Here is a 52772-nt window from a genome sequence, read left to right on the forward strand (position 1 = left end):
CTTAATTCGAGTGTCAGAGTGAATCACCCATATGTAACTCAAATACTAACACATACTCAAGCACGCAATATAGATGATACTCACCCCAGTTATGCCAGCTGCAAGTAATATCCCTGTGATTAATCCCCCAAAATCCTAGCTTTTTTTTTTTTCCTAGCTTTTTTCTTTTGCAGATTTCTTTAGGAAGTTTGGTGAAAGCAGGGGGAAAATATACTCTGGTGACAGAAGGCTTCTGTCTTTCTCTCATTCCTTCACACAGAGTACTGGCAAGCATCTGCAATCCTCATAATTCTAAGAAATACTATTTCTCTCAGAGGTTTTGGTTTCTCAGTATTATGGACTAAATGTTTATATCACTGTGAAATTCACATGTGGAAACCTTAGCCTCATCTGATGGTATTTGGAGATGGGGCCTTGGGGAAGTAATTATGGTTAGATGAGTTTATGAAGGTAAGATACACCTGATGGGATTAGTGACCTTATCAGGAAAGAAAGAGAGATCAGTCTCTCTCCTGCATGAGAGCACAGTGAGAAGACAGCCATCTCCTAGTCAGGCAGAGGGCCCTCACCAGAACTCAACCATTCAGGCACCCTGATCTTGGACTTCTAGCTTCCAGAGCTGTGAGAAAGTACACTTTTATGGTTTAAGTCATCCAGTCTAGTGTATTTTGTTATGGCAGCCCAAAGGGACTAATACACTAAGTGATAACCTGATAGACAAATGACCTTGAAGTCCAAAAGCTAATCTCAGAGAGAGAAATGACACATTTGTGCTCACAGGAGAAAGCTAGACTGTGTTTCTTAAGGGCAAAGACAATGTGCTTATAGAATACTGAGTATTTGGATGAAAGCTTGGCCCATAGGAGATATTCAACAAATATTATGAATTAAACAGTAAGAGAGTGGCTGGTTGGATGAGTGGGAGGGTGAAACCAAATGAATAAGGGAAGGAATGGAGGAAAAAAGACTGACAGGAATGTAATTAATAAAGTGAGATTAAATGTGCCTTTTATGGATTTTGATGTGATAGTTTCAGAGACTAAGGCTTTGACTTTTCATATCAAGGACTTTTCAAGTTTTTCTGTATTAGGAAGATTATGGGTCCTGGAGACAAAAGAGCCAATAATTTCAGATTTGCCTTTGTTTTGCAATATGTGCTCAGCCATGCATTTCATCTCCCAGCACTCCTGCTTCTGTTATCATTAATACAACTGAGATAAATTAGCTAATGTCTCTAAGGTCTTCCAACATCGATGTCCCAAGATTGTACTAATTACTGCAATTGCAAAGTAAAAATGCAAACTTGCAGAAATTACATTAGAAATTAATGCCATCATTTGAATCTTTCCATACATATAGGAACTTTATATTATATAAGGTTTATATATGTATAAACTTTATTTTTAATCATTTTTGCTAGAAGTTTGACTTTTTAGAAAAATTCGGTTTGATTTATAACCATTAATGATACTCATCCAGAAAAGAAAGTAGGACAGATAATGCCAACCATAGGGAAAAGAGAATCTTTTCAACAAATGGTAGTAAAACAACTGGATATCTAAATAGTAAAGAAATGAACTTTAAACCTCACCTCATATGGTAGTTCAAAATATGTCCACAATTCTTTGGTACTCCTCCATTTTTAAAAGTGTAAATTAATTCTACTTCCTTTGAATGTGGAGTGGACTTAAAGATTTTTTAAAATGTTTTATTTATTTATTTTTTATTTATTGGAGACAGAGAGAGAGAAACAGGCAGAGGGGGAAGCAGGCTCCCTGCAGGGAGCCCGGCATGGGACTTGATCCCGGATCTCCAGGATCATGCCCTGGGCAGAATGCTGAGCCACTGGGGCTGCCCTGTGGGGTGGACTTAGAAACTGACTTATAATTAATAGAATTAAGTAGAATGATGGTGTGTAGCTTTGGATACTAGGTTGTAAAAGATAAATTATTTTCCTCCTCACTCATTCTTGCTTAGATCATTTACTCTATGGGAAACCATCAGCAATGCTGTCAGGACCCCCAGACAACCCTGCAAAGTCTTATTTGGTGAGGAACTGAGGCCTTCTGCCAATAGCCATGTGAGTGAACCATCCTGAAAGCACATCCTTCTGCTCTGGTCAGGCTCCTGATGACTGCAGTCATGACCAATAGTTTACCAGCAACCTCAGGAGAAACCCTGAGCCAGAATCACCCAAGTAAGCCAGGCTCAGATTTCTGACTCATGAACTGTGTGAAATAGTGTTTATTGTTTTAGCTGCTAAATTTTAGAGTAATTTGTTATAAAGCAATAGAAAGATAGCTAATATACTCATAATATACATAAAAAATAAATCAAAATGAATCATAAACCAAAATGTAAGAGTTAAAACTCTAAGACTTACAAAATAAAAAAAGAAGAAATCTGCATAATCTTGGAATAGGCAAAGATTTCTTAGAATACAGAAAACATGAACTATAAAAGAAAACATTCATAAATTGGACTTTATTAAAATTAATAACATATACTCCTTAAAAGACACCATTAAAAATAAAGACAAGCCACAGATTAGTATAAAATATTTTTTTTCAAAAATATAATATATATATTTTGTATCTATCTAGAATATATAAAGAACTTGTATCTAGAATATATAAAGAACTCTTCCAACTCAGTAATAAGAAGTAAAACATCTCAATTAAAATTTTTTTTATTTAAATTCAATTAAATTAACATATACTGTATTATTGGTTTTAGTGGTAGAATTTAGTGATTTGTCAGTTGCGTATAACACCAAGTACTTATTCCATTACTTGCCCTCCTTAATGCCCATCAGCAAGTACCCTAACCCCCACCTACCTCCCCTCCAGGAACCCTCAGTTTGTTTCCTATGGTTAAGAGTCTCATAGTTTGTCTCCCTTTCTGTTTTCATCTTATTTTATTTTTCCTTCTTTTTCCCTACATTCATCTTTTTGTTTCTTAAATTCTACATATGAGTGAAATCATATGATATTTGCCTTTTCTCTGACTTATTTCACTTAGTATAATTCTCTCTAGTTCCATCCACGTTGTTGCAAATGGCAAGATTTCATTCTTTTTGATGGCTGAGTATATCTTCTTTATCCATTCATCTGTCAATAGACATCTGTGCTCTTTCCATAGTTTGCTTATTGTGGACATTGTTGCTTTTAACATTGGGATACAGGTACCCCCTTCGGATCACTATGTTTGTATCCTTTGGAAAAATACCTAGTAGTGCAATTGCTGACTTGTAAGGTAGCTCTATTTTTAACTTTTTGAGGAATCTCCATTCTGTTTTCCAGAATGGCTGCTCCAGTTTGCATTCCCACCGACAGTGTAAGAAGGTTCCTCTTTCTCTGCATGTTTGCCAATATCTGTTGTTTCCTGAGTTGTTAATTTTAGCCATTCTGACTGGTGTGAGGTGGTATCTCATTGTGATTTTGATTTGTATTTTCCTGATGACAAGTGATGTTGAGCATTTTTTCATGTGTCTGTTGACCATTTGTATGTCCCAATAGTTCATTTTTGCTTTTGTTTCCCTTGCCTTTAAAGATATGTCTATCAAGAAGTTGCTGTGGCAACGGTCAAAGAGGTTACTGCCTGTGTTCTCTAGGATTTTGATCCTGTATCACATGTAAGTCTTTCATCCATTTTTAATTTATTTTTGTGTATATTTTAAGACAGTCGCCTGGTTTTATTCTTCTGCATGTTGCTGTCCAATTTTCCCAAAACCATTTGTTAAAGAGACCATCTTTATTCCTTTAGCTATTCTTTCCTGCTTTGTCAAAGATTAGTTGACCATATAGTTTAGGGTCTATATCTGGGTCTCTATTCTGTTCCAATGATCTATGTATCTGTTTTTATGTCAGTACTATACTATCTTTTTTTTTTTTAAGATTTTATTTATTTATTTATTTATTTATTTATTTATTTATTTATTTATGCGAGATACACATTGAGAGAGGCAGAGACACAGGAAGAGTTGGAGAAGCAGGCTCCCTGCAAGGAGCCTGATGTGGGGACTTGACCCTGGACCTTGGGATCACTCCCTGAGCTGAAGGCAGACGCTCAACTGCTGAGCTGCCCAGGCATCCCAGTACCATACTATCTTGATGATTACAGCTTTGTAATACAGCTTGAAGTCCAGAATTGTAATGCTTCCAGCTTTGGTTTTCTTTTTCAGCGTTCCTTTACTATATGGGATCTCTTCTGGTTCCATACAAATTTTAGGATTCTTTGTTCCAGTTCTGTGAAAAATGTCAATGGTATTTTCATAGGGATTGCACTGAATGTGTAGATTGCTTTGGGTAGCATAGGCATTTTAATAATATTTGTTCTTCCAATCCATGAACATGGAATGTTTTAAATGTGCAAAAGATTTGAACAGACACCTTAGAAAGAAGATATATGAATAGTTTACAAGCACATAAAAAGTTCTCAACATCATCAGTTATTAAGGAAATGTAAACTAAAACACAAGAGACCTCTTACACCTACTAGACTGGCTAAAATTTAAAAGACTGATGATACAAGTATTGATGAGATGTGAAGCAACTGGAAGTCTCATGTAACACTGCTTTGAACAACCATTGGACATTCTCTTAAAATGTTAAACGTGTATATCATGTGACCCATTCTTATGGTATTTATTCAAGAGAAATGAAAAAAAAATGTCCATGCACAGAGTTGTACATGATTGTTCATAACAGCAATAACAACAAAGTATATTTATACCTCAAATACTACTCAAAAATTAAAAGGAATTAATCCTTGTTATAAGCAATAAACATAAATAAATCTCAGAATAATTAGGTTGGGTAAGAAAAAAAAAACAGAGGAAAAAGGAATTCATATTGTTTTACTCTATTTACATAAAGCTTTAGAAAATGCAAACTAACCTGTAGTGACAGAAAGTAAATCAGTGGTTGCCCATGGCCAGGAGTGGAGAGATAGAAGGACCACAAAGGGACACAAGGAAATTTCTGGGAGTAATGGAGATGTTCTGTATTTTTATTGAAACAATAATTTGGTGCTGTATCCAAATATCAAGAACCATCAAATCTACACTTGAATGTCATCTACTGTACATAAATAAAACCTCAATAAATGAGATTTTAAATTAATAATAATGCTCACCTCTGGGACGCTAAGGTGGCTCAGAGGTTGAGCATCTGCCTTTGGCTCAGGGCGTGATCCTGGGTCTGGGGATCGAGTTCCACATCCAGCTCCCTGCAGGGAGCCTGCTTCTCCCTCTGCCTATGTCTCTACCTCTCTCTGTGTGTCCCTCATGAATAAATAAAATCTTAACAAAAAAATAATAATGCCCACCTCTTTGTATGCCAGTTTTGATGACCTAATGCTATACATCTGTAATAATGCAACAGCCTGGAACAGTTGCTTGTCACACCAAGAGAGACCTAGTGACTTTGACGTCGACTGAATCATTCATGAGTAATTATTCTCCCGGAATGTTTAGTTACATACATCAATTACCCATACATTTCAAGCTGTGGAGTATTTAATAAATAATAATTTTGTGATACTTCTTTAACATCTAACTAATGTGTGGCTTATTAAGAATCTGGCAGACAGTTGACTACTATAAGTGAACATCCTCAGCTTCGATTTTAGAAGATGCCCTACTTTCCATGTCATAGAGCATGGTTTACATCAAGCTCCTCCAGTCTCAGGTTTTACATTTCCCAGAAATATGTTTTACATTGGAGGCTCTGTTGCTCTCATTTTTCTCTTCTTCAGAAGACTTGATCTGAACCTATTTTATGCCCTGGGTTTTTCACAGCCTATTTCAAACTAGTCTAGAGAAAAGAGCATTTCTGTTCACAACCTCTTCATCACCTAAGACCAATGCATTATTCTTTACTTTGTGACCCTTGTGGTTTAAAATAAATTTTTCTTAAAGATTTATTTATTGGGGCAGCCCGGGTGGCTCAGCAGTTTAGCGCCACCTTCAGCCCAGGGCCTGATCCTGGAGACCTGGGATCGAGTCCCACATCGGGCTCCCTGCATGGGGCCTGCTTCTCCCTCTGCCTGTGTCTCTGCACCTCTCCTCGGTGTGTCTCTCATGAATAAATAAATAAATAAAATCTTTAAAAAAAATATTTATTTATTAGAGCATCTGGGTGGCTGAGTCAGTTAAGCATCCAACTCTTTATTTCAACTCAGGTTATGACCTCAAGGTCATGAGATGGAACCCCATGCTGGGCTCCATACTGGGTGTGGAGCTTGCTTAAAATTTTTTCCTTTTTCTCAGTCTCTCCCTCTCTGAAAAAAAAAAAAAAAAGTATCTATTTGAGAGAGAGAGAGAGAGAGAGAGAGAGAGTGGGGAGGGGCAGAAGGAGAGAGAGGAAGAGAATCTTAAGCAGGCCCCATGCTTAGTGTGAAGCCTGATGTGGGGATCAATCTCACAACTCTGAGATCATGATCAGAGTTGAAATCAAGAGTCAGATGCTTAACCAATTGTGCTACCCAGATGCTCCTAAAGGAATTTAAATAGTAAAGTGTACATCTTAAGAAACAATAGCTCCCTGGAGCACCTCGGTGGCTTAGTTGGTTGAGTGTCTGCCTTTGGCTCAGGTTGTAATCCCAGGGTCCTGGGATCTAATCCCATGCTGGGCTCCCTGCTCAGCAGGGAGTCTGCTTCTCCCTCTACCCCTCTTCCACTCATGCTCGCTCTCGCTCACTCTCTTTCAATCAAATAAATAAATAAATAAAATATTTTTTAAAAAAGAAACAATAGCTCCCTCTCCCCCCACATTTTGGGTATATTTCTAAAGACATATATGACTGGACCTCAGTTAATTACACTAGTTAAGCCTATGGTTCTGAAGTCAGATCAGCTGGATTTGAATATTGACAGTACTATTTACTACCTCTGTGATGGGAAAATTATAAATCTTCCTAAGCCTCTGTTTTCTTTTCTAGAAAATGAGGATAACAATAGTGCCTATCTTGCAGAGTTGTTAGGAGGATTCAATGAGATAACTTATAATAATCTCTTACCATGGGACCTAGAACAGAGAGAACCATAAAAGGTAGTGCTATTTGTTAGTAAAGCTTCTGATCAGAATGTGGTGCATTACTGCACTGTTTTGAACAATGGTCATCAAAATAACCATAACTGCCATTTGTTTAGTGGCTAATGTGTACTGGACATTCTACAAATAGAATTCTATTTAATCTTGTAATGGTTCAGCCTGGTGGGTATAATTCCCATTTTCCCAGTGGGAAAACTTAGAATCAGAGAGGTTAATAACTTGCACAACATCACACAGTGGGAACATGACTGAATGGCAAGTTGAACCCACATCTTTCTGGCTTTAAAATGTATTCATCCTTTCTATATCTTGCTTCTCCAAATAGAATTCTAGTCCACAGCCAAGAAACACATTGTTTAGTTAGACTGTATAATTTGATTTCACACACATGAGATGTTTCCATCAAGCTTTTTGAAGTCTCGAAAATAATACTCATACCACTCCCCAAAACACACACACACACACACACACACACACACACAACTACCATCAATGTGGGTCCTAAGGAACTACCGATCTAGATGAATCCAAATTTGTGTCCATACATAAAAATTCTCTACATAGCAGCAAAGTTAGGAAACACAAACTCAAATACTCTGTATCATTGGCTCCTTATGGTATAATTACTCTTAGAATAATCAAGATAAGCACTAGGGAAATTTTCATTCTGAGTTAGTCAAGACCACAGTGACTGGAGCACCAGCCCAACGTCTCATACCAGAAGCAAGAATACAGGTTGAAAGGGAATTGATTATTTCATGACTTCATATTTGACTTTGTATTTTTTAATACAAATCATTTTTGATTGTGACTAGGGACTGGATACATGGTTTATGAAAAGTAAGAATCGTCTACTCTAAAGCCAGATTTGTCTCTTAGAAGCTTTGGAATGCCTTTTAAAATTCTAAGTCCTATAGTCTGTGTGTTTCTGGGCATCTGCTTTTAGCATTTCAAGTTCCCTGAACTTCAAAAAAAAAAAAAAAAAAAACTGGAGAGGAGGTTTGTGGCAGCTTTTGTTGTTGTTGTTGTTTGTTGTTTTAAATGTCAGAAAAGTCAGTGGGGCTCCAAACCATGTTTCTCTGAATACACTGTCTCAGAGGCCTGCCACGGAGGATAAGATGTCTGGAGCTGGTGTCATTTAAAGCTTTTGAAAACAAGTAGCTATTTAATATACAGATGAGATGAAAATTTGAAATTATTCATTAACCCAAAAGAAGGTACACTCTGAATATTAAAGTGATGGAGTTTCTATGTGGCCAAATACAGCCTCTCTCCCTGATGGATTAAGCAAGTATTTTATGAAAGCTGTGTGGACACATGACAGCAATGTTGGTCCTCAGCAGCTACTGGGGGTTCTTTAACTCATAAAGAAAGAAAATGAGAGTAAAAGAAAGAAATCAGGGGGTAGCCCAGTCAGGGTATATGTAAGCCAAGCCACCTGAACCTTCACCAATTAGAGAACAGAATTGGGGCTTTAATTGTAAAATACTCATGACAAGCATAATTGTAAAAATCATTTGCCAGGAAAATTTACCTCTGGAACGTAAGTCCTGGGCCTACAATAGATGCCCTCCTATCCCTAAAGGAAGCCAATCAGGAAACACTGGTCAAGGAGAAAGAAGGTCTTTGCTGAGCACTTGGCCCACAGAACCATGCATAACACAACTCCAGGACATTGTTCTTTCCTGCCTGAAGGAGCTTAAGATATTGTGGATAGTTCCAAAAGCAGGAAAAGAGAAGACAATTCCACACCGCAATATGTAGTGAGGACAGAAACACCCAAGTAGGGAAGAAACACCAAGGCAACATCCTCTAGCATAACCTGAAGAAATGGGCTTTGCTCTCTGCAGCCCTCACCTGTCAGTATCTGACTTTGTTTGAGAGAGCTTCCCCCATCTCCTGAAAATTCTCCAGGCCTTCAGTTGTGGTCTTACTCCCACCCTGATAACCATTTTCCCATCTCTTTGTCCTCTTCTAAAAGGTTTCCTATCTCCTTCCTTGCTCCCACTTCTCAAAAGTCATCCCTACCAGGTTCATTTACCTATTCTACAAACTCGCATTGCTTATTTTTCTGTTCTTCAGTGAAGAAAGAGTAAATTGGTCTACTGAGATGAGGAGAGACAAAAGTTAACACCAGTCCCAGTAGATAAGGGCTAAATAGAGATGTGCAGTGTCTGTTCTGGAAACACATAGGAGAAAGCTTCATTCAGCCTTAGCAGCTAGGGAAAGCTTTCCGAAGGGCAACCCTACACTAAGTTCTGAAAGACTGATAAGAAGTGCTGAGGAGTGAGGAATTGGGGAGCTCCTGAGTGAGGTGAGGTCATTCCAGACAGAAGCAACAATGTGCTTCTTGCCCAGCAGAGAGTCCTATGCCCCTTGGATGTGATATCATGATTGTCCCAATAAACAGGCATGCATCTGTCATTCACATTTCACATTTTTTTAAAGATTTATTTATTTATTCATGATAGACATAGAGATAGAGATAGAGAGGCAGAGACACAGGCAGAGGGAGAAGCAGACTCCGGGACTCGATCCCGGGACTCCAGGATCGCACCCTGGGCCAAAGGCAGGCGCCAAACCGCTGAGCCACCCAGGGATCCCCCATTTCACATTTTATAATCAAGTTATATTGGTGAAGTGGCAGGTATTCGTTAATTTATTCAAAAAATATTTACAGAGCGTGTAGTATATAGTGGACAATGTGCTAAGTGCTGAAAGCAAAAGGAGATGTTTTTGTCATGGCTGGTGAAAGAACTCATGCCTAAGTCCATAAATGTAAATATTTGAAATGATTTACAAATCATTTCGATGAGTGACTCGGTGGTTGAACGTCTGCCTTTGGCTCAGGTGGTGATTCCAGAGTTCCGGGATTGAGTCCTACATCGGGCTCTCCCAGAGGGAGCCTGCTTCTTCCTCTGCTTAAGTCTCTGCCTCTCTCTGTATTTCTCATGAATAAATAAAATATTTTAAAAAATGAGTGAAGGAAATCTGAAAAGTGGAATAAGACGGGAAAATTAGAGGTAAGAGGAGTTATTATTAGGGAAAAAGTAGGAGAATTCTCTGGGTATAAGGACTGGTGTTTTCACAGATACTGAAATAAGGCAAGAAGAAGGAGACAGAAGCAGGGACTCAAAACATTGTTCTCCTGGGACAAAAGAGGCAAAGGGGTCAGGGATAATGTTGAGAGAGTTCTTTGTGCGATCAGAAAGAGATGCACAGGAGCACACGTTGATTCTAAGGATAGCCTAGAAATGAAACGTAAGGAAATCTCAAAGATCCTAAATTCAACCAAAAAGCCAAGACTTACATCAGCATTTGCAGCTATGTGATTTCATACTCTGAAATGAAATCTAAAGCATATTGAAGGCATAACTCTTGGGAGCAACCCAGCACCTAAGCAGCTGTAACATTTCCTAAGTTTTTTGTAACATAAGATAAAATGGTGTGCCTAAGGCACTGAGTTAAATGTCATATCCAGGATAAAAGCTGGATTCTCATTCTTTAGCCACCAAGCCATGTCTTTTTTTTTTTTTTTTTTTTCAAATAGATTGTGCTTTTATCCTTCTTGACTCATTGGACCAGATAGTCATCTCTTCCACAATATGGGAACTATTCTCAGAGAATCGTAGGTTGAAAATCTGGCCTCAGAGAACAGCTCATCGTGTTCTTGGGCGAGCATAATGAACAGCATGGATTCGTTTGCAGAGGTTTTCAGGGAAGAATTGAGAGATCAAAGGGCTAAGTTTGGGTCTGTCACATTTCCTTTTCCTCACTGTTTAAATTGAAAAGTATCTAGTAAACACATCAAGTGCTTCTTAGGGTCAGGGCAAGGCAAACTGACCCATGAAGTCCTTCCCTTCTGGACTTGCAGTCTATAGAGATGACACTAGCCTACTCAGACAATAGAACAGATGAATGAAGAGAAAATTATGTAGTCATGTGAAGACACAAGGCAGAGAGTGGGTGCTCGCATCTAAAGTCCTTAGTAGCAGCTTAGATCATCTGTCTTTAAGAGCCTGCCTGGAGATCCCTGCTTCCTCCGTGTCTCAGCATTTAAGGGGCATCCATATGGAAAGCACTGAGTGCCACAAGGAAAACCATGGGGACCTATTTTAACCTGCTGGCTAACATATATGCCTCAGGGCCTGTGCCATTGCCCTAGAATCAGACCTTAGCTTTCTGAGCTATTTCAAATCCATACCTCTAGTTATAACATCAGTGGAAATGTTCTCATTTAATCAGAGGTGGCCTGAGGCTACAGGCTGCAGATTTGTTTTAATTCTTCCCTTCAAAACATATGTAAGATTCTCAGAAATGATCTGCAGAGAATATGATGAATTTCAAGAGAGAGAAAAAGGTTTAAGAGGAAAATCTGTGTTATGCATGCTCACATTTAACAGGGGACTTTAAACAAGCTAATATATTAGAATGTTGCAAAACAGTATAGCATACAAGAACAAGAAAGAGGAAGGCAGACTATAGAACCCCAACATTCTTCAGACTACTCTGTACCTCCCCAAGAGACACAGAATGAAATTGAAGGTGGAGGAGACAGCATCAATAGCTGTTCAACTTATTCTTTCTGCACACCAAACATCTTAATATTCTGCACACTTAACATCTTAATATATAACATCTTAATATATACAAAATAGAGGAATAAAAACAATCCTGAAAAAAATAGGGAGTGGAAATTTTAATTTTTTTTAAATGACTTCAATAAAGAGAATGAACTTGCATTTATAATTTAAACATTTAATTTTAATTTTTTATCCTCAAAATCACCGTTGGGGTAGGTTATAGTAAACTGATTTTACAGAAAAGGAAGCTGAGCCTCTGGAAGTTAACTTGACTGAAGTCTGACTCAGCAGTTTTGCTTCCAGTTTCCTATTCTACCAAGAGAAATACTGGTACATGTGCAGAAAGACATATGTACAAGGATGCTTATGGCAACATTATTATATAAAAAAATAAAATAAATTTCCATCTCTAAGAAAGTGATTAATGGGGGCACCTCGGGTGGCTGAGCGGTTTAGCGCCGCCTTCAGCCCAACGTGTGATCCTGGAGCCCCAGGATCGTGTCCCATGTCCGGCTCCCTGCCTGGAGCCTGCCTCTCCCTCTGCCTGTCTCTGCCTCTCTTTCTCTCTCTGTGTGTCTCTCATGAATAAATAAAAATAAAATCTTAAAAAAAAGTGATTAGTGGCATGTTATAATTATTAATTAATGGCATATCTTAGGAATACCATTTAGCTATACATTTTTTAATGCAGCAAATGTACTTGTAATGAATTAGAAAGCACTTTAAGTCATACTAAGGAAAAAAATTGCTGAACAATATGTTTAGTATTATTCCATTGATGTTAAAGATTTTTTCTTTATATATTTTTATCTGTACATACATGTATACAGATGCTTATAAAAACTATAAAAGAATACATGCCAAAATTTCAATATAAAGGCAAAATGCAGAGCCTCTTTCAACCAATATCACCAATATCACCTGAAGTTCCCCTTCTTTTCCCAGAAAAAGCCATTTCCTATATTTATTTCTATATTGTTTGAATTTTTTTCAATGAGGATATATTCATGATTCCTTGTATAATTATTAAACAAAAGTTTGTTTTTTAAAACCATATGATCCTTTGTAAATATAACATGCTGCTATGATATTACTTTTGCACAAGAAACATCTGCTACTCTGCAAAAGCCTGGAAATAAATTGGCCTTTCTTTTTTGCCTTTTTCTTATGTCAGCAATAAGCAGCAATTCCCATGGGACCCTTAGCAAAACAGATTACCCTGCATGCTTGCTTCTGAGGGATGGAGAGACTTAGTATGCAGACTAGAGACATGGACAGAATTGCTGGGTCACCTGCAAACAGTATTTAACATCTGTAAGCAATGTAAGGTCTCATTCTATGATATCTTCAACAGCAGCTGGCCTGTCAGTGTCAAAATTATATTTAATGCAAGTCTGCCTCACCAGTCTAGACATAGGAAGGAACAGATGAGCAGGATCCTTAAGCAGATTTCATATCCTGAACTGAAATAATGTCACCATTAAAAGGCAGAGCTGAAGAAACGCCAAAAGGACACATTGAAGTCATTAGCAGAACTAGCAGGAAGTAATCTCTATCTGAATGAATAACATGAAGAAAACCTATTCCTGTGCAGATTTTAATGAATGCCAAAATTCTGTCCCTCATGTTTCTTACTTGATTCCCCCACCACTATGCAAATAGTATAGGCAGTGATGATATTTCCTCAGGAGAGGAAACTGGGACCCAGAAAGGAAAGGCGATTGACTTCAGAACGTGGTCAGTTAGCCACCCCTCATGTGATTTCTGGGCACAGCAGTTACATACCCTGAAAGGCAGAGCCCCAAACACATACCAATCTCAGGTAGGCATTAAAGAAGCCAAAGGATCCCTTTCCTGGCAGGCTCAGCAGCCTTAGAGCATTCCTCTCAATCCTACTCAGCATTCTTTTAATAACACCTTCAGTGTTGCCATCCATAGACCAGGACCAGAAATGTGGATGTCCATGTCCATGCAATCACAGACATAATACATCTTCCTGGTGAGCCTAATATTTTAACTAGGACATGCTCTTAGACTCCCCTCCCACTTTCTCCCTTTCTTTTAGGTAATTCTGCTTTAGAAAAAAATCTCAAAACCTTACTGAGGACAATTGTAATTTGGAAGGTTTTTTTCACTTAAGTGAAATTTTGTTTCCATTTGGAAGTACAGCTTTTGATATAATATTATGTACTCTTAAATTAATAATAAAAGAACATCCAGAAAGATAGGCTGATGGCAGAATGCCCAAATTAACTTAAGAGAAATACAAGCCAACTGACAAAAGGGATAGTGGGCAGCAGAGGGAAGGACAGAAAACCAAACAGACATAGCAGACAGCATGGAAACAGTTCTGCTTTTCTAAACTAACCACCGGTTTTGTGATCATGACGAGCATGGAGGGTGATGATGATTTTATTCCACACAATATAGAAGCTCCTCTTCTTAGTGGTCTGTTCTCAGTGTTAACCATCCAGGAAGACACAGACAAGGTTTGCAGAGTGCCATGAAATCATACTTCTGGATCCAGCAAGAGTTTCATTTGCCGCATCTGTGCCTTCACTCTCATTTTCTACCTGTGTGACCTTACTTCAATCATTTACTTTTTTGAACCTCTTCCATATCTATACAATGGAGAACATCACTCTGCCCAACTCACAAAGCTGTTATAAAGATACAAATGCTTTCTGTGCAGTAAAGCACAACACAAATGAAGAATTCTGATTCATATAGCACTCACCTTGTATATGAGAGAAATATTAAACTAGTTTAATCAGAGTTAAACACACAGAGCTGAGAGATAACCAGGACATTAGTAAGATGGAAAGCTAAGACTATTTAGAGAGCAAAAACAGGACAGAGTAGTGATATGGATAGATAGGGTACTTCTTTTTTTAATTTTATTTTACTCTTATTGACACAAAAGCAATAGTATTTATTAAAGCTATAAATTGAGAATCAAACACTATATAGATGGTTTGTGTACTTCAGTCTTAGTATGAATCATGATGTGATAAACAATGCTGTTAAATACCATATGGCTATTTTTAAAAGTTGGTTGTTCTTTCACTCAACGAACTTTTTTTTTTTCACTCAACAAATTTTTACTGAGGACCTACCAAGCACTGGACCTCTGCTAGGCTATATTGGGATAAAAACTGTAAAAGAGAAAGAAGAAAGAAAGAAAGAAAGAAAGAAAGAAAGAAAGAAAGAAAGAAAGAAAGAAAGAAAGAAAGAAAGAAGAAAGAAAGAAAGAAAGAAAGAAAGAAAGAAAGAAAGAAAGAAAGAAAAAAGAAAGAAAAAGAAAGAAAGAAAGAAAGAAAGAAAGAAAGAAAGAAGAAAGAAAGAAAGAAAGAAAGAAAGAAAGAAAGAAAGAAAGAAAGAAAGAAAGAGAGATAATAGTGGAGGGTGTTGGTAGAGGTCAGGGGAGGACATTTTTTAAAAATAAAAGTGGTCAGGGGAGACTGCCTAGAAGAAACAGTATTTGAGCTGAGAGCTGAAGAATGAAAATGCACCTTTGCAGAACTGAGGGTAGAACATTTCAGGCAGAGAGAACAGCAAATTTAGAAGGCATGAGGTTAGGAAAGGACTTCACATAGTTGAGAAACAGAAAGGGGCTCAGTGTGGCTGGAGTCTAGTTGCAGCATATAATCATTTTGTAAGGGACAGTTTTGTGGCTATCTCACAGATGCCATGAAAATTTCAATAGCAATCATACTGCACTGTGAAAGACATAGAAATGTTTTGTCCTATCATGAACAATGGGGGCCTAGGGATTTGTTCTCCCACCCACAGAGACAGACACTGATGAATGGGTTCATCTGGAGCACAGCACTCTACATTATATGCATTAGCCCACATTTATCACTGTTAAAGCAGCTGATATCCTGTATTTTCTGTACAGATCAAAATAGCATCAACTGAAAAGAGAAAGTGAATATATCTTTCATTTACTGTTATAAGAGACTCTCTGGCCAATGAAATATCCTCCACTTATCACAGTTTTGCATAAGGTGCCATTTTTACTTAATAAGATAGAAGAGTAATTATATATAATTTTAAAAGAATACCTCAGAGGATTGCTATGACAGCTTCTAAAAACCCTTTGGAGTTAAATCAGGCTATGAACAAATATTTAATTTGTTTCTACTATACCATGTATTGTGGAAAATGCAAAGTAACAAAAGACAAAGCTACTCCCTTGAGGAATTTATGACTTACCTGTGGAGAACAGATGAAACTTAGCAAGAAAATAGAAACTTAGCAAGAAATTGTAGTTCATGAAACACAGTGTGCTTTTGTATAGCTTAGACTGCTGTAGGAGTAGAGGGAAAAAACTAATCATTTGGGGTTGATGTTAATCACATTAAGTTTCATTATGCCTGGTATATGGAAGATAATCAATAAATGCCTTGTTGAATAAATAAGTGAGGCATATATGAGTTTTGTTCACAAGGATATGTGGAAAATTAATTAGCAATGAGAAATGGAGGATCTCAAGGCAAGGTGACCAGAATGATCTTGTGCACGGGTGGGAATAAATATGACATATAGAGAAACAATACAAAGGTAGGCTGTGTGAAAATAAATTGTACCAGTTGACATGGGACTTTGATAAGCAAAATTAAAATTTTGGATTTGATTCAAGAAGAAGTTTTAGGTTCCTGAGAAATAGAGGAACATGATTAAAACATTGTTTGAGGAAAACTACTCTAATAGTTGTGTTCAAGGGAAAAGAAACAGAAACCAAAAGGTCTAACTACAAATTACATAGACATTTTTAGAATAACACAGTATAAAAAATAAACCCATAAATACCTAAAGTAATACATAAATTAAAGACTCTGTGCATGCCTATATGATAATAGAAGGTGAATGATGAGGTTATCAGAATCTGTTGTTACACATTTGGAAAATTAAAGGTGTGCCCCTCTGTTTGAAATGCTCCCTTGCTGTGGCTTGCATATACACATGCCATGTACAATCCTGCTTGAGGACATTTACTCTTGCTGTTCTTCTACCTGAAACGTCCTTCCCCAAATATCTTAATGGCTTACTCCTTCACTTCCTTCAATCCTCTATTCAAATGTCACTTCCTCAGTAGGCCTTTCTAGACCACACTACTAGAAATTGCAGCCATCTGGAACTCTCTGCTTCCCCTTTTGGTTTTATTATAATCTCACACTGTATATATTTAATTTATTTGTTTAATATTTATTTGTTGACCATTTCCTCTGATTAGAATATATATTTTTATGAAGTGAGGGACTTTCATCTGTTTTGTTCATTATTTTATCTCCAATGTCTGGAACATAGTAAAGAATCAATAAATAGTTTTTGGATGAATCAGTCTCAAACATGTCTTCTATTTTGATGGAGGCTTCAAAAAATAGAATCAATCCTTCTGGTATACTCAATTGTAATAAAAAGCTATTGCCAGACTTATGATTCAGAGAAGCTATCACATCAAAGCACATGATATCCTTTTAATACTAGACAATAAACTGATACTCAGTATAAGTTGACAGACAGCCTGAGCTGTCTTAAATGAAATGAATTAAGCAGGCAAGTGTAACTTGCATTCCTGACTAGAGAATAATTGATTTTAGAAATAAAAGCCTCTGTCTCTCTCTTTCTCTCTCTCTCTTTAAAAAAAGTTTTAAGTTGTTTAGGGCTAGCATTTTGAGCATTTTGTGAATGCAAAAATGCTCAGTGTCTCACTTACTAGTGTCAATTCTTAACTCCTTAACATGTTGGAAGAAATGAGCTTTCATTTCATAACTATAAAATCATGGCAGCATTGCACTGACCTGTCAGTCAATTAGAAACAATCCTTGAAAGCTCCCACAGAGGTCATTGTCCAGTGATTTTTAAGACACTGGAAAATTCAAGTGAGAAGACAACAAAGTAACATCTTTAAAGTGCTAAAAGAAGAAAGAATGGCCAACATAGAGTTTTATACTCAGCAAGAATACCTTTCAAAAACTGAAGGCAAAATAAAGTCTTCTTCAAACTTGAAAGATGAATGAATTCATCCTTGGCACACCCACATTATTATTCAGAAGGAAAATGATACTAGATTGAAATTAAATGTACACAAAGGAATGAAGAACACTAGAAATGGTAACTACAGAGTAAATATATGTTTTTTTTCTTATTATTTAAATATTCTTAAAGAAAATTGGCTTTCTAAATAAAAATAATAAGGAGGCAGTGCAAGGTTAATATATATAATTTAAAAATGTATAACAACAATACACAAAGTATAGGTGGGAAATGAAGCATATATAGTAAGTCTCTTTTACTATTGTGATTAGTCATATAATCTTACATGAGGCTAGAATGTGACAAGTAGACTGTGTATACTATAGGTTATAAGGAAACAACTAGAAAAACAAAACAAAAACGAAGAGTAACCACTACTAAGACAATGGAGAGAAAATTAAATAATAAAAGTATAAACTATTAATCCAAAAAAGGAAAGAAAAAGAGAAAAAACAGCAGATAAAACAAACAGAAAATAAATAGCAAAATAATAGATGCACTCCTAATCAAATCTATAATAACATTATTAAATGGAAATGGTCTGAACATCCCAACTAAGCTACCAAGATTACCAAAATAAGAAAGCAAGACCTCACTATATGTTGTTTACCAGAAAAATGCTTTAAATATATAGAAACAGATAAGTTAAAAGCAAAAGAATGTGAAAAGACATATTATTTTATACTAATCAAATGAAACCTAGGGTGGCTACAGTAATATCAGATAAAGTAGATTTTGCAGCAAAAAAACAAAAACAAAAACAAAACAAAACAAAAACAAAACAAAACAAAAAACAAAACAAAACAAAAAAAAGTAGATTTTGGAACAAAGAACATTATCAGAAATAAAGATGGTCTCTTCATAAAAAACAAATGATCAATTCATTAAGATAACATAAAAATCCTAAATGTCTATGTACCTAATAACAGAACTCCAAAATACATGAACTGATAGAACTGGAAGGAGAATTGAAGAAATTCACAGTTATAGTTGGAGATGAAAGCAACAAAACAAGAAAAAAATCAACAAAACCACAAGATTCTTCTAGAAGACCAATAAAATTGATGAATGCTTAGCCAAATTTATCAGGAAAAAAAGAAGACAACAAATTACTAATATAGGAATAAGAATGGTGACATCACTACAGATTCTACAGATACTAAAAGGATAATAGAAGAATATTTGGGGTTTTAAAATTCTTTAAGTATTTTATTTTAATTACAATTAACATACAATATTATATTAGTTTTAGGTGTACAATAAAGTGACTCAACTAGAAGAATATTTTGTACAAATTTGTGCTAATAAATTTAACAATTTAGATAAAATTGACAAATCTCTTGAAAGACACAAACCTTCAAGGTTTATTCAAGAATAAACAACATGAATGGCTCAATATCTATTAGAGAAATTCAATTTATAATTTAAAACCACCCCACAAAGAAAGCTTTAGGCCTTGATAGTTTCACTGGTAAATTCCACCAAACCTTTAAAGAAGAAATAATATCAATTCTGCACAATATTTTTTTTCAAATTTGAGGATAAACTACTTCCCAACTCATTTTATAAGGCCAGCATTACCCTAATACCAATCTCAGGCAAAGAATTATAAAACAATAACAACACCAAAAAAAAAAAAAACACTCATGAACACAAATACAAAAATTCTAAACAAAATATAGCAAGTGAAATTTATTAAAAATACACTATGACCAGGTGGGGTGTATTTTAACATTCAAAATCAATGTAATTCATATATTTATAAACTAAGGGTACTTGAGTGGCCCAGTCAGAATATGACTTCAGCTCAGGTTATGATCTCAGGGTTGTGAGATCAAGCCTCACTTCAGATTGTGCTGGGTGTGGAGCATGCTTAAGATTCTCTCTCTCCCTCTCCCTCTGCTCCTCACTCCCCCTTTAATAAGCAAACTAGCTAAAAGAAAAAAAAAATCACATGATTATTTTAATAGATGCATATAAACATTTTGCAAAATTCAACATCCATTCCTGATAAAACTCTCAGGAAACTAAGAATGGAAAGGAATTTTCTCATTAAAAGGGGCATTTGTGAAAAATGTATAACTAGTAACATATTAATGGAGAAAAACTATTTTCCCCTTAAGATTAAGAATAAGACAAACATTCTACTCTCATCACTTCTACTTTGAACTGAATGTTCTAGTCATTGCACTAATACAAGCAAAAGAAATAAAAGGCATCAAGATTGGAAAGGAAGAATTAACCTATTTTGATTTGCAGAAACATGAATATGTAGAAAACCTAATGGAGTGTCTAAACAGTCTTGCAGGATATAGGATCAATTTACAACAACTAAATATATATCTAGTCTAGCAATGAATAATCCAAAATTGAAATAAAAAATACAAAGCTATTTACAGTTGCACCAAAAAATATTTAAGATAAATTTGCCAAAGAATATGAATGACACTGAGAACTACAAAGTATTACTAAAAGAAAATAAAGAAGACCAAAATAAATGGAATGATACTGTATCTATGTATCAGGAGGTTAAATTTTAAGATGTATATTCTTAATAATAATTATATATATTGATATATTAAGTTGATTGGCATATAAAGTCAACACAATTAACAATAAAAATCTCAGGAGGGTTTTTAGAAATAGAAATTGACATACTTTCTAAAATTCATGTGGAAATGCAAATGACCGAGAATAATCAATAATGTTGAAGAGCAAAGTTGGAGAGCTAACAGCACAAGATTTCAAGAATATTATAAAGCTACAGTTATCGGAACAGCATGGTTTTGGCACAGGCAAATCAATGAAACAGAATAGAATCCAGAAATAAATCCATACACATATATAAAACTGATTTTTTTTTACGAAGTTTCAAAACCAATGCAGTAGAGAATGAATAGTCTTTCAACAAATGGTGCTGGGAAAATTGGATATCCAAATTAAAAAAAAAACAACAACTTGGATCTGTATTTTGCACCATATACAAAAATTAATATAAAATGTGTCATAGGTTTAAATGTAAAATCTAAAACCTAAAAATTTCTAGAAAATGCATTAAGAGAAAATATTTTCAAGTTTAAGTCAGCAATGATTTCTTAGAACAATAAAAACATAATCTATTAAAAATCTTCTTTAATTGGGCTTTTTGCAAATTAAAAACTTCTGTTCTTTAAAAGGTGCATTAAGAAATGAAAAGACATTTAATTAGCTAAGATAAGTTTTTGAAGACCATATTGGATAAAGTACTTATATCAGAGTAAAGAACTCTCAAAACTTAACAATAAGAAAATAACCCAGAAAGTAATGGGGAAAAGATCCAAATAGACACTTCATCAAAGATATACAAATGGTAGGTAAATACATGAAAAGGTGCTCAGCACCATCATTCATTAGGTTAAATGCAAATTAAAGCCACAATGAGATACCATTGCATATCTATTAGAATGACCAAAGTTAAAAAGATTGGAAACACCAACTAAAGTGAGAATGTGAAGAGATTGGAAGTCTCATAAACAGCAAGTAAAAAACAGATTGCCAATTTCTTTGAAATTTAAGTATATATCTATTACATGGTGTTGCCATTCCAGTCCTAGACTTTTACTCAAGAGAAAACATCTGTCCATTCAATAACTTGTGCATGAACATGAATGTTCATGGCTTTATATGTAATAGACACTGGAAAAAGTCCAGGTGTCCATCAATAGGTGAAGAGATGAACTGTGGTAAATCCATACAGTGGAATACTACTCTGCCATAAAATAAATTAACCCTTGACATATATTACAACATGGATGAATCTAAAAATAGAACCCAGATCCCCCCCTAAAAAGTATATCCATTATTATTCCATTTACATAAAATTCTAAAAGACATAAACTAACCTTTAACTTATTAAGCAGATTAGTGGTGGCCTGAAGATAGGGGAAGAGGATGGAAGGATTTAAAAAGATTACAAAGGGTGGCTCGCTGCCTTCAGCCCAAGGTGTGATCCTGGAAAAGGATCAAGCCCCACATCAGACTCCCTACATGGAGCCTGCTTCTCCCTCTGCCTGAGTCTCTGCCTCTCTGTGTCTCTCATGAACAAATAAATAAAATATTAAAACAAAACAAAAAGATTACAAGGGAACTTTTAGAGGTGATGCATATATTCATTATCTTAATTAGGTCATATTTTCATGTGTGTATTCATACGTCAAAACTTACCAAATTATATATATGTTTAAGTATGTGTCATTTATTGTGTGCCTATTATACTTCAATAAAATTGTTTTGCAAAAGTTAGTTCCTCAGTTACACAACCCATATTGCAAGCTCTCAGTAGTTACATGTAGCTAGTAGTTTCCATATTAGTGCTGATGTAGAATGTTTTCAGTGCGGCAGAAGGTTCATTTGGATCGTGCTCCCCTAGGATCTTGGAAGAGTATAGCAGGTAAAGAAGGGAACCTGAGAAGAGGGAAATCCATATCTGCAAACAGAGGTTGTACAGCTTGGCAACCTTATGTAACTCAGCTGAGTAACATGAGTTATGGTAAGTCAGCTTCAGGACTTCTGGTTTCTTCTATAATTTCTTAGAACCCACAAATCAACATTCATAACAAATACTCTTGGTCTCTCAGTAGCTAAAAGTACAGCTATCACAACCACTGCAGAACTAACTAGGCAAGATTTATTTAAGTAAAACTCCATTACTTCAAAGGTTATAAGATGGGTACAGGAAGAATGTAGGATCCTGAGATCTAAGGAGAGAATTAAACTCCACGAATTGACAGTCTTAGAAGATACAGCTTAAGAAACTGTTGCCATTAGCACTGTAATTGTATACTGGCAGGAAAACACTCACACACTACCTAAACAAAATTCCCAAGTTTCAAAGACTTCCTGCCACGTAGCACTTAGCAACAAACTGACATGCTGAAAGACCAGGAATAGCCCAGTCTTTCGATGTATAAGTGATAAATCTGGATTTCTGGATTTATCATTTTGACATATAGTTTCCTTCCTTTCTTCAGTCTCTTGTACAGATATGCTTTTTTGCTTGTCAGCATTTTTTCCTGTTACACCCAACCATGGAAAGTTTCACTGAAACATTGCTACTTAAGGTCTCTTGTTATCACTTAAGGTCTGAGAGGTGTAGAATTATGTAAACATTTATTTATTCCCTGTCAGAGTGCAACCTTCTCCCTGAACACTAGTGCCTTTAGATCCCCCAAATCACTGCTGTTTGTATACCTTACCATGGCTTCTGCTCTCAACCTGATCAACCCAAGAGCTAAATCACCACCAATCCTTTGAGAAAGAAGGAAGGATAAATGATACCTCTAGCTCTAATATGTCCTTCTCAGAAAAAATGCTCACTCTCATTAATCAGCAGTAAACATATTTGGTGTGAGAAGTGATGTGGTATATAAGGGACAAGGTGAAAGAAGGCAGACAAGAACAAGATAATTGCAATTTCTGTCCTAATTAACAGAGATAATAAACTTCAAAATTAAAGTTCTCAGGTTGACTTAAAGCTCTGAGTCATTAGATAAGAATTCAATTAAAGATGAGTTCTGTTCCTAAATTTAATGAGGAGATGCCAGTGGTGCTAGATTTTGCTACATTTCATTTCTTGGGAATGTGGATGTGAGAGAACATGAATGTATTTCTTGTCTCTTCAGATTGGATTAAAATGCTGCAAACTTGCCTGTATGTTAATGGAAGGGAGAATGTTCTTTGACCCTGTCAACTGAGGTGAAAGTTTTCTCCCTCTCAGAGAGACATAGAAAACGTTAATATATTTTTAACAAATTATTTAAAATTTAATACTCAGAGTATTTCTGAATCTTATTACACTGAAAAGTAGATTCAAATTTTTACTCTGAAACTTAACTACTTTCAGCAATAGTGTAATACACATTTTTACTCTGAAACTTAATTACTTTCAGCAATAGTGTAATACACATAATAGTTCCTGAGATGTCTGAGGTAAAACTTTTTAAAATACATGTAACTAACCTTGATATTTACTATGTGATAGGCATTGTTCCAAACACTATTAATTTACTAAATTCTTATATTATTATTATGATGATGATTATTATATTTTCATTTTAATAATGAGAGAACTGAGGCACAGCAGGTTAAATGATTTGTCCAAAATCACGCAGATAATGGGTGGTACAGCCAGGATAAATTAAATTCTAGTGCCAGCTAATCTCTTTTAAAAATCTAAAATTGACTAAAATTGATATTAAGCTTCAGGTATATTTTATTCTGAACCACTTGGAACATTACACCATTTCCCATGACTTTTCCAGAAGTCCAACTTTAAAAATCCAAGCATTTTTTGTTCAAATACTTGAAAAAAAAATGTACAATGGAGCCAAAGTTTTTTTTTCTCAGATGTTTACATTACTGTCAATTAAAAATTTAAGAATATAAGTGATAAAAATATCACATATAGAAAATGATTTCATTTTAGTTCAGAAAAAAAATCACTGAGCATGCAAAAAAGACTGGAAATACTCTACAACCTTAAGTAGTATATTAAGATGGTGGGACTATTATTGATAATTTCCCATGTTCTGAAATTAATGTATACATTTAAAATAAGTTTAAAATATTTAAACCCTTAAAGGACCCTCTAAACTTTTTGGAAACTTTTTTTATTCTACCTAAAATGTTTTTTAAAATCAGATATTTGCTGGAAAGAAGAAATCTTTGACCAATAGATTCAGAAAACAGTGGAAAGAATCATAAAAATTCTTGGGTGGGGGAGGACTACATAGTTGGTTAAATGACTAACTCTTGATTTCAGCTCAGGTCATGATCTCAGACTGTGAGATCGAGCCCTGAGTGGGGCTCTATGCTGAGTGTGGAACCTGCTTGCTTAAGATTCTCTCTCTCCTTCTCCCTCTGTCTCTCTCTCGCTCTCCCCCTCTCCCACCCCCCAAAAATTTTGAGGAGACCTGCTCTTCAGGAAATACTCTTGAAGAGGATTCAAGACTCTTTCATGTGGTCCTATCAGAACTGAGACATTCTTTTCTACTATTACAGTTATCTTCCAATGGGTCTGGACATCAACCAGGGAGAGTCATTTACATGTGAAACAATTAATAGGAGAAGAGAAATCGCCCCACTGCAGACTAAACCTGGACTTCACCTTTTACTCACCATTTGCTCCACTGACATAAGCTTCTCACAGTTCCCCAAATAAACTATGCCTTATACACATACTTTTTTTCTTTCTTTAAAGTACCTTGTGTCCTCTCTCATCTCTACCTTGAATTTTTCTCATCTTCAGAGCCCCCATCGCATGTCACCTCAACCTACGTGAAGTCTTTTCTGATTGCTCAAGACAAAGTTACTCATATCCACATTTTGGAACCGTCTGGGTCCAAGACCCAGCAAGATCCCAGGAGACAATATACTAGAGGGAAACAGAATACATACAAGATAGTGGGAATCCATGGGCCCAAATCTAGCTAGAACAGAGAAATCAAGAGAAAATATGTCTGGAAACCAAATAGCAGTAATGCCAAAGTCTCTATTAGACAGTCCTAAGAGAAGTGTAGAGGTTGTAGGAACGGGGGTCAAAATGGGAGCAGGAATAGGTGAAAAGGGAAGGTCAGTTCATTTCACACACACACACACACACACACACACACACACACTATATCATGAATATTAATTACTTAGACTCTTCAACAGATTCTGATGTGTCACTGACCTTAAAGCCAAGGCCTTGGATTGTTGTTACCTGAACCCCTGATACTGTGCCTGACATCTGAGTCTCTGGATCTGACTTTGCTTCCCTAAGTCAGAAAAGCTGCCTCCACCTCCTTTAGCAAGTCTCCCTGGACTGGACCTGGGCCTAGACCAGCTTACTGTTTGAAGGATGCTTAGCCAGTCCCCCTCTGGACCACCTGTGACTGATTTTGTCCAGGATCCTGGTTTATTCCTTGAGAAAAAAATAATACATAATGTCTGAACGATTTCTATAAACAGTGTGAAATAAATACATAAAAGAAATAAATCCAGAAGATTCCAAAAATATTTTTGAAGAAGTAAAAATATGTAATCCTCCAGTGACCAAGTTCTGTCACCATGACCAAAATATCTTGCCACTATTCTTGACTCTCCATCTGCTTTGCTATCATCTTTTCTTCAAGGCAGTGTTGCAATAACTTACCAACTAGTCGTCCCACCTCCAGTTTGACCTTCTGATCCAAGGGTCTGATAATTCAGATGTTTATGGAGAAGAAAGAAGAGGCACAAATGAGTGACCAGGGATGAGTATAATTACATATGCAAACACAGTACAAGTGGTGGGTTGGGGCCAGGGAGAAAGCACTTGTGCCATATATAAGGGGACCCACTCCTCAGCTATAACTTATAGTTTTCTTCCAGAAATGCAAGCCAGTCTTTCTAGAATACCCTATTAAAAAAAAAAAAAAGACAAAAATTCTGACTTTTATGTTAAAATAAAAAATCTGAATGTTGGTTGCCCCTCTTTCTTTTCTTGATGTAATAAATTCCTCCGTATGCCTGAGCTGTTTGAAGTTGAGTTTCTGTCATAAGCAAACCAAGAATCCTGACTAATATAGTTCTTTAATGAGTTGTTTACATGACTTCTTCCCAAACTCAACAGTGATTTCTCAGAGTCAGGGTCTGTGGCAGAGTCACTTTTATACCCGTGATGCTGCCCAGGGGCTGGCACCAAACTGGAACTAATTATTTACAAATGAATGGATAGATGAATAAATACATATTCTTTAAAGAGCTAAAAGCAGGGAATACCAATTCCAAAATGATAGGCAGGAAGAGATTAATTCCTGAAATTGTAGAAAAGGCTTACAAACAGGATTTGTGTTCCTTACTCAGGCTTCAAGTTCTTTCAAGGAAGGAGGGCCTTGCACTTGATTCCTTAAAGACTGCATACACCTTGACCCCTCATGAGAATGAGCAGTCAGCAAACACAAAATGTCAATGTGTTTAAGCAGAATGAACACAAACTCACATTTCCTTAGGGTACAAAGTAAACAGGCAGATACTGGCTGAGTCTTTTTAGATACAAGGACAAATCAAAGAAGCTTTAAGAAAGAAAACAAGACAAAAAAAGCTTTCAGGTTACTATTTTGAATAATGCCTTGGATAATAAGATGCTATTATCCACCTGCACCATTGTCAGAGGCCACTTCTATGACCAGAATTATTCTTCCATTTTGTTAACATTCATTTATTCATTGCTCACAAGGAAGTGCCTGCTGTATCAGAGGACTCTGTACAGTTTGACTTTGGACAGTTACCACCAGACATGCATAAATCCTTCCTCTGTGTGTGTGAGACATAAATATCTTCTCCATTTCCTTCCCTGAGCCCCAGTTTCTTGCACCTGACACACTAGACAAGTTGACAGCACCTCTGGAAAGGTGCTGGCACACAGCTTCTTACGGTGGGAGGGCAGTCATCAATTATCTGGTTGAAACTTCTGTCTTGAAAAGGATGAAACCGAGGCCCAGAAAAGATAGACAGCATCCACCTAAGCCTCGCAGCTAGTTAGTGGCTGTGCCTGACCCAGCCTGGCGGTTCTTGGTGTAGTCACAAACCTGAAACTCTAATTACACAGTTTAGCTGACCTTGAGGAATAAAAATGCCACTCCTCTAAAGGGCATTCAGATACATTAGCCAAATTGGAGCAGTTAATTTTCAAGTGAGCAGCTTGGGTTTTTGGGTCTTGTTATTGGGGAGTCGGGGTGGGAGAAACATCTGAACCTTAAAATGAACTGGCCTTATAACAGTCAAGTCACGGTTTCTGTTTTTCCATATTCAGTCCACACATTGCAGTGGGAGGTCGGAAGTCCCCCTGCTCTGTCTGGAGCTCAGAAGCACTCGTGACACGTGATTCCTGCCTCAGCAAAAGATTGCTTTCCGAGCTGAGATTATTGTTCAGCACACAGAGTAATAAGGATGGCTCCAGGGAGGTTTGGGAGAACTTTATGAAAGCTTTTGTTTGCATGAAACCCAGAATGGTAAGGCCCTGGAAAAGACAGGGCTTCAAAGGCACTGATGGCATCACTTTCAGGAAGGGCCAGCTCTTCTGCAGACTTGGGGCATTTCATTTTCAAAGGTGTTATGAACACTTGTGATGTAAAATGGAAGCCAGGGAAATGCTTTTGTTTGCTAAATCTTTAAGCTATTATTGCAGAAAAACAGGATTCCTACCTGCCGGCCCTGCTTGTCATTTAATTCTCATCTGTCAGTCTTTGGGGATGCCATCATGTCTTTGGGGATGCCTGGGCAGCATTTGCAATAGTAGGTACCCAAATCAATCCTCTAATGAGCGTCTGTCTTAGCTGCAGAGACATCTACAAAGATCTGTCCCTTCCTCGTGCAAGCTCGCTGTCCACCGCCGAGAAGAAAGCTGACCACTATCTCCCCAAAGCCAGGCCAGGCCTGCACAGCTCCAAGAAGAAAGTTCTTTTCTTCCATATCCCATGTTGTGGCCCTCCTCATCTTCTATCCCCCACTTACTAACATGTTGTATCAAATTTCAGGGACCTAGAGACTCAATGGCACCCCCCCAACCCCAAGTCTTCCCAACTCTCCTCCCACTACCGTGCTAATATGTCTTTCCTACATACTTTCTCTTTCAAATAACTAGTTAATCTGATTAATAAAATTGGCATCCCCCAAGCTTTTGTCATTTGTCAGCCACCCTCACAATTGTTTCGTTGTCTGTGAACCACCTGTCCTATTATTTATCTAATATTTTTATTTTTTAAAGATTTATGTATTTATGTATGTATTTATTTATTTATTTATTTATTCATGAGCAACACAGAGAGAGACACAGGCAGAGAGAGAAGCAGGCCCCCAAGGGGAGCCCGGTGTTGGACTTGATCCCAGGATCTTGGGATCATGCTCTGAGCCAAAGGCAGACAATCAACCACTGAGCCACCCAGGCATCCCCCTAATATTTTTATTTAAATGGACTCACTCTTAAATATAAATAATTTCTTCAACCAGTTTTATCTGTGAAATTGCAGGTTTGATGTGCTATTTCAATATATATTAGGAAGACTATGTATGTAGAACTATTTTTTAATATATAGAACTATTAAAATAAAAAATATTGAATAAAAATATCCTGGCAGCCTGGGTGGCTCAGTGGTTTAGCACTGCCTTCAGCCCAGGGCCTAATCCTGTAGACCTGTGATCACGTCCCACGTCGGGGTCCCTGCATGGAGCCTGCTTCTGCCTTGGCCTGTGTCTCTGCCTCTCTCTCTCTCTGTGTCTCACATGAATAAATAAATAAAATCTTAAAAAAAAATTTATATATATATATATATATATATATATATATATATATATATATATATAATCTCCCTTAGGATACTTTTCTTTATGTAGGTATCAGCTTAAAAACAAGAATAAGTAAATAAAGCTAGAAGTTTGTTTGTTTTTAATGAAAAGCTATTCCCTATCCAGTGTTAAGTAGGGCTTCTCAAATTGCAGTAAGCATCGGTGACCTGGAGAGCTTGGTGAAACACAGACCCCAATCAGTCCCCAAAGAATCTCAGCCAGCAGGAATGGACTGGGGCCCTTGGATTTGCATTTCTCATAGGTTCCCTAGTGATGGCCTTGCTTCTGGTCTGCAGATCTCATTTAGTGGTGTTGAGGGAAAATAAACTGAGAAAACACCATCCACTTTTAGACTGCCTTGTGTAAAATATATGAGGCCTAAAAAACAAAACAAAACAAAACAAAACACACACACACACACACACACACACACAAAAAATCCAGAAAACTAGAAATAATTTAAAAAAAATGACTTTCCCACTCATTATCTACCACACACATACCTATCAAAACATAACTTTTTTTAACTTTTAATACTGAAATAATTTCAAACTTAAAGAATAGAATAGTTGAAGAGTGTAAAGAACTGAATACCCTTCACCAAAAATCCCATTCAGATTTCTCCAACTATCCCAGTGATGTTGATAGCATCTGATAGCAGAAGGACCCAGTTGGGATCACATGTTGAATTCTGTTGCCGCATACATTTCTGTATTCTCCTCAGTGATTCTGACCTTCCTCCCTTTATGACCTGTAAGGTTACAGGTAGGTCATTTTGTAGAATGAGTTTGCATATGAGTCTGTCTGACATTTCCTCATATTTTAACTTTGATTTATTGATGAAGAAGGTTCTATTAGGTTTCCCCACTGTGAAATTATACTTCCCTCTTAGTAATTATGTATCACAAAGAGATATTTTAAGACTATGATAAAATCCCCTTCCCCATCCCACTTTTGCCCACTAGCTTTAGCATCATCCATGTTTTTTTTTCCTGAATCAATTATTATGATGATGGTTAACAAATGGTGTTTCTTTAATTTTGTTATTATTTTTACATTTATTACTTGGCATTCCCCTGTGAAGAGGCTTTTTCCTTTTTTGGCCATTTACTTATATCAGTGTGAATTCATGTATTCCTCTATTATTTAATGAATTATAATCCACTGTTGTCCTTACTTATTTTGATGTTCAAGTTGACTCAGACTTGACCACAGGAAGCCTCTTCAGGAAGGTCTTTGTGTCTCTTTGACATAGCCCCATTATTCTATGAGCACTTCCTTACTTTCTGATACAAAAGGGTGTTCTAAGTTCGTCTTACTCTTTACCCTGTCCAGCCCTAGAGAGAGTCAGTTCTTTAAGGAATGTTTTAGTGTTTTAGTGAAGAGTGATATTTAGAAACAAAGATATGTCCATTGCTACTGGGGCATCATTGCTAACTAGGTTCTTTCTTTGTATATTGTTGTAGTGTTTAAACCTAGCCGCTGCTCTGAACAGTATTCCAGTTACTACACAATATAGCTGTATGTGGGGAAAATGTGTGGCTTTTATTTGTATTTTTTTAGTGCGGGCATTGGGCAGATCTAGGAAATATATGTACATATACACACACATATGTAAATACATACACATATATACATTTGGGTGTATACATATGATGTGTGTAGATATGTGTGTGTGTACAGGCACAGAAGCCATGAGCTCACACAGGCACCTCTGATTGCATTCCCAACACCACAGGGTCCACTTAGCTCTCCTCTTTTCCATATTTGTAAATTCTCCAACAGTAAGAAACCTGGCTCCTCGTGTCACCAGTATATTTACTCATGGGCTCAATCCTGCTCATGTAGCCAAACTCTTGATCCCACCAGGCTGCCTCTGCACAACCTCCTAAGGTAAACCTCAGCCCAGTAAGGCCTCTTACCCCCTAAGATACTCAGCCATGAAGGCTCCTGACTGCCCAATTGCCTTCCCTTGCTGCTTGGAAGGAAAAAAGGAAGGAAGGAAGGCTAAGAACGAAGTAGGGAGGGAGAACAAGAGAAAGGCAGGGATGGCAGGGCAGAATTCAAGTGTTCTCTCCTCCAGCCTTTATCCCATCCACAAATATTCCCCATCTCTCTCTCTCTCTCTCTCTCTCTCTCTCTCTCTCTCTCAAGTCTTATTTTGGAGACAGAGAGGGTGAGAGAAGAGAAAGGACACACACATGCCTTTGAGCAGGGGAGGGAGCAGAGGGAGAGGGAGAGAGTGTCAAGCAGACTCCCCACTGAGTGCGGAGCCTGACCCGGGCTTGATTGCACAGATCCTGAGATCACAACCTGAGCCGAAATCGAAATCAAGAGTCAGACCCTTCACCAACTGAGCCACCAGGTGCCCCTCCCCAACTCTTTAATTAGCACCACTACTATCCAACTGCTTAAGAAATGCTGGAATCATCCTTGAGTCCTCTCTTTTTCTTGCACCATGACTTTCTTAGTGTATCTGGAATCAACCTACTTCTCACCATCTCCTATTCTCCCACCACCATCTCTCACCTGTATTGCTGCAAAATTCTCAAAAGTGATTTATCCACTTCAATTCCTCTTCCCCTGAAAGTATTCCATTTTTGGTCTAGCTTCCAAACATGGATTAAATGTGCCAAAAATAAGGAAGTTTAGTATCCTTGCCATGCTAGAAATAAATTGCTTTTCATGGGATATACCCTCCAATAAACAGCTTTTTCTTGTGTCTAAATAGCAGATATAAACTTTTACTATCTTCTCTTTTCAAGATGATGTTTCTTTCTGTTTAGATAGTTCCATGTAGTTAGGATAAGAACCTCAAAGTAATGGATCAAAACAATAATACAGCTCCCAAAATGCACTGAAAATAATCTGTTCATAGAGTAAAATTAAGTGTGTATGTCTGTTTTAAGAAATACATATTAAATATTGCAGGATGTAACCTTTGTTTCATAGGCCCTCTTATTAATGTTTATTTAATCCACTAACTTCTTGTTTATTCAATTTAAGTAGTGCAATTATATGAAAGGAAAGGAGAAAGGATCATTTATCCAAATAACAGAAGATCTATCAATTTCTTATTCTTACTCAATTGCAGCTCCTTTTATCTCAGAGAGTGGTTTGGAAATGAGTGCTCCTCTTTGGAATGGAATGGATGGCCAACTTAGGTGGGTAGAATATGCATTTATAATTTCCTTTCTTGGTGCAAGCATCTTATTTTTAGTAAAACTCCAGAATGGGTTCCTTCCTCCTCTGAATGATGTTGCAACATTTGCACTATTAGACTTGTCATCTTATAAAACAACCCTTCCCAGATAGTATTTATATCTGGCAGCATGATGATTGGGATCAGCTCTTAATTAATTATGCATATTAAGTAGCTGCAATCACACATAGATTCTATTAACCTGGAAGGCTGCTGGGATGCTTACTATTTCAGAAGCCTAGAATAAAAAGAATGTGCAGATGTCCCATTTTATTATCTCATTTTCAAAGATAACGTTTTAAGTACTTTTAAAATTTGCTAGAAGCACAATTTGTGAAGTTAGATCAATTTTGTTCTTACACTGACTGAAATGAAAAAAGAAAAGAAAAAAGAAATTTGGAATACAAGCTAAGAGCTGTGTATAATATGAACATAATCTCTCACCACACATATCCTTTGCCTTTACCTCAAGACCTAAAAAGTTATTCAGGGGAAGAATAGAGCCTTTCCTGAGAGGGCATTTTAATTTTGTCAAAATACCAAGTGTTCTTCAGTGGTTATGGCAATGGCAATCTTACTACATGTGATTTCTCTGAACAGCCACATAAACCTTTATCAAAGCTTTCAGCAGATATTAAATTGAATCACTTTAATTCCCTAATGTTTTGCCCTCCACAACATAATTGTGCTGAATTATATGACTGCTATATGTGTTAGCAAGTGGCCTCCTTTTGGATCAGGCTAGTACTTGAGCAGACAGAAATTTGAGCAGTCATCTATCAATTGCTGGGTGGAACCAGATAGAATCAGAAAAACCTTTTTGTAGATATTGGGGATCAGAATCTCATGCCTCTAAGGATAAAGTTTGCAATCTTGAGTCAAGAGGCAGACAATAGGCAGGGACAGAGGAGACTGGACAACACATGTTTTTCCTTTTCTCATTTTTGGTGGTTATGAAAATGCTATGATAACATCAGCTTTGACCCTGGAGCATCCAATCCATTCTCCACACTGCAGCCTGGATGATGTTTCAAAACAGATGCAATCATGTCCATCCCCAGTTTATTCATGGACTCTCCACTGTCCTCAGGACAAAGTTTAAATTCCTTATCATTGCTTAAAAGTATTTTACCATTTGGGATTGGCCTATATCACTGGTCTCATTGATTTCATTCCAGCCAAAAAGAACAACTTTGGATTCTGAAACCTAGCCAAGTAGGCTTTTTACCCAAATTATTCATGCCCATGCTTCCTACAATCCCATGTCCCTTGTCCCAGATAAACACTGTTTATCTTCCACAACCCAACTTTTCCTGACTTCCCAAGTCTGAGTTTGGGGTTTCTTCTCTATGTTCCTCTAACATTCTATATTTGCCCTTGTGAGAACATGGATCACATTGTACGTAATTAAACCTATTAACTTTTCCATATCCTTGATATGTATTTTGTCTTGCCTATGTAGCCTAGCATAATATTAGCATATACCAGGTATTTAGTCAGTGTTTACTGAACGAACAAAAGGATAACTGCCAAACCCAAGAGTGTGCCCATCAGTAGAACCTGAAGTTATAGACATAATGACCTGTTCATTTCCCATTCAAAATAGTCCAATTCCTCCATCAGAATGCTGGTGTTGATTAAGTGATTTGCTGACCAACTCTCCAAAGTTTACCAGAACTGAAGAGATTTTTACCTGAAAACTTGAACTCTCCCTATCCTTTTCACTTATTCAAATGGTCTCTGACTTTAAAGGATTCATAAAGCATCCTCTCTTCTCCATGGAACCATCCCTGACCATTGACATCATGTTGCCTGCTCTCTTTCTTTCCAGTCTTCACAGGTCTTCATTCCACATCTGTAACTAGGCTCTTTATAGTTTCCTATTGTCCTCTTATTATTTTATGTTTAGTTCATCCCCCAAGTAAATTGTGATTCCCTAAGCACAGAGATCAGTTCTTATACTCTCATTAAATGTATCATGACTCTAGAGTAATACCCACTAACGTGGCTATCCCTTTACCTCTTACTGTATAGTACTTTCTGTTGAAATGCATGTGTTACTATCTTTGTATCATATTTAGTTTCCCTTTTTTTTTTTTCATATTTAGTTTCCCTTATTACAATCTAGAGTTTTGCTCTTCTGTGGCCTAATCCTGGTAATATATGTGTTACACACATTTTTAAAATAAGTATTTGTAGTTGATGATGATGGTGGTGGTTTGTCTCCAATAAATATTTTTTTATTACTTGGTTGATTTTCTGCAAATACGTTTTCAGTCTGAGAAGAGAAGACCCATCTTTGTGCCCAATCATCTGATTAGTGGAGCCCCAGGGGCAGGAAAATTTCATGTCCCATTTATCTTTCGCATTTGAGCTTGAGCATCTCTATTTGGATATCCAGAGACCCCAGGGATGGTATCTTCCCTGGTAAGTTGCTCCTTTTGGCAGAAGGAGCAACATCTCTCATTGCTACTATAGAACATTTACCTGTAAAGAATTCTTTTGTAATGAAGAGCACACATTTTGCTTAATGTAAGTCTCAGCATAGCAGAGGCAAATAGTATTTAATTACCCCAGCTGCTGATGTTTCTTTGTAATTACTGTATTTATTTTGAGATTTATAGCTGTAACTAAGACATTAGGAAATGAAATCCTGGAACTCTGCTGCAGTCCCAAGATATTCAGGATTAGGTTTATGATTAAAAATATTCATGCACCAACAGCCTAAGACGATAAACACCATCATCTCTCTATTGTTAGATTATCTTGGGATCTAAAATTACCTGTCCTACATTGATAATGAAGACTTACAATCTTCCTATTCCCATAGTGAAGACCTCACCTTTTCTAGATATATGAGCCATTTGTGGAGGAGACAAGCAGATGCAGGACGTGCTTACCCCGTAGAAAATGACAGCAATGACAACTCTATCCTTTATTGATGAAGGAGAATTTGCCCAGAAATCTTTGGTTAGTATTAAAATCAGTATATTGCAATGGTAATATCTGTTCTGAAAATAACATTGACATTTATATATAGCATTGATAATTCTTTTACTTTTTTGATAATAACCCTGTAATCTTTAAGGACCTCAGAAACTCGGTTCATGGTCTTGCCTAAAATGGAGAATGAATTGTACATGATTCCTCCCTACCTCGCCCACCCTATCAATCGTATTATACCAATGAGAACAGCAGCATGGTATTCAATATTCCAGTGTTGCACGGGTCCAGAAAGGATCATTACATGGTACTGTTGGTGTACAACATAGTATACTGTGTAACATAAATTGACCCCCTCAAATTGAACAATGTGGCAGATGGGAACATATCTTTCCTCCAGGGAGGTAAGCCTCAAGCTGCTTATGTTGTAATTTGGAACCAGACTCTGAAAATGTAAGCAGGAGAAGGACTACAAACTCTCCATGTTTTCAAGGTAATAATTGCACTTCCCATGTATTCTTGCTAGGTTTATGAGACTTAAAGCAGCAGTAAGAGATAATAGAAAGATATATGGAGCTGACCTAAAACAATGATCAGTGCTGGTCAGTGCAATGATGTTAATATACTGATAATGACAGGTAGGAATGATGTATGCAGTATGTTTGTTCTGGTTCAGAAAGTCAAAGAAACTAGTACTTACCAAATACATACAAAGTGTCAGGCAACTTAATGTGTACTACCTTATTAAACACTCAAAACCACTGTGTAAGGAAAACACAAGCTACCCCCATTTTAAAATCAAGGAAACAGACTCCAAAAATTTAAGGAACTGAGACAAGCTCTCAGAATACTTTCCTTGACAACACACTGTCAGTCTAGAAAACAGACATTTCAAAGGTATCATGAGCACACACTGTAACAGAGCTTCCAATAGAAATATAATGCAAGCCACATACATAATTTTAAACTTTCCAGTAGTCACATTTTAAAAAGGAAAAATAAACGGGTGATAATTTTTATATTTTATTTAACTCAGTATATCACAGTCATAATTTCAACATGTAAAACAAGGACTGAGATTTGTTTTCATCCTAAGATTTCAGAGTATATTTTACATGTAGAGCATATTTCAATTTGGACCAGTGACACATTTCAAGTGCTCAACAGACACATGTGGTTAGTGGTTGTCACGTTGGACAATGCAGCTCTATGATGTGCATGGTATATTGCACAAAAGGAATGTTAAACAACAACAATAGAAGGTTGTAAGAGGTTGCCTTTGCCATATTTTACTCATTCACCCAGCTGATATTGGCTAAACACCTAGTGCATAAGCAACTATAGGGGATAGATGGAAAACTAATCATACTCTCAGGGAATTTCGAGTCAAGCAGGAGAAATAAGAGAACAAATAGAATAATTAGGGAGTGCCTGGGTGGCTCAGATGGTTAATCATTGCACTTGATTTCAGCTCAGGTCATGATCTCGGGGTCATGAGATTGAGCCCTGCATCAGGCTTCATGCTCAGTGCAGAGTTTGCTTGTCCCTCTCTCTGTCCCCTCCCCTAAAATAAATAAATAAATAAATAAATAAATAAATAAATAAATAAACAAATAAATAAAATCTTAAAAACAAAAAGAATATTAGGAGGAGAAAAGCTAAAAGTGCCATAGAAAAGCACTTTTGATAGATTAAATGCTATGGAGTTTCAGCAGAGGGAGAGGCTTTTTCTGGCTGGGAGACCAAAGAAATTTTGGGTCATTTAAATTGAAAAAAAAAAAGAATAGACAGCAGACATACAAAGTTATGGAGAAGGGCACTCCAGGCAGAGGCAACAGCTTGAGCAAAGGCGTGGAGGTGGGTCAAGCATTGAGTGTCTGTGAAAAATTGTGAAAAGTTCTGTAAGCTTGCAGCTTAAAATGAGTGAAGAGGAGGAGGAAGGGGAAAGCTTTGAGGAGTAGGCAGTGGGCAATCATTACAGCTTGTGAGCAAGAGACAGATATCATGTTCAGAAGTTTCATCTAGCAACACAGTATGTAACTTGGAACTGGGTGATGGTGAGGGGACTTCTGTAATCATATGAATGAGAGGTACTGGAGTCATGAACTAGAAGGAGAATGAAAATAAAAAGGAGAAGGCGGCACAGGAAGTACTATTAGAGGTTTCCTGACAGGATTGGCAGCTGTGTAGCATGAGGAGGAAAGAGTCCAAGATGCCAGTGCGCCATGTTGGTACCAGGAACAAGAGCAAACACACAGAAAAGAGAATAGTGGACACAGATTTGGGGAGGTCCCAGTTTGGGACCTACTGAATTTTACTGATAATTTTTTTGGATTGATTGATAAATTTTATAAATAAATAAATAAATACATACAGATACTTGATATTCCCAAATGCAACTTAGTGAGAAAATGAGCTAGTGTTTAGGGAAGTTGGAACTTTTTATTTTCTGCATCTGTAACCTTGGCAAGCAGCCTCACATCTCTGGGTCTCAATATCCTCAAATGTAAAATGATAATGATGGAAACTCCCTCTTGGGGTTGAGTGGCAATCCAATGAATTGGTACAGATAAAAGTTGAGAACAGTGCCTGGTCCAGAGTAAATACTCAAGAAATGCCAGCTATTATGACTATTATAACAATTTTCCCATTTGGGAGATAAGTCAAGACCTATGTCAAAACCTAAGTCACCTATGGCAGTGAACGTTTCCATCATTTCATTTATGGAATTTATTTATTTATTTATTTATTTATTTATTTATTTATTCATTTATTTATTCATTCATTCATTCATTCATTCATTCATTCATGAGAGAGAGAGGCAGAGGGAGATGCAGGCTCCCCGTGGGGAGCCCAATGCAGAACTAGATCCCAGGATCCCAGGATCATGACCTAAACTGAAGGCAGATACTCAACCACTGAGCCACCTAGGTGCCCCCATCATTTCATTTCTATGTGGGAGGCAGAATCAGCCAAAGCTTCTTAGATGGACTCAGGGTCTAGGATTCCTGACAGTCTCTCTACTTTGTAGTCAGTTCTGAAAGATAAATCTGTCTCTATGGTAGAAGAATCGGTGTTGGTGGGGGAATCTCAGAGTCAAGAGTTGCAGTGTACCCTAGAATAAATGCTTAATGTAGTGGTTTGGTGAGGCCAGCTTGGTACCAACTTGCAAAAGCCAATTGTTAAGTTTTTAAGAATTTTGCAAGTTGGTGTTGCCATTATTAAAAATGAAATTATATAGGGATGCCTGGGTGGCTCAGGGGTTGAGCGTCTGCCTTTGGCCCAGGGCGTGATCCAGGAGTCCCGGGATCTAGTCCCACATCGGGCTCCCTGCAGGGAGCCTGCTTCTCCCTCTGCCTATGTCTCTGCCTCTGTGTGCCTGTCATGAATGAATAAAATAAAATCTTTTAAAAAATGAAATTATATAATCTTACAAATAAGTAAATAATACAAAAGATAATAAATACCGAAACTCAGAATTTCTAATTATCTTACTATTAACTATGCACTCGAGCTTATTCTTACCTGTTGTATCTATTGGGTGGAAATACTATATAATGTTGTGCTACTCTTCATCTTTTCCCAACATTCAATGGTGTCACACTGGTAGCTTAAAATCAGCGACAGTGGTAATCTTTAAATCATGGGATTGCCAAATGCTACAAATTTAGGCTCGATTTACTGCTTTGTTGACGAACAAGATAAGGGAATGACAAACTACAGCTCATAAACCAAATCTAGCCCACTGCTTGTTTTTGTATGGCTTATGAACTAAAAATGTTTTTTATATCTTTAATTGTTGAAAAAAATCAAAAGAAAAAGAATATTTCCTGATATATAAAAATTACATTAAATTCAAAGTTTAGTGTCCACAAATAAAGTTTGAGTTGAATATAGCCATGCTTATCTGTTTACATGCAGCTTATGGCTGCTTTCATACTGATGGCAGCATGGTACAGAGAGAGAAAGTTAAGATAGACACCTTATGGCCTATAAACCTAAAAAGTTATTATCTGGCCCTTAGCAGAAAACACTGCCTAATCCCTGGTTTAGGTTTAAGAAAGTGGTAGAGAAAAATGAAATAATGCAGATTAAACTTTTTAAATTCATCACATGTTTATTACATTGTGAATAAAAAAATGAGGAAATATTCTTCCAGTATTTTTCCAGTACTCAAAGTCATCAACAAACAAATAAGTGAGTTCCAACATCATCTTTCTTGTTTTATTTAGTCTTGCTGACTTAAATGAAAGCATCCACTAACATTCATGTAAGAACTATATCTGGTTCTCAATGGCAACCATAGAGAACAACAGTTTGGCAAAAATCAACAATATTCTGTAAGAATCAATTAGCTGTATGGGATTTATAACAAAGAGTATTATGTATTTTATTATTGTTAATAAATTGTGTGCTATATATCCTTTATTTATACTAGTATAATTTATAATAAACTTATGTATGTAAACATAGGTATATTCCCCACTCCTCAACCCCATCTCACAGACCTAGTTGTTAAATACTAAGTAGCACATCCTTTTCTCACCTCCTCACATTCTTACCTCTCCTAGGAAATGGTGGGAAAATCCCAGTTGATTTAGTGAGCTGTAGCAGTGATCAGTCTGGTATTCTACAGTGACAAGTCAGGAGTGCAGGGACAGGATTAGGCTAAAATGAAGATTGGATCAGGGCTCCTCTGAGACCAAGCGTAACAATAACCTATAGGGGCACCTGGGTGGTTCAGTTAAGCGTCTGCCTTTGTCTCAGGTTGTGATCTCAGGGCGTGGGATCAAGTCCCATGTCAGGCTCTCTGCTCAGTGGGGACTCTGTTTCTCCCTCTCACTTTCCCTCTGTGCACGTGTGCTCTCTCTCTCTCTCTCTCTCTCAAATAAATACATCTTTTTTAAAAAACAACAATCTATTACTCATACTTCAAACAGATTTCCTGAACTGTACCCTTGACTTCCCATCAAGAATTTTGGCTTTAATTAGAAATGACAAATACCCACCATTTGCTTCATCGTGGATGGATCTGGAGGGTATTATGCTGAGTGAAATAAGTCAATCGGAGAAGGACAAACATTACATGGTCTCATTCATTTGGGGAATATAAATAATAGTGAAAGGGAATAGAGGGGAAGGGAGAAGAAATGGGTAGGAAATTTCAGGAAGGGAGACAGAACGTGAAGACTCCTAACTCTGGGAAACGAACTAGGGGTGGTGGAAGGGGAGGAGGGAGGGGGGTGGGGGTGACTGGGTGGCGGGCACTGAGGAGGGCACTTGACGGGATGAGCAGTGGGTGTTATTCTGTATGTTGGCAAATTGAACACCAATAAAAAATAAATTTATTTTAAAAAAAGAGTTTTGGCTTTATTTTCATTTGGAATTCTTTTTTTTTTTTTTTTCATTCTTTGTTCTCCTTTCTCCAAGTTGGCCTGGAATCCTGCCTTCCAGGACCCCTGAAACATAGAACTCTTTTGGTAGTCGCCCAGGTGACTTAAAAGCTTGGACATCTCTTAAACCTGCCTGATGGGGTGCTTCCTCCATCCTTCCCTTACCTCAATCAAAGTTATATAAACTGAGACCCCAGGAGCTATCAGTCAAACTAAATCTGGCTCTGGGCAAACATTAAGTAAAAGACAACCAGAAGGGTATCAAACAAGCAATAGTTCTTGCTCTCATCGCAAAATTCTCTAATCACACAGTGAAAGAAGAGCATGTTCAAGGCCTGATGGCAGAACTCAGGGGGTGTTAATGCTTTCAGCATTTCTTCTGAGATGGAGGGTTGTTAGAGTCGCTCACAGAAAATAAACTCTTTTTTCTTGTAGTGTAGCTAATCCAGTATCAGAAATTAGATGATGATTATTGATGTAGAGACAAATGCATTTAAAGCTTTGGGTTGGGATCCCCGGGTGGCTCAGCGGTTCAGTGCCTGCCTTTGGCCCAGGGCGTGATCCTGGAGTCCCGAGATCAAGTCCCACTTCGGGCTCCCTGCATGGAGCCTGCTTCTCCCTCTGCCGTGTCTCTGCCTCTCTCTCTCTATGTCTACCATGAATAAATAAATAAAATCTTAAAATAAAGCTTTGGGTTGCTAGAATCCATAAGTAAAGAATATGTATCTAGTTATTTTCTAAAGTGAAGACAGGGATCCCTGGGTGGCACAGCGGTTTAGCGCCTGTCTTTGGCCCAGGGCGTGATCCTGGAGTCCCGAGATCAAGTCCCACTTCGGGCTCCCTGCATGGAGCCTGCTTCTCCCTCTGCCGTGTCTCTGCCTCTCTCTCTCTATGTCTACCATGAATAAATAAATAAAATCTTAAAATAAAGCTTTGGGTTGCTAGAATCCATAAGAAAAGAATATGTATCTAGTTATTTTCTAAAGTGAAGACAGGGATCCCTGGGTGGCACAGCGGTTTAGCGCCTGTCTTTGGCCCAGGGCGTGATCCTGGAGGCCCAGGATCGAGTCCCACGTCGGGCTCCCTGCATGGAGCCTGCTTCTCCCTCTGCCTGTGTCTCTGCCTCTCTCTCTGTGACTATCATAAATAAGTAAAAATTTAAAAAAATAAAAATAAAGTGAAAACAACATACACTACACTTTTAAAAACTGCTCATTTCACCTGAATGTGCTTTCTGAGCAAATGTGTCTCAGGCACCAAATCAATGCTTTTATGTAATCATTTTTAAATTGGAGAGCCAGTTTAAATTAGAACCATAATCAAAATTAAGAGCGTAACATTTTTTGAAACATTAGGTGTCTGAGAAAATTATCCCTTGACTTTCCATGGGACTGTGTTACCAATTGATTTTAAAACTACTCAGATGATCTCATGGTTATCTTGGGCTGTCATTGACTAACATGTCACATCCCACCTTTCATCAGCTAACCATGCTCTTGCCAAATAATGTGAAGTCAAATCTGCTTATATTTTCTCAAACTAAGGAAATTCAGGGGGTGTGATGTTTTAAATTAAGCAAGATTGTTATTCTCATAAGGATAGAACTTAAAAATAGTTGTACCAATCCAGAAAGCCTTTATTTGTATTTCATATATTAAAGTAGCTCTAAATATTATATTCCATCCTTTTGGAAGTTTCAAATTGAGCAATCACTGTTTTTTTTTTTTTCCTTTCTCATGGATGACTTGCAAAAATAGTAGAACTATTTTTTTAATATGTTGTCCAAAGCAACAAGATTTCTAGTATGGAAGAAAAAGATTGCTGATATTTGGTTAATGAATTGTTGCCCTGGAATACTCCCCTAAGCTGATGAAATCCCTCCTTAAAACTATTTAAACAATGGGGATCCATTGTTTAAATCCATTTATAAATGGCTTAATGGTCACATCTTTCAATGTGTTGTATATAATAGCAATATCTAATGCTTGACAATGGGTTATGATTATGATCTTTGCTATATCACAATAAGAGTTTTGACTAATTTATTTATATATAGCCAATATGGGCTTATATATCAGGCTTTGCTACATAGGATGAACATTTCTAATTCCAGAAAACAAAGGCATATGTACATCTATGTCCATATATATGTAGGTATCTCTGTGCATTCATATATGTATAATCTGCAGTTAATTTGATTTGCTCAAATATAATTCACTTTCCCAAAATCAGACAGACAAAGCAAAAATAAACAAAAGGCTGTTGTGGTATCATCTAGTTGTTTAAAGTCTGACTTTCGTACTTCCTTTTAAGCACCTGACATTTTCATCTTGTTCTGGCAGCCCCATTTTTAGTTCCTCCCACCTGTTTGGCCAGAAATGAAACCTTAACAATGTGCCACATTCCCCTGAAATCTGATTATAAATTGCATCTGTGTGTTTTCTCAGTAGCAGGCAAGAGATTCATGTTGGGTTGTAGAAATCTACACAGCTGGAGCTAAACTGTGATTTTATTCAAACTCTGCGTGAGAATTGGAGAATTATAGACATAGATAATAAATAGGCCTCTAGGAGAAGAGATAAAAGACTAAAGGGCAAAGAAACAATGAAAGGAGGATACAGCGTGGTCTCGGCTGCAAAGGTTGAAAGCAAGACTTCTTCCTATCAAAATTTGGATCGGTACACCATACTGGAGTTCAGGTTAACAAACACTCATTGTGCTTACTATGTGCTGGCAATGATCCAACTCTGGTGATACCAAGATCAATAAGGAGGCATAATCCCAGCTCTGAGGGAGCTTAGAATCAGTGGATTCATACACAGTGTGGAGAATGCAATTATACATATACAGAATGCAATTAAGAAGAGAGTTGGGGCACAGAGTCAGGAATGGGATGGGATCAGAAAATGCTTCCTGAAGGAGATGATGCTGGAAATGTATCTAAAATCACTCACACTGATGCATAATGAAAAGACCATTGGACTTAGAACCTGAAGATGGTTTGAGTCCTAGGTCTAATGTGATGACATATTAGCTATGTGATCTGTCAGTAAGCATAGTTAGCTAATAAGTGTTACCTCTTATTGTGTGCAGGCAGCCACTGTGCTATAGTCTTCACATGTACCATCTAGCTTGTGGGCAAGACCCAATTATTTTCCTTCCCATTTGCAGATGAAGAAACTGCATCCCAGAGACACTAAATTACTTGCTCATCGTCAAGGAATGAGTGAAATAAGTGAATCTGAGCCAATGTTGTTAACTACCACTGGAAATCCTAAACTTGCCAAGATTTAGATTAGTTTTCTATAAAATGGGGCTAATAGTGCCTGTCCTATTTGATGTTGCAAAGCCTTGTTGAGGATCAAATGAGATAACGTAATTGAAAGTGCTTTGATAAGTGTATGTCCAATAAACGTACGAGATACTAATTCTTTCTCCAACCACAGTAGCACTGAATTACCAGGTACTGTTGCCCCATCAGCACATGCAATGACTATTTTTCCCAGCCCGAGCTACAGAAGCTCTGTGTGATAGTGTAGCATGTTTAACACACTGAGGCTATACTAACTGTTGACTTCTTCAACCATGGAACACATATCCATGGATACAGACCATTCTTGCCTAGATCCTCCAATATCAATATTGTGAGAAAAGTTCTTAGAACTTTCTCATCTTGCAGAACTGAAACTATATCCATTAAACAATGACTTCCTGTTTTCCCTTCGCCTGGCCCCTAGCAATCATCATTCTACTTTGTGTCTGATTTTGACTACTTTAGATACCTCATAAAAGTGGAATCATGCAGTATTTGTCTTCTTGTGACTAGTTTATTTCACTTACAAAATGTTCTCAAAGTTAATCCATGTTGTAGCCTAAGTTAGAATTCCCTCCCTTTTTAAGGCTAAATAATAAAGCATTGTATGTAGAGGCCACAATTTGTTTATCCAGTTATCCACTGATTGATGCTTGGATTGCTTCCACCTCTTTTTACTATGAATAATGCTACTATCAATATGCATGTATAAATAATTCTTTGGGATGCTGCTTTTTAGATAAATATAAGAATCTTTGAATAATTTTCAAACATAACGCTGGAAGGATTCTCCTAGATGCAATATTAATATGTGCTGTGGGGGCTCAGTTCTTTTCAAAAAGCCAATGCCATGGAGTTATAAATTTTTAGCATTCCATACTGTCAGATGTTAGAAGCCAAAACTTTATTTCTCCTGAATGTGACATTATATTAAAATCTCCAAGTGCCTAATAACATATTAGACAGTCTTAGGGATTCCAGAAATCCCTCTTGCATCGATACTTAATATATAGTCACTAACTTGGTGATTTGCATTACCAGCATTCAACAGAATACCCCCAAGGGACAGAAGGTACAAGGTTGCTGCATTGGTCCTGCCCTGGGCACCAGGACAATAACTATAATGGTGGTTGGGTTCCTAATAACATCTGAAGGACTGTTTTAATCCAGAAAACTGAAATTAGATGACTATGAAAGAATTACACAAATTCACAGATAATTTAAATATATGTGTACAAATCAAATTATAAATAACATACAAATTAAAGTGTAGATTGGCTTAATTATTAATTAATCCCTTTTCTCTGGGGCAGCATTTCCAATCCATGTTCCTTGAAATATTAGTGTCTTTTTTTTACATGGCAGGTGTGTGTAAAGAACGTTTTCTCTAGCCAAGTACATTTGGGAAACACTGTCTATACCCCCTTCTCAGGTTTACAAGACTCCTACGCTAGTTTGGGGCCTCCCAAAAGCAGACACCAAGACAGTAGATGTGCAAGAGATTTACTGGGGTAATTGCCTGTGAGACAAAAAAGAGGATGGAGCTGGAGGGAAGCAGGGTAAGCCTTCAGACCACAGTGCAGGCCCCATGAAGGAGAAGGAAGAACAGAGGGTTGGAAATGACAAGACTCACTGTGGTACAGTGCTAAGAAAGTATTCAGGAGACTGTCATGAGTCCTAGAGCCAGAGTCACCAGTCAGAATCCCGTATCTCTTTGGAAATGATCTTCCATTAGTACCCCTGCTGTCCCCAGTCATCAGGAGCAGCTATAGGGAAGTAGGCCTCCTCCATGCAAACATAGCAAGGGCCTACAGAGCACAATAGCTGGATCCTTGGTCAGTTATGTTCCTCACAAAAGGAAATGGTGTGGGGTGCATTATCATGGCCACCACAGCTCATTAGCCAGTTAAAGGCTGTGTGAGAATTCCAATAATAGAGAAATCATTTAAACTGTTTAACCATCAGGCTTATCTGGCTACAAAATGCCTCACTGCTACTCACGTGCACCTGCCTTCCCTGTCAGCCTCCACGAAAGAGCACTCATCAGCATCTCAAGGAGCACTAGGGTCCCCCAGAATACAGCCTGGGAAACACTACACCCGGGTAACGATTCCATTCTTGTTTTGATTCTTTTGTTGTTCTTGCCTACCATCCTTGACTGTAATTGTTCAATGGTTGAAGAACCTTTTTACTTTCATTGCAGTTCAGAATCCAGTTTTACTGCCCAGGCTATTTCTGTTCCTAATTCCTAACTCTCAAATTCAACAGAGAATCTACAGAGATATTTAACTGTTGCAGCCCTTGGTATGTATTCCTCTAACCATTTCCATTCCTCGGGGCAAAAAGTCAAACTACTTTTTTCAGCCCTTGTAGAGGCAGAAATATGTGCAGTTCCAGCCTGAGGGTAGTTAAGTTCCTGTGTGTTTTCTCCATCTTCTCTTATCCACAGATGCATCTGAAAACAAAGATCTCCAGGTGGCAGAGCTGAAAGATGGAAGCTACTTGGGGCTTGGGTCACTGTGTAAAGCAAGTACACAGGCAGACTGGCCAGCTTGTTTCAAGCCAATGAAATCTGGGCCTTATTTGCTTTTTCAGCACAGTTTAGCCTAAGCTGACTAGTATCACAATCCATACAATACAGGATTCATAGGAAGACATGAATTCTGCAAAGCTTCTTTCAAAAAGCTAAAAGCTTAGCTCCAGGCTGTTATGACAAGAAGGTCCTTCTCCATCTACCAGAATTTAAGGAAGAAGTATCTTTCATGATAAATGAGCCCTAGAAGAGTCTTCCTTACAACTTAAAAGCCCCTTTCTCTACACCTATTTCCTGCCCACCCACTATCCACTACCCACCAAATCACTGTCCTCAGCACCCTTGCTCCCCAGGCTGAGCTCATACTGGTTGCTGTGGCCTTTGCTACTTAACTGCTTGCTCCATAAGCAGTTCTACCCTTCTGCCACAAAGCCCTACCCTTCTGCCACAAAGCCAAAGCTTTTCTTTTCTTTTTTTTTTAAGGCATCAAAGAATAAATCATTCCTTTAAAAGGGCTTTTCTGTATGCATTTCAAAAGCAAGTATGATTTAAGATAGATCAGAGCACATGCAAAATAAAGCTGTTGCTTCTCATTAAGTGGCAGCTCAGGAAGACCTCTTTCGAAGGCAAAAATCTTCCCTTTAAGGCAAATGAAGAAATATGTAAAGGCCAAAAAGACACCAAAACCCTAGATCTCTCAAAAAGCCACTGTATTCCCACTTCTCATCTAAGAAATGCCTTTTGTTTCAAGACCCTAATGAAAGTTTTCCTTTTGTTTTTTAGTTTCTTATGCTATAGTAAATTTAAGAACTATGAAAAGAATGAATGTTGTACAAGAGTACATTGATACCATCTACTTTTGCCTTCAATCATGACTTCTTTTTTTTTCTTTTAGAGTGAAAGAGAGAGTGTGTGTACATGTGCATTTGGCAGGGGGTGGGGAGGGCGGGGCAGTGCAAAGGGAGAGGGAGAGAGAGAATCTTAACCAGGCTCCACGTCCTGCGTGAAGCCTGACAAGAGGCTAGGTCTCACAACCTTAAGATCATGACCCAAGCTGAAATCAAGAGTCAAGACACTTAACTGACTGAGCCACCCAAGCACCTCTCAACTTCTCTTTTTAACTTCATTTTATCTGAATGTACTTTGAAAAGCTTTATACTTTTCAGTAATATCACTTTATAATTGATTGAGGGTTAGCAATTGTCTATAAAAAGTATAATGCATTCATTCAATAAAATATAACGGAATCTCTAGCATAAAGCCCAATGCTAGAGGTACAGGGATTAAATACGTACTCTAGGGGGGAGACAGACAAGGGCAACCAGACAAGTAACAGCCAGTTGTAGTAAGAGACACTTACCCTGAGGCTAATGGGGAGGTGAAGCCAAAGACTGGTTCTGAAGAATCACTTCAGAAGTAGCCAAAAGGTATTGGAAAGTGTGAAATATTTTTCAGAGAGAGTAGTCTGTGGGAGAGAATAAGGGAAGGGAGAACATGGCCTATTCAGGGAACCACAAGTAACTTTTGGTGGGGTTAACTAAAGCAGAAGCTGTTTGTTGAGGGTGGGCAGGGTCTGGCTAATGAAGGGCCTTTGTATGCCCCCTATTTTTATCCCCCTGGTGATGAAACATTGAAGAATTAGATGCAATAAAGAGATACCAGTTTTACTTCAGAAAACTCTGGAAATGGAAAAGGAAACTGAAAAGCAATGAGGAAGTCACTGTAGTGATTGATGCAGATGAGAAATGATGGGGTCTCAGCTGAGGCAGTGACAGCAGGAGGAGGACAGAGATGGATGCTGGCATCAGGAAAATAACCCCTATTATGTTTTATTTCTGGGAGAAACTCAAGTGTGATGTATGATCTCAAATTTAGGCACCTTTCCCAGCCCTTTTCTTCCCCTAAATGTCAGAACTGCTACATCAAAGTGTCCATTCTCAACAGATATGTCAATCTTCCATCTTCCTTGGCTTTTGCTTTTAGTGCTTGAGGAAGAGGGAAAGGACAAAGAAGTAAGGCTGAAATGAGATGCTGTCCCATTATTTTGAAGGCCTGAATCCCCATCACCCCTCTCTGTGGCCCTTAATCATCTAAGATAGTGCCATACTCAATGTAGTTCATGACCAACCTTCAAATTTCCTATCCAAGTTACCCTCAAGTTTAAGACACATTTAAAAAGTAAATTCTTGTTGGCATTTACTTTTTTGAAGCATTACAAATTTTCAACAGAACTGGACAGAATCTCAGATAATTGAATCTGGTATTTCCCAAGGGGTGACATACCACACAGAATTTTAAGTGACTTACGTTCAGTAATCATATATTGGAATATGTATTAGAAAATATGTAACAAGCATATCACATCCATTATTTAAGGAACATTACTGTTCGGAAAAGGTTGGTTTAAAAGGTCAGTCATTTTAAAGGAGATACTTAGATGTAAGAGAAATCATAAAAATGGATAAGTAGCTCAAAATCAACAAAGATTGATCTAATCAAACTCAAAGTTCATGATGGGATTAATATCAGGGCACTAAGTGAGATGCCCACTGTCAAGGACTGATTGTTTATCCATACTGAATGCCCCTCTGCTCCCAGAGCTCACAGCCCAACTACATTTCCCAGGCCCTTGCAGTAATAATGGGGATGTCTTCTCCCTGTTTATTCTCTTCCCTCACCTGCTGCAAACAAGAATTCAGCGGGGGATGCCTAGGGAAGGATGGTCATATGAAAACAACAGCTCCCTTTTCCTAATACATGCTGGAGAGTGACACAAGAGATAAACCTTTAATGTGACATGCCACACAGATTTGGGAGTGGCTAAAGCAATCGACTTACCCAGTACCACCAGCATGACTCATTTAATAGCCAAGTTGAAATTAGGACTCTGATCTCTTAAGGGTCTTTGTTAAGGATAAATTCCTGGGTGAGAAAAGAAGGCCTGTACTGGCCTTCCACCGCATGCATCTGCCTCTAAGTTTCAATCTCATAAAACAGTGAGCTGCCAATAGTCACCAGAATAGTAGAAAGCACATTTTAGGTGACACAACTTTGAAATGAGTTCTCTGAAGACTGACACACTCAACTCCACAAACTGATATTTGGATGTAGTTTTTTCTCATTGTTGATTAAACTAAGGAGAGAAAACCCTTCCCAATAGGTTGAGCTTAATCAGATGAGCCCAAACCGGCCCCATTCCCTCCCTCCAGCACCCGATCCAGACATTTTCCTGACAGCTTATCTCTAGTTCAGTGTGAGACCCGGGCAGCAGAGCATGCATCCTGATAGCACCTTCCTTTTATTCTTGAGTCTGTAACCACAGCATCAGCAGCCTAGAGAAACAGGTGGGCCAGAAGATAGTACAGCTCCTGCAGCTGGTAGTTCTAGAGTCCAGGCTACCACTGTGGGATTTGAATGTGATGACAGACCTGGCTGACTGCCTCCATGAGCTGAGTCTGGGCTTGGTAAAGAGTAAGCTCAGCTGTCTTCTCAGTTTTATGTACTAGATGAATTGTCCATGTAATGAAAAGGAATTCCATCCGGCACAGGGGGATGGGCATATGCATTAACAACTGCAGCCCAACAGTAGATTCCCTGCTGGGATTGTGACTTTGGTATCCTCTTTCTCCCTTTGCCTACCAACCAGGGGGGGAAAGGGTTGGTTTTGTCGTTGAATGTGATAGCCTGTGCACTGGGCATAAAAATGGGAGTTACATGGAGGATGCTTCTACAAGTAACTCTTGATGATGCGAACAACCAATGTGAAGACCAACCATGGAGGATGTGGAAGGACATTTATGAGAGTATTTATGTATTTGTAGTGTGTGGCTGAAACTACATAGTGACCAGCCAACATTCCACTATGTTCACTATAGTGGGTCAACAGCCACACCAGTTACCTAGTTAATCAAGTTTAAAGGTAGCAAATAATATCTTGACTGATATAATTGGAAAATCTAGACAGAGTGAAGGAGAGGAGACAACTAAAGAGAAGCTAACATGTGTAGCCTGGGTAAACACCTACCCTAGAAGGTAAATGGGACCATATATGCTCAGTCAGTTGACTACGTGCCCTGGTAAGCTTCCTCTCATGACAGACCCTCTATCCACAGGTCCTGGTTTGACTGGTTTTAACTTATGTCACCTACAATCTCCCTCCCATAGCCCCTTTACCTCATGCTTTTCCACTTGTGCCTCTTTCATTGTTATGCTCGTTAATTAAGCATTGGCCATCAAGTCCAACAATCACTAATAAAAGTTATTATTTCTGAGGGAAAGTCCTCCCTGAAGTAATAACTATAACTGGGGTCTTAGGGTTTTCCATGCTAGGCCTTGCCCAGCAGGCAGGAGGCTAAATGGGGGCATAGCCGTGAGTCCTGAGGAGTAAATCCCATCCCTCCAATCTGGACACAGGAAACAGAAAGCCTAACAGTAGCTGGGGCAAGAGCACTCTCAGCCCAAGTGTGGGCTTCAGTTTCAAGGTTTTAGTGGTAAATCAGGTCTAAATGTTTTACTTCTTTGGTGCTGAAAGCTTACTAGGATGACAGAAACAACAGCTTGGGTATATTCAGCTTCTTTCTCGGGCTCCTGATGATGGGTGGGAAAATGCTGTTCCCATAGTCCTTTCTCATGGCCCACTTCATCAAGGGCCTGAATCTGCCTGAAGCCACTGGCCAAAGAGACTAGAGACAGCTAGGTGTGGTACTCCCACATCCATAGCCCTGTCCCAACCAGTCTCCACACTGGCTGGCAAGTAGCAGGTGGGGTGGGGCAGGGAGAAAGAGGTGAAAAAATCAAGAGAACAGATAAATCATAGTACATTCATTTAACATTCCACAATACTATAAATACCAAGGACTCTACTTATTCAACACAGATCATCTCAAAATACAGTGCTGCCTAAAACACATATCACTGAAGGATATGCAAGATAGTCAACAACCATTAAATTTTAGAAGTAAGCATTAATGTTTATAGACAGGTGCTTATGAAGTTTAAAAACCATGTGATCAACACCAGATTCCGGGAAGAAAAAGAACAGGATGAAAGGAGGGACACACTGAACGAAGGCTGCTATTCTGTCTCAAGCTGACTGAGAGGTCCAGAGGTGACAGTTATATTCTAGTTCTAAATAAAGTATTTCAAGAACACAAAATAAGACAAGCAAGTCTAAGCTGAAGACCAGTTCTTTGCAACTGGTAGGTATGTGTGTTGGGTGTTGGGAAGTGTGTGCAAATTGCTGATAGCAAAGAACATAAGAATTATGAGTTTAGACCTCTATGTCCTATAGTGTGGTTTTGTGACCTAAAGTCAAGGTTAAATTTTGGATTCAGGTTAGCAACAAAATCCTCCTTTGCAAAATAATTCATAATGAAGGACTATCTCTCAGGTCCTTTCTAGATGAAGCAAAACATTCTAAAATAAAAATATTGCTAGTGACAGAAAATGTTATTTTGTCAGAATCCAAACTGCAGTTTGAGATAGGCAAATTTCACAAGGCGGTGGTTAGCCCATGGAAACTGGCAGAGATCGAGAGGAAGCTTCCCTGGCCTGGTCCCTCAAATCTTTAAGGCCCGAAATGGATAAACAGCACTTCTACCATCAAAGTCTTAGCCAGAATCGCCCTCTCCCACTGTCTTCTCAGGAGGGGGTCATTTTATGGCAAACATACAGCATGCATGTCTGTTATGCTGTCAAGAGCAAAAGAATACTTGGAAAGGTAAGCCTATATATGCAGTGAACAGAAATATAACCAGTCCTAAGTTAGAATGTGATTACAAATTGCCGATTATATAACATAAAAACAGAGAATTCAGTAGTGATATAGGTCCTATATCCCCTTTGTGAAACTTATGCAAAATAAATCACAGAATACTTAAGGAAATGTTGATTTCTTCAGTGGAACCAGAAATGAAGACACCTTGAGAATGTTTATCTGCAGAGGGAAAAAGAAGGCATTGCTAAACCTTTTAAGAGTTTGTGGGTACTTAAAGAAAAAGTTTTCACAAAATATGTAAAATACAGCTATATTTCCATATTAATAATTTCATTAAAGCTTGAAACAAACATAAAATTTGGAGTTAATTTCATCTACTATCATTTTACCAAAACCTATCTGGGTCTAATTTTTTCTATGTAAAGGGATCTAGAAAACACGGTTCCTGTTGTTCTTACCTCCATGGAGCCATCTGGGCTGAGCCCCAGGGCAGGCCTGGAGGCAGGACAAACAGCACAGGAAGCTTATGTGCCTCCAGGGACTACTGGTTTGAGATTTACACAATTTATATTCAATCCCCAATAAGCACCACTTTGCATCAGGCCAAGTGTACTCTGGAATTTCCTTCCAAGCTTTAAAAAAAAGT

General features: G+C 37.7%; 1 long non-coding RNA gene across 1 annotated transcript; it reads left to right on the forward strand.

Annotated features, from left to right (window-relative positions):
- The first annotated feature begins 3549 nt into the window (after positions 1–3549).
- Positions 3550–35192, forward strand: LOC140616638 (uncharacterized). The gene is made up of 3 exons (XR_012017048.1): positions 3550–3634; positions 32121–32190; positions 35059–35192. It is a non-coding gene; the product is annotated as an uncharacterized lncRNA (long non-coding RNA).
- The last annotated feature ends 17580 nt before the right edge of the window (positions 35193–52772 follow it).

Source organism: Canis lupus, chromosome 24, assembly GCF_048164855.1.
Source record: "Canis lupus baileyi chromosome 24, mCanLup2.hap1, whole genome shotgun sequence".
In the NCBI taxonomy this organism is placed as follows: Eukaryota; Metazoa; Chordata; class Mammalia; order Carnivora; family Canidae; genus Canis; species Canis lupus.